This window comes from Kogia breviceps, chromosome 9 (assembly GCF_026419965.1).
Source record: "Kogia breviceps isolate mKogBre1 chromosome 9, mKogBre1 haplotype 1, whole genome shotgun sequence".
Taxonomy (NCBI): Eukaryota; Metazoa; Chordata; class Mammalia; order Artiodactyla; family Physeteridae; genus Kogia; species Kogia breviceps.
This window is the reverse complement of record NC_081318.1, coordinates 45,740,710-45,810,421: the sequence shown is the minus strand read 5'-3', so window position 1 is coordinate 45,810,421 and position 69,712 is coordinate 45,740,710. Positions and strand designations below refer to the sequence as shown.

Genomic DNA, 69,712 nt, shown 5'->3' with positions numbered 1-69,712 from the left:
TACCATTCATTTATCTTATTTTTCCTCCGATCCAGCCCCTCCCTTTTCCTTCTGTGGCCACTGCCTTAGTTCAGTTCAGCCCTTCATTATCTGTCCTCAGGACTGCAGAATGAGGTTTCTAACTACCTACTCAGTGCAGCCCGTACATCCTCTGTCCAGCTGCCCAAATGATTCTGTTTAGCGTCCCTTGATTTAAGCCCTTGCCTGGTTCTGCAACCTCCACAGATAAATCCAGTCTCTCGATATAGTTCTTCCTGCACCTTGTGCTGGGGCATGTCTCTGGGTAGTCAGCTGTCAGTCTCTGCGTCACCCAATTTCGGCAAAAACTGCCAACCTCTCCAAGTGAGTCTTTTCAAGCTCCTTTCAGTGGGTTGAGGTGAGGGAAGTGCCCTTTTCTACCTGCCTTCCCTTGGGAGCCCCCAACAGATGCATCCTCAGTAATTTGAACATCTCTTCCTTACCCCCTCTCATATAGCCTGGGAGTGGTGGGAAGATGGTGGCTAAGCAGGTCTGAGGCTCTTCCCTTGGCAAGTCCTTCATAGACAATCTCCCTGAATAGTTTCTGAAGGGGGTAGGGAGTGGACAGTGGTAGGAATGCACTCCGGAGTGTTTTTAGTGTCACAGTGACGAGGCAGTGCCACTAGCATTTAGAACTGGAGGCTGGACTAATGCTTAATGGTTTCAGTAGCAATGGACAGCCTGGCAATAAAGAAGAAGTATCCTAACCCGAACGCTCACAGTGTGGGGTTATGTGGCACCAGTACGGGTTAGAAGCAGCATTGTGACCCGGATTAGAATGCAGCTTCTCTCCCCATCACACGAGAGCTCCCTGCACTGTGTACTTCCACTTCCCTCCAAAAGAAAATGCATCCCAGTGGAGAGATTTTTGTGCAGCACTGAACAGGAAGATCGCCCAGAGGATCGAGGGCCTTTCTTTGTGACCTCACTTCCTGTGGTCATCTGAGCCAAGTGAGGCTGGACAAGCTGCCTCTTAGTAGTGCAGCTGGCACAGCCCCTGGAATATGGGTGATGGTTTCTCACTTCTTCCTCCAGGTGATTACAGCTCTGAGAGGTCGGTGGGTCCATCCATCCTTTCCAGACAGGACCACCTTCCTGGGAGTGAGCAGTGCGTGTGTCAGACATTTTTAAGTGCCTTGGGCGGGGAGTGGGGGGGAAGCCTCCAGTTCTGCTGGGCACCATATTGATGGGAAAAAGGCAGCCGTCCCTCCACCTTGGAGATGCTAAAGGGAGAAACAGGGAACACACAAAGACTCCAATTTATTTGTTATTCGTATTGTTACAGGGTTCCTCCTCCAAAAGCTCTAGGCTCATTAGGGAAAAACAGTGACTTATTCCAAGACACTAAAACCAGCCAAGTTGAGGCCAAGACAGTGGGTGGCAGAAGGACAGAAAAGAGTGCAGGTGAGGGGAGAGCAGAAAAGTTGGGAGACCCGCATGGGGTATGTGGCTATCACCGGGCTTACAAATATTCATCTATGTCACCACCTCCATTTGCCAAGATCACCAAGGCAATCCTCATGGCCGACTCCACCTCAGATATCACCAGGGCCACCTCCACGGTCACTCGCCCGACTCTCTCGCCACAGTCCGTATCTCTATCTCCAACAGCGTCTTGACTCCGGGTTAGGTTAACCCCTGGTCCACTGACCTCCTTCCAGGTTCTCTTTCTTATGTTGGAAAGAGCTCAGTATGGTGCAGGGCTACATCTGAACAGAAGACCTTCCCACGGCAGTGAGGGGAGAGTCTGCTCGCTCTGGGCTTTGAGAGGGATTCAGCCCGGGTCTTTGTAGCTGCTTCTAGAAGCCAGCATGCCTCAGAGGTGTGGAACTATCTTACTATTTTAAGGAATCCTACTGGTCTTGGGATTCTTTGAGGTGAATCCTATTTTCAGAGATCTGTGGACTCATGAGGCACTGTTCGGAAGAATCTGCAGCTGGGACCAGGACTCAGTCTAGAGGTTAGTTTGTAGCTGGGACAGGGATATCCTCTGAGACTGGAATTGAGACCTAATTTGAGACAAGTTCAGGGTTCAGTGTCCAGCCCAGGTCAAAGGGCTGACTGGGATTGAGTCAGTTTTCAGGGTAGAAGTAGTGTCAGGTGTCCATTAATTGAACCTTTGTCTTATATCCAGAATTCTCACCAAGTACCACCATTTTACTCTGGGTCAATTCATTTTCTTGAGGGATTCCTCTATCCTCTGACCCCTCACCACATCCTCCTTTTAGCCCTGAATCTCCTGGGGCTCAAGACCCAACCGCACTCCTGTTCTAGAGAACGGACTTCAGAACAAGATGGGGCACCTTCTGAAACCCAAGCACTGCGCGGCCTAAGCCGGCCTTTGGAGGGGAGGGCAGAGCCAGGCCTGGGGCCCAGCCAGGCCTGGCAGCTGGATGGCCAGCTGTAATGGGATTAGGGCCAGCCATGCCCACGCTTCGCCTGTAACCCCAAGCCCCTCCCTCCCTTTCTCCTCCTGCTCCTGATTAGGATGCAGCCCTTGGCTCTACCTAGCCAGCCAGCCTCATTGTCTTTGGCCAGGGCCAGCGCCTAGCAACCCTCACAGGGGAGCCCTTTTTCACTGCCCTCCTGGCCTCTCCCCTGCCCCTCAGCTCTGAGCACCAGCGTCACTTGTGTTTTTATCTCTGCAAAGAAGCCAACACCACAGAGCCAGCTGGTCTCACCAGATTCTCCCAATGACCCGGTTCTGAGAGTCTCTTCTGAAATTCTGGGCCTCCTCTCCCAGATTCCTGGGTCCTAACAGCAATTCTCAGAGTTCCATTCTGGAATTCTTCAAGGCCTGGAGTCCATTCTAGGAATCCATGCATTCTAGAGTTCCAGGATTGTATGGGTCTCAGACTATTTGTCGTAGGCTAGAATTTGGTTACTGTGGGACAAAGGGGTCTTGTGGTTCCAGAAATGGAAACTGTGGTCATGAATCAGGGTGACAGAGGTTGGAAGATGATGAGGGCATGGAAGTTGCATTTTTATTCTCTTTAAATGAGAACTTCTGAAGAGCACAGAGAGAAATGTAACCTCTGCCTGGGAAGTGGGAAGGTGGGATTCACTCACTTATTTCAACAAACATTGTCCAACCCCTTTAGGTTCTGGAAATAGAGCAATGAGCAAAGAAAGACCCTGCCCTCAAGCAGCTTCCATTCTCTTAGGAGAGACTAATATTAAACAAATAGACAAATAATATGCAACATGTCAGGTATCAGATAGTGATAAGCGCTACAAAGAAAAAGAGGGAACAAAGGAATTATTAACACTTTATTGTATTTATTCTGTGCTAGACACTGTTCTAATGCTTTATTTATTTATTTAGTTTTGGCTGCACCATGAGGCATGCGGGATCTTAGTTCCTCGACCAGGGATCAAACCCAGGCCCCCTGCAGTGGAAGCATGGAGTCTAAGTCACTGGACTGCCAGGGAAGTCTAATGCTTTAAATATATTAACTTATTTACATTTATAATAATGTTAATAAGTAGATGCTACCGTTTAGTCCCACTTTATAGATGAGGAAACTGAGGCACAGAAGGTTAATTATTTGTCCAAGTGGCAGAGCCAGGATCGGAACTCAGCAGTCTGACTCCAAAATCTGCGCTTAACCAGTGTGTCATCATGCAGAGTAAGGGTATGCACAGTGATGGAGTGAGGACGCTATCACACAGGGAGGGCAGTGACATCTGACCGGAGCCTTACAGAAGGCAAGGTTGCAATGCATATGCATCTCTGGGGAAGGACACTCCGCTGGGCAGTAAGCCAGTTTCCGTTTCCACTATGGAGGACACATGTTCTCTGTGCTCCGGGGCTGGAAAAAGGCTCCCATGGGGATCTGGTGGGAGGGGGTCAGCTCAGAAAGATGCTTGCCTCTGTGGTCATAAACGACCCGATTGCCTATCCCAGTCAGATTCCCCTGCATCCTCTCCTCCCTGGTCATGCAGACGGCTCCCCTCCTTTCCAAAGAAGTGTCCCCAGAACGCAAAGGAAAGAACTAAAATAGACAATCCCTTGTGACAGGACTAATCAGCCTGCTAATTATGAGTAATTAGAAATACCTCCCCGCCTTGTCAGGCCCTGGGTGGCCCAGTGTGAAACAGAGTGATGACTTAATCCTCCTGGGAAGGAAGGCGGAGCGGGGGCAGAGGTATGGGGGAAGGTGACCAAGCATCCCCAAGCATTCCCACACACCTGGCCTCCTGATGCTGCTTTCAGTCTGTCCCGCCGGCATACATAGGCAACTCAGCATGGCAAAGGGAGCACTGGGGACATGGAGATCAAGCTGAGTGAGCTTGAGTCCTGGCTTTGTGATCGTGCCTGCAGCGTCTTTTGGACAAGTTACTTCACCTCCCTGAGACTTGGTCTCTTCATGTGTAAGCCTGGGGTATTCATCATCCTTAATCACACAGCTTTATGGCAATTTGAGGAGCTGGTAAAATCACCAAACATGGTGTCTGGTAAACAGTAAGTGCTCAATTAATGGTAGTGCTTATTGTTGTTCCAACTCTGTCATCTGTTGCCTTGGGTGACTTGAAAAAGTACTTTCCTTTCTCTAGCCTTGGCTTCCCCACTTGTACAATGGAGGTAGCAGATGGTGACTCACTTGTTCAATCAAAAAATATTTTCTGAGGACTGACTTCATACCAAGCACTTGGATGGAACAAGACTGACACAGACTCTGACCTCAGAGAGCTTGGGTCAATCGGTTGTTCCCACCCCATCCCTCATATTCAGTCTCCAGGTGATACGGACTACGGTAGACAGGATTGTAAGGTCCCCTGGGGTACAAGCCCACACAAGCTCCTCCTCTTGGATGTGGACAGGACCTAGAAATATAATGGGATTTTACTTTCCTGGTTAGCCTAGTTGTGTGGCAAAGGGGAAAGGGATTTTGCAGAGATTGTTAAAGTCCCTAAATGCATTGACTTTAAATTTGTCAAAAGGGAGATTATCCTGAGAGGGCTTGAGATAATCAGATGAGCCCTTTAAGAGAGGGTCTAGAACTCAAAGACAGAGGCATCAGTCTCTCTCCTGTTGGCCTTAAAGAAGCAAATTGCCATGTGTTAGAGCAGGCCAGATGGGGCCCTAGAAGCTGAGGGCCTCAGCCTCAAAACCATGAGGGACAGACTCTGTCAACAACCTTGGAAAAAGACCCCAAGCTTCAGATGACACTCCAGGCCTGACTGACACTCTGATTGCAGTCTTATGACACCCTGAGCAGGGGATGCCCCCCTGCACTCGTGCCCTAGGGAAACCGTGATATAATCAGCGTGCGTTGTTTTAAACTGCTAAGTTTGCGGGAACTTGTCACCCAACAATAGAAGCCTGATCTACAAACCCTGCCCCTGAGTGCATGCAAGGCCTTGGGTCAGTGCCACCTGCTGGCTCCAACTATCTTCCCAGTCCCTGCTCAGGGACTAGAGCCCTCAGTGCCCCAGTGAATTCCTCGCAGATAATGCTCCCATCAGCCATGGCAAAGAATTGTTTCATCAGCTGCCAAGCTGCTCCCAAAGTTGGTCGTCAAAGAACGTTCTATTTGCCCTACTTTTAATATAATTATCAGCATCATTTGTATGACACTGAGTCAGGGCTTAGCCTGTCACAGGCCCCCGATTATCCTGAGCTGCTTTTCTGGGAATGGCTGTATCCATGCCTCACGCTTGCTGCCTCCTCCCACATGAATTATCTGTAATATCTGCACCTCCGTGCTTGCTTGCCGAGGTCCTTTGTAAAAGCAAGGACCTGTGCTGGGCCGGGTGCACTGTCATTTTCAAGGCAGCCAAGTCAGGCTCTGAGGAAACTGAAACAAGAGCAAGTGGGACCTGGCCTTGACTGTGGGACCTGCAAGTGGGGAGGGGAGCGCAGGCAGAGGGGGTGTGGGTGTCCACCCCAACAGGAGCTGGAGCCAGACTGAGGGCAGTGAGCTAGCACCTAGCAATTAGAGGGCAAGGCGGGAGCAATACGGCTCTCGAACACACACTATGTGGCCCGTTTGTAGGATGCCCAGGAGGGGGCCTTTCTTGCAGCAGCAGAATTCTACACACCAACTCCAGAGTGTGCTGAAGATGTTGGAGACGATGGAGGTGGGGGAAGAAAAGAAAGCCTTGTGGATAGAGGAGAATTGGAAATGGAATGGAAATAGCACATTCTCCTTCAACCAGAGTTCCCTGCACGGTATTCAGCTCCCACGGGTAAACAGCTGAGTCCCCTGGAGAGGGGACTGTGGAAGGTGGATGGGAAATGTCGCTCTCGGAGGAGAATTGCCTGACAGCAATGAAGCTCTGCTGCTGCAGAGTGGCCCGCTGCCTGGTTCAATTCTGTAAAGAGAGAAAGCACCTCTCTTGGTAGAGACGATGCACTTTCACACGGCAGATCTCTGGAAGGTGCCCTTGTGTATGTGCGTGAATGCGCTTGGACCCTATGTGAATGCACACTTGGGCATACATAACGGATGGAAATGCACATGTGCATGTGTGCAGAGTATAGTGGCGTGCAGCAGTATGTGTACTTGGGTGTATGCTTCTCCGGGCCAGAGGCTGCATTTGAGTATTTATGTACATGGGAGAAGAAGACAGGGCATTTGGCTCTTCATATGTATCTCTCACTTTTACCTCTTTTGGTACCTACTCCCGTTATACCCACACGTTCCAGCTCCCGGGAAGTGTATCTTCCCTTTTAAGAGTTATGGTTCTGGGGACAGAACTCAGGACTTGAAGTCCAGAGACTTGGTATGCGGCCCCATCTCTGCTACTAGTTAGCCTTATAACTTTGAGCCAACCATTCCTGTTCTCTGAGCCTCATTTGCTTCCTCTGTGAAATGGGGTGCTTAACCAGTCAAGTCTGCACTTAGAATTTAGGATTCCAGATCCCTGTCCCCCTGGTCTGTGCTCCCTGCCCTGACAACCCTCCCCCTTTGCTCATCCTGATCCACTGCTGTGCCCTGTGGGGGATGGAACAGAGAGGACTTGGGATTCCTCAGCTCCGAGGAGCTCCCAGGAAGTTCTGAAGACAGGAAGACAGGTCTCCCTTCCTTCTGTACTCCAGGTTTCTGGTGAGGCAGCTTCAAGTATTCTAGAGCTTCTGGAATACAGTTTGAAAACCATGGATCTAAATAGCCTGATGTTCATTGCCTTGGTTTCTTAGAAAATTCCAAGGGTCCTTGGGGTAGCTGAAAAGGCTCTGGAGGGTATTGGTTTATCTGATGAGGATGCTGCCTCCTGGGGGAGAGGGCAGGGGGCCTACTTCTGGAATGGTGTTCACCCAGGGGAGCCCAGGCCCTGCTACCTGGAATGTCCCTGCAGCCTGCGCATCTGCGGGAGAGGGGACCTTTATGAGGCAATGGGCCTGGCCTACGCACCTTCATGAGGCTGAGCCTTCCAAAGCCTCCCTGCTGCTCACCCTGTTGTGTTTCTGGGCCTTCCAGTGGGCACTCCCTGATGCACCTGGGCCTTCTCAGAGTCTGCCTGGCTGTCTGACGCCAGCACAGATGCAGGAGGTGACCAGAGGGCCTTCAGAATCAAACTTTCCCCAGAGCTGCACAATCTAGAACTCTGGCTCCCACTGGCTTGGGTGAGAAGTGACGCAGGGTCAGCATTTTGCTCCTCCATAGAAAGAAACCCATACTCCATAGACTGCCATTCAATGAATGCCCTGGACATTCCCCAAATATGAATTAAATGGGCAAATGCCCGTAAGGCAGCAATTTCGCATCCTTTTCATGTCCTGGAGCACATAGAAAACACAAACGTGTGTACAGCTCCCAGAGGAAGTAGAAGAGGATGCTTATGGTTACCAAGGGCTCTGAGGGACAGCACCTCGGCACGCCTCTCATGGCTTCTGGACATATGAGCATGCCACCTTGGGACGTGCACAGGTAAAGCATTTAGCAGAGGGCCTACAGCAGAGTTTCTGAGCCTTGGCTACACACTACAATCCACCGGGGAGCTTTTAAAAAAATACTTTTGGCCAGGCCTCACCACAGACCAACTGTCTACTGACCTTGGTGGTGAGGCCCAGGCATGGGTACATTTTTTAAAAATAAATTTATTTATTTATACTTGGCTGCATTGGGTCTTCGTTGCTGCGCGCGGGCTTTCTCTAGTTGAGGCAAGCGGGGGCTACTCTTCGCTGTGGTGTGCAGGCTTCTCACTGCGGTGGCTTCTCTTCTTGCAGAGAACGGGCTCTAGGGCACACGGGCTTAGTTGCTCCGCGGCACGTGGATCTTCCCGGACCAGGGCTGAAACCCGTGTATCCTGAATTGGCAGGCGGATTCTTAACCACTGCGCCACCAGGGAAGCCCCCATGGGTACATTTTTAAAGCTCCCCAGGGATTCTGTAGCACAGGAGGGTTGAGAAGCACTGGCTCAAGACAAGGTGAACATTCAGCAAATGTCAGCTATTCACAATAAAAACTCCTTGGTGTCCTCGAATGTGCTGTTCTCCCTGCCTGAGCAGCTGGGCTGGTGTGGCTGGAGTGCGGTGGGGGCCAGGAGTCACGGAGGGACGTGCTGCTCAGGACAGATGAATGCTGGGTAGGGCAGCCTGGCATCTATCTCCCTCAGCCACATCTCAGAAAACTGAATTAAAATCCATCTTTTTCGGCGGCTGCCTGCTTGTCTGGCTGGCTTGTGGAAGCGAGCACCTCAGGGTAGGGAAAAGCTGTTGAGGAGATATCCCAGCCTCCCACCCTAGGGGAAAGAAGGCAACTCAAGGGGTCCTCTGGAAGGAGACCATTCCCAGGGGTGGTCCCTTGGCCCCCCGTCTCCCTCAAGCCAGGCAGGCAGGGTGAGGAGGGGCTGGCTATCTTGGAAGAAGAAGGAAACTCTGGTCCTGTCCTTGGGGAGGCCCAGTCTGGGGGACCAGACCTGGCATAGCTCGTGCTCAAGGAGAACCAAGATTGTTTGGAGAGACCAAAGCCATATGCCTAGATGGGCAGAGAACGGTCTGGGGCACGAAAGCCCAGCCTGCTCCAGCATGATGGGGGTAGCCCACTAGGTAGAATCACAGTTTACAGAGCACTTTCACACACAGCATCTCATCTGATCTTCAGGTACCCCGGTTGGAGACAGATGAAAGTAGGCCCCCAGGGGTCATGGCAACAATCTAGAAAGGGGTGTACCCAGGTCCAGAGGGAAGTCCTGCCCATCTTGTCTGTGACTCTAGCAAGGCACCAGGCCCTCTTCTTTCCAGAGGGGTCTCACCCTATACTGATACAGAGAAGAACTAACATTCTCCTCCTCCAGGAAGCTTTTCTGGACTGAAAGAAATGTGATCCGTGAAGACCAACAGTGTGGTATACAGAGGGGGGCAGGGTTCACTGTGCAGTAAAGAAAAATCATCAACTCACTGAGTGGACCCAGGGAACTCCTCGCATCTTTCCAGATACTTCCTTCAAGTTTTCGTTGTGGAGACCTACTCCACGCTCCAGTCCTCTCCTCCTCAGTTGGACTAGAATTCCCAAGGAAAGGCTTAAGTCTCTTTCTCTTCCCTCCTCCTCCTTGAAGCTTCCTCAACAAGGTGGCCACACCCAAAACTCAGGCCCACAGGGAGGCTGAACAATGACTTGAATAAGGAAAGACAGAGCCTGGTTGCAGAACTGTGGATGGGGGTGTGGAGGGAGCCTTGGGATGCTGACACCTGGGGTAGTGACCAGAAACCGAGAACAGGGGCAGGTGGAAGCAATGAGTTGGCTGGTGGGAGTGGGTAACTGTTCTCTGTTGGGCTTTGGCTCCAGCACCAACTGGCTACATTGCCTTGACCTGTTTAGTTCCCCGTATTTAGCCTCAACTTATCCATCTGTATAAGGAGGAGGCTGAGTGGTACTACAATAACAGTAGCAGTAGTAATTAATTCATTAGTGAGGAAATAAAATCAGTGAAAACCTACTTTGCGACGTGTGTACCATTCTTGTTTAATGCTGTTGTTTCTTTCTTTTTTTTACTTTTGTGGTATGCGGGCCTCACTGTTGTGGCCTCTCCCGTTGCAGAGCACAGGCTCCAGACGCGTAGGCTCAGTGGCCATGGCTCACGGGCCCAGCCGCTCTGCGGCATGTGGGATCTTCCCAGACCGGGGCACGAACCCATGTCCCCTGCATCGGCAGGCGGATTCTCAACCACTGCGCCACCAGGGAAGCCCAATGCTGTTGTTAAGAGGTGGGGCGTAGGTACTATGATTCCCACGTACAGTGAAGAAGTTGAGGTTCAGAGATGCCCAGTCCCCTGCCCCAGCTCACAGAGCTAGCCCTGGCACAGCAGGGACTGAAGCCAGGCAGTCTGACTCCAGAGCACTGTCATCTTAAGTTGCTGTAGGCCGCCCCGATAAGGCCCCCCCCCCCCTCCATTTTCTGGCCATAGAGGCATTTTCTAGAGGATCTCATTTGAAGACATCCAGGCAGGCATCCTGGAGCTAGCTAACATTCCCAGGCCAGGGCTGTGTGGGCAAAGAAAATCCCAAGGGGAGTCTGGGACTTGCCCTGTAAGGAAGGCTTCCTGGAGGAGGAGGAGCTGGCTCAGACAGGGAATCAGGAGGACGTGGCAGAGAGAAGGCAGAGGGTTTCTTGCTCTGGGTATCTTGGGAGGGTTGAAAGGAGGGCGGTGAGCCCCAGGGAAGGCCCGACGCTGAGCCCCGGAAGCCAAACTACAGACGGGAATTGTTGCCTCCGCATTCTCGCTCCCAGGTCTCCGCGCCAAAGCTCCTGCTCCCATGTGCGACGGGCGGGGTCCCGCTCCCCCGCCATCCCCGGCCTAACCCCTCCCCCGGGCGCCCATTGGCCTGTACCCCACCCCCAGCCTGCGAAGTGCGCTGGGGGAAGGCGGTGGTCGCTCGCCTCCCTCCTGCCCCCGGCCTGGGTTCGCGGCGGAGGCGGCGCCTCTCCCGCAGCCCAGACCCAGCTGGGCGGGAGCGCGGCGCAGGGCTGGCGAGGGCAGGCGGGGGGCGCTGCGCTCGGGCCCCCGGCGGCGACTGACGGCGGCAGCGGCGGCTCCAGGCGAGCGCGGTCTCCGCGTGCGCACAAGCTCACTCCGCCGCGCAGGGACCCACGGATACCGGCAGCCGGCGGACACACGGACGCGGAGACCCGGGCTCGGCGCGCGCTGCTGAGCGCACACGCTCACCGTCCTCGGGCGGCTCGGGGCGCGGACTCGCCGCTGCGCGCCCTCCGCGCGGAGTCTGCCCCGGGCCGACCCGCAACCCGCGGCCCCGCGGCGAGGCCCCGCTGTGAGCAGGTAAGGGCCGCCCCGCCACCCCTGCCCCTCTAAGCCCTGTCCGCCCTCCCCCGACTCCAGAACCTTCGCCCCTTGGGGACCGCGGAGCCCCTCCTCCAGCTCGGCTGTCTCCGTAAGCAGCGCCCTTCACCGACGGAGAGCGGGCCAGGGCCAGAGCGGGGCCAACCTCCCGAAACCTAAATGAAGCCGTCTCCCGCCGCTACTCCCATCCTGCGCGACTGTCTGATACCCTCCCTCTCAGCAACCCCCACACGCCCTCCCAATATTTGGGATCATGCTGGGGGCGACCGATCCTTGCAGCTCGCAGGGGGTGGGGTAGGCTAGCTACCTCGCGCCCCTCTCCATGCCAGAAGGGAGGACCAGGGGCAGGGGAGGCACTGCAGCCGGAGGGACCCACAGGGACCTGTCTGCCTACTCCCAGGGCAGACGGACGCGGCTAGGCGAAGCTGGAGGGTCCCCAGGGGGCTGGGTACCGCAGTCCTCACGGGATTTGAGGGGTGGGCAAACGATATGCTGTGTACAGGGTGGAGTATGGGCCGGCGGAGAATGTCCCCCTGTAGTGACACCTTCGGGATTGTTCAAAAGAGCGTCGTCTCTCGGTTTCCCGCGGCGCAGAGAGGCGGGGGTCCAGATGCCTGGCCTTCTGCGATCCCGGAAGGAAACGCCCCACGGGGGCCCGTGGGAGAAACGCGTTGGCCTCCCGTGGCTGAAGTGGGCTCACCTGAGATGAGACCCCTGCCCGCTGCCTTAAAGGCACAGGCTCCTGCTGCAGCTGCGGGAGGCTGGGGCCCACATCCTGGGCAGGCAGGACCTTTGCAGGTTGGGTCGGGGGTTGTCCGAATGGGCCAGGGTGCCAATGGATGGAGCTAGACGGTCAGGGGAGAGCCCAGACAGGAGCTGATTGTATTTCACGTGGAGATGGGAGTGGAAGCTCACCCCTGGCCTGTGCTCAGACCCCCTTTGAAAGCTGCTGGGGGAAGGATGGAGGACCCCTGCTAAATTCCCCAGATGATTTCTATGCTTTTAGTGCAAGTGCATGTCTCCTTTATCCGCAACCCCCCCCCCGCCCCGCCTTCCCACACACACCAAAAGAAAATACACAGCATTTGGCTTTTCTAGTGAGCAGCGCTGCATGGGGGGCAGCTGGGGGATGGGAGGGGGCTACACAGTCGGTGGAGGGCAACCTGCCTTGGGACCCTCTTGGGCAGAGGCAGACAAGCATTGTGAAGGTCAGGCTAGAGGCTTTGAGCAGCTGTGGGCTTCTGAAGGAAGGGGATACAAAATTATGTATGGGTCTTGGTTGGGGGGCAGCAGCGCTCAGATTTTCTCAGGGGGCCAGTCTGAGTTGGTGCTGGGTGCATGTCGGGTTGGCAGAACCCCCAGTCCCCAGATGAATCTGGGGCTCCTGCTCTCCACTGACTTTGGGGAGGGCAAGCAGAGGTGCCAGTCTGGACACCAGTCAAAATTTGGGTATATGAATTAGAGATAGAACACACTGGGGCAGGCCCTGTCCAGATCTTCCAAACAATTCATCAACAAGTGTGTATGGGGTGACCAGGGAGGCGAAGCCGGTGCCTTCCCTCCCCTGTGGTGGGTAGTTCATCCATGATTCTGTGTCTGGGACAAGACCATATGATTCTGTTTGCCCCTACGTGCAGTGAGAGGGGTTATCTCTGGGGAGCCTCTTGAAGGACTCTTTCCTACATTCTAAGAACTAATCAGGCTAAAAGATTCATTAAGGTCCTGTTTTGTGTAAGGTTTAGGCTGACAGGGCGTTGATCGGAGAAACACTTTGGAATACATCCTTTTTCGTGCGGCCACCCCTCTTTGCTGTGCTCCTACTTTGGGACACTTCCTCAATTTGTGTTGAATAAACAAAACAAAACAAAATGGGTGTTTAGAGATCAGTATCTACACCTAAGAGGCTAGGAAAGACAAGATTTAAGGCCACAAGGTGGCTTTTTTTCCTGGGGATGTGGCCTCAGGTTCAGTGTCCCAGGTGTCTGGCCTCTTAGGGGTGAAGATTTCATTGACCCAGGGCTGGCACTGTTAAGCAGAGGACACCTTGTGCTGTCTGCCAGAGGGCAGAACCAAGGTGTGCCAAGCACAGAGCACGAGCTCAGCTCAGTGCCAGGAAGGCCTTGCTTCCCCAAGAGCTACCCAGTGTGGAGCCGACGATTGGGGTGACAGTGGGTTTCCTGTCTGGGGAGGTATGTGAACAGAGGTCCCATGCCCCAGACAGGTGGGACTAGAGGCCCTGGAAGCCTTGGCCACCTCTGAGTGGAGGAATCTACAAGTCCAGGGTCTGACTGATCTGGGCCTAGTGGTCCAGCTGCCTGGCAACATGCAGGCTGGAAACTCTTCAGCTGCGGCGTGTTTGTACTGAGCCCTAGATGCCGTCAGAGACACATGGTGACAGCCACCTCCACAGTGACACACAGAGAGGGAGTGACACACTGCCGGGGCGGCATAAAGGTTTCCCATGACACCTGCCAGAGAGCTGGGGCAAACATACAACAGCAGAGCACGACATACATATGGACAGTGGGACACACCCTCTCACACAGATCTCGACACACCTGGGTACTCAGACGTCTGCCCAACGAAGATCACAAAGTCTTCCTTAATGAGAGTCCAGATGCACGTTGCATTGAGTGGAGAAAGCGTGTGTGTGTTGTTGCATGAGGGTGGAAGGAAGGTGGGTCGGCTTTTTTCTGTAAAGGGCCAGATAGTAAATATTTTAGGCTTTGCTGGCCATACACTAAAGTTGCAACTGCTTCATCCTGCTGTCATACGTAGAAGCAGCCATAGATGATACTTATGCAAATGAGCAGGGCTATGTTCTGATCAACTTTATTTATGGACACAAATTTGAATTTCATATAATTTTCCTGTGTCATGAAGTATGAGCCTTTTAATTTTTTCCTGACCATTTGAAAATTAAAAAACATTTTTGGCTCACTGGCTGTACAAAAATAGGTGACAGGCCGGATCTGACCTGCTGGAAGGGTTTGTGAACCCCTGGGCTGTAGGTTAGCAAATAGAAGTGGTTTAAGAGGTGGAGGAAGGGAGGGGTTTAGTCCTGGGGGCCCAAGCCGCCCTAGGGGGGGCCTTGGATGTTTCCCTTCACCCTGCCCAGAGCTCAGGGTGCCCATCTATTTAATGCCTGGCCTCAGCATCCTACCTTAGACAGGCCTCGGCTGTGTTCATGTGAAAAATCTCCTGCACTAAGGACACCCAGAGATAACATTCATGCCTGAAAATGAAAGGACACCGCGTCGCTGAGCTCACCAAACAGGTCCTGAGCCCCCATTCCCGTTCACCCTCTTTGGCCAGGGACATGCCCATCTCCACCAGGAGGAAAACCTCAGGGAAACCTGAACATGCCCCTTGTTCCCAGACAGGCTTCAAACTTACGAGGAGAAGGACAAGACCTGAAACAGCCGAGGCAGGAGTAAGGGGCTTCTCCTCTAGGGCTGGTAGTTCTCAGAGGAGGGTGAGGCCAGTGGAGGTGGGTGCAGCCAGGGTGGGCTTCCTGGAGGTGGTGGTAGGAGGTTGGATTGGCCTTGTGGAATATCTGGACGTTCTCATCCCAGCTCCAGGTATTGCTTTAGCTGTCACCTTTCCCCCATGAAAAATGGGCCTCAGAGAAGGGTGGCTGAGACAAAAAGATAAACATACAGTTCCTTTGCGGGCACTTCCGATGTCCCAGTTTCTGATTTAAGGTCGTGTGGTGAATCGGGTCCTGCCTTTGGTTTCTTCCTATCCCTCCTGTCTGTCCCCTTCTGACATTTCTTTTCTGCCATTTCCCCAGAGGGGTGGGCCAGGGAGACTTTCTTTTCTTACTTGCCCAAGCCTCTGGATTCTGTCCCCCACTTTCCATTCCAGCTGCCTTTCCCTGCCCAAGCCCCCATCACCTCTACCCTGAATCCAGGATAGGTTTTCTTCCTGTGCTTTTCCCCTTCCACTCAGCTCACCAGCCTTCTGAGGAATACTCCCTAAATGGGAAGCTTAGCACTTCACTGCCCTGCTTAACACTCTTCAGTGCCCTCAGCCCTCTCCCGTGGAATGAGGCTGCAGTGTCCCTGGCATCCGCAGACTAGCACCAGCCTTCCACCCTCTTGTCCACCCCCAACTCCTGGTATCTTGCTGGGTCCCTCGACACCCCGCATTCACCTTCCTAAACCCGTCCACCCGGCACTCCTCAGGGTTTGAGGGTCCCCACCTCATGCTCTACCTGTGCCAGGTGCCATGGCACCTGCCAGTCAGAGCTGGCCCGCCCTTCCAGGGACTCACAGCTACTCTGGAGGGACTGCTGGCTAGCAGGGGTCAGCGCAGGTGGCAGTGCTCTCCCTCCTACCTTGCCCCAGCCTCATTCCCCGCCTGGGAGGTGCTAAGTAAACTATCCACAAACCAGAGCCTGCTTCCTGTGCCCTCCCTCCCGCCCTCTCCCCACACACCTCTCACTGCCTTCCATCACGCCCCGTCCCTCCTTTCCCATTTCTGGTATCTTCTGTTTCCTCCTTCCCATTCTTCTCTCCTCATCCTCTTTCAGGCCCTGGGGGGCTGTCCCAGGCAGAGGACTCCCGAGACCCCTCCAGGACGGGAGATGTGCCTGAACTAGCCAGTGTGGAAGGGCTTTGCAACGTGACCTTGGGAAAGGCTCTGGGTCTCTTTGGGCCTCAAACACTCACCTGTGAAATGGGATATTACTACCCATGTGCAGGTGTGCCCAGCCTTTCCCTACCCTGAGCCCAGGTTCCCTATGTGTAAAATGCAGGGCCTGGGTGGAATCATCGTAGGCCTTCCAGGGACAAGGCTTCTGTCACCTGCTGTGCACAGGACTCCGGGGACCAGGCTTTGAAAGGGGAACGTTTGAACATCAAAGAGGAATGTCAGTGTTAATGATTAATCCATTGATTGCCAGAACACCCCTCAGTCCGGCATTGGACACGGACCTTTATCAGCTCTGACCTTATTGAGGAGAAAAGAGGTTCTTGGTTCCCAGGAAGAAGTTAAGTTCCCTCCCTTTGAGGGGTGAGTTGGGGGGGCAGTGTTTCATCTTTCAGGCTCCCCTCTCTGGTCCTCTGTACTAGGAAGGCGAGAAGGAAGTGGGAGGTGGGTGCTGCTCAGGTTTCGTTAATAAAGGGAGCATGTGTAGGGCAAGGGAGGTGAGTGATCCACCTTCCCTGGGTCATCTTTGGTGTGGTGTCCAGGCTTGGCACTGCCCCACGATGGAGAGGGATGCTGAGTGGCCAGAGGAGTCCAATAGGAGATGCCTCAGCTCCATGAGGGCAGAAGAGGGACCCAGGGCTGTGTGGCCCCATGGAGAGGAGGAGTGAGATGCTGCCCTCCCACTCTGGGGGGCTCCCAGGAGGCAAAGGAGCCTGTGCTGCTCACGGCTGGCCGGGAAGGGTGCAGTGGAGAGACATCAAAGCTTCCCCGAGGGCCCTGGACTAGCTGCTGGAGAGGGGTGAGCACCCCAGCCCAGGAGCTGGACCACTCTCAGCTGGGGGGCTGCAGAAAGGGTCCTGCAGGGTGTGGGGCAGTGTGGGGGGTGGCTGCAGGGTCTCCGGGTCCCCTCCCACTGCACGTGGAAAGTCAGAGCCCAGTGAGTCACCGCTGGCTCCGGTGTGCTGACTGATGACGCCGTCTTCCTGCGTGCCTGGCGCAGTGGCTCGCCGGAGGACACAGCTGTTCTCTCTGTTCCCGCCCCAGGCCAGTCGCTGGGCTTATGGGGCCTGAGGAGAGCAGGTCCTCCCAAGTCTGTAAGGGGGACACATGCGTTCCCACCCACCAGGCAGGGCTCCAGGACTCTCTCCTGTGTGACCTTGGGAAGTGTCTCCCCCCACCCCGCCTGGCCTCAGTTTCCCCACAGGAAACTCAGTGCTGTGGGGGAGGTGACCTTTAAAGTCCATTTCAGGTCTGAAACGCTGTGTCTGTAATTCACGCTTCTTAAGGAGGGTGCTTCAGATATAGAAGTGTGGGCAGAGGGGTAGCAGAGGGCCTGGCCAGTCTCCAGGGATGTGAGAAGGTACTAATAGGGTACCAATGGACTCTGAGCTGGTCTTCCTTTTACCTATAACAGAGTGGGAGGAGCATAGGGATGGACTGCACAAGCTTTGGAGCCAGGCTGCTTCGGTTCACTTCCCAGCTCTACCGCATGCTTGCTGTGTGTCCTTGGGGAAGTTGCTTAGCCTTTCTGTGCCTCAGTCGCCTCAGCTGCAGAATGAGGATGATGCTAGGAGAGACTGCATGGGTTTGGGGCAGGTGAAATGAGTTAATGCATATTGATTGTTTGGAAGAGTGCCTGGCATGTACCGAGTGGTTAATTAATGTTAGCCATTAGCAAATAAAAGTGCAGCAGGCCTGATGTTCCTATTTTGAATATGACAGAGGGCTTATGGTGGTGGAGGTGGCAGCAGGAAGGTGAAAAAACCTGAACACAAAGTGGTAAGATAATAATAATAGTTAACACATGTATAGCCCTTATTGGGAGCCAGGCTATACTCTGCTCTCCATAGTTTACTTATATCAATTGGTTGATGCCTCCCAGTAACATCTATGAAGTAGGTATTACTGTTATTCCATTTTCACATATAATTGAATTGAAGCACAGAAAAGTTAAGTGGCTTCCCTGAGGTTTTTAAGCTTAAAACCCTAGCAAAATGGTTCACGAGTCCACCACACTAAATGCCAGGAGGTAGTTTAATTGTCCTCAGCTTAGTTGCAAAAGCCAGTTTATCCCCTGGACCCAAGAGAGAGCAACTGGGAATATCAGCAACCAGGTCATCCAGAGCCACACGCGTGGCTGGGCTGAAAGAGCCCAGCATCCATCCTCAGGGAGGGGAGGGTTCAACCCCAGGCTGCAGTGGCCAGGCCTGGCCCTTAGGAGGGTCACTGGCAGCTTGGGGGAGTCCAGAGGAGAGAGGCAGCTGGGACAGGGCGCAGGGAACAGGGCTGGGAGTGGCTGACCCAGGGGACACATCTCAAAGTGCTTTCCTGGGACAGAGGAGCCAAGCGTGTGGTCCAGAGGAGGTTTGGGACAGGTGGCCTCAGACCGTAAACTCTGAGCATTGTCCCGCAGGGGCTGTGCCCAGTGGCCTTGGGGTGGGGGTCAGGAGAGAAGAGGTGGGGGCTGAGATCACTATCCTGGAGAGGCTGTAGGAGGTCGTCCCTGAGGTTTCCAGCTGAGGTCGGGAGTGGGAAGGTCAAGGCCTGGGAGCTCCCAGCTTTCCTCTTTCCACCTCATGGCTAGTGAGTGTCTGTGTCCTGTTGGGCAGAGGGTGGACTGTAGTTGGGGAAGGTGAACAGAGGGGGCAAAAGTGGGAATCAGGAACCCGGGTCTAATGCCAGAGGAGGCCTCGTGTTGAGAGTACCCCAGCCCCTCCACCCTGCGGCACTGGGCTGGGGGCACGCCGCTCTCCTGGTTCACCGCGTTGTCTGATCAGCCTGGTGACGAAGCAGAGAGCCGGTGGGGGATGGTTAGGCGGGGGCCTCTGCTTGCTCCAGCTCGTTTTTAATCCACTGCAGTGATATGCATCCCGCAAGTCTGGGTATCGTGTGTGTGTGTGTGTGTGTGCGTGTGTGTCTGTCTGTCTCCACACATGCTCATATGTGTGTGTACCCGCAAGTCTGGACATCGTGTGTGTGTGTGTGTGTGTGTGTGTCTGTCTGTCTGTCTCCGCACGTGCTCATATGTGTGTGTACCTGTAACCACATCTGAATCCAAATAAATCTAACTGCCGCTGAATATCTGAATGCCTTTGCAGATTGAGTGTGTGTATGATTATATGGATCAATAATCTGATAAACATATGTGAAGATCTAAATCACTGTGTGATGCTTCTGCACATACCTTTGTGCTGTGCTCTGAGTGTGCCTCTGCATTTCTGTGAAGGTGTGTGGAGTTGTGTCTCAGTCCCTGAAGGAATCTCCACCTTCGTGTGTTCCACACATGGGTGTTTGTATTGATGCCTTCAGGTGCGTGCCCTGGGGATAAATGTCTCTCTCTGTGGAGTTGACGTGTCTTTATGCTCTTCTCTGTAGACCTGTTTCTCTCTGTGTGTGTGTGGTGTCTTAGAGAGAGAGAGAAAGAGAGAGAGACCGCCAGTCCTCAAAACACAAACTCCTTCTCTGCTTGCCCGCTGCCACCCGCTCGCCCTCCAGAGCACCCCCAGCTGGGCAAGCCACTAGCTCTCCCAGGCCAGCTCTCTTGGTTCTAATAAGTTAAGGTTAAAATGGAGGCTTTATAATCCTGTCTATACATGATAATCCCCTGAAGAGCTTAAACAACACTGATACCCAGGCCCCAGCCAGCCCAAGGCATTCCGACTTAGTTGGGCTTAAACAACGCTGATACCCAGGCCCCAGCCCAAGGCATTCCAACTTAGTTGGGCAGGGGTATTTTTAAACACTCCTCAGCGGTTATGCTGAGCAGCCCATGGTGAGGACTGTGTTAAGAGGTCAGAGCTCATCTTGCGTCCCGGGTCAGGGCTCGGGGGAGGAGGCCGTGAGTCTCCATTTGTGGGGACCCAGTCCTGAAGGAAGGGGGTAGTGCTGTTGCCATCTCAGGGGGCCCTGAGCACTCCTCCCTCTTCCCAGGCCTCTTCCTCCAGGAAGCTTGCTTTGTGTCCCAGGGCAGAGGTCTCTCCCAAGGGATGTGTTTCTGGTGGCACGTTGCTGGGAGTACAAGGGCGACAGCCTCCAGGAAGGAGCACCGTGTGTCCACTTAGAGACACAGGCCATGCACCCATTTCCCTCCTCTGGCTTTGTCTGGGCCCAGCTGGCTGTGAGGCAGGCCAGGGAGGGAGCTGAGATGGTGAGTCACCTTCCTTTCGGCTAAAAAGTCTGAGACCCGCAGAAGCAGAGGTCTTGACTGTGGCCAAGTGCTGAGGCCAGAGCCCAGGCCCAGGCCACAGGCTGTGGCTGCTTTTGCCCCTGCCAGGAGGGTTGAGGGAGGTGCTGGGGGCACCCAGGATTGTCCTGGGTGGAAGCCTCCCTGACCCCAGACCCCACCAGGCCTTGGCTTGACATTGTCCTATGTGCAGGAGAGTCAATCCAGGTCTCGGAGGCCTTCTGCCTTAGTAGCTTCTCTAGGCCCTCAGTCTTTAGCATCTGCTGAGAAGCTGTGGGCCCGGCCTTCCTCTCTTGCAGCCGGGTGGGTAGGGAGCACCAGCTCTCTGCAGACAGGGCCTCGGCCTCCCCAGGGATAGTGGAGATGACCGACCCCCCTGTGGACCACTGGTGTCACATCATGCCAGAGGCAGCCTGTGGCCACCAGGTGTGTGTAAGGTCCTGGGAGTGGGTACAGAGGCTGAAGCCTGTGCTTGGGGTGCCCAAGGTGCTGCGACCAGTGCTTCCCCAGCCTGCCCAGTCTTTCCTGACCCCTGGGGGAGAGGCTGGGCCAGCATCCCCATGGTACCCCCTGGGCTTCTCAGAGCATCTCTTGGGGATACCAAAGCCTCCCTCAGTATTTCCAAGTGGGTGCCAAAAAGGCAGAACAGTGGATAAATAAAACGGACCCCCTTTTCCTTGACCCTTCCTGCGGCTGGTTTTCTTTCTCCTTTTCGGGTGCTCATTTGTCACCAGATTGAGCTTGGAGAGGCCAAGGGGAGCTTGTTGAGGCAAGGAGAGAGGGAGGGAGGTGTGGGAGGCAGCCACTGGGGGCACAAAGGGCCCCAGGGTACTGGCTGCTCTGCCCATTGATGGTGGAGGGGGGGGTGTAAGGACTCATGGTTGGGATGCAGCCACCATGGGCCGCTTATACCAGACACCTGTGGGTTAGTGGTGGCCCTGACATGGGCCTACTCAATCTTTTTAATAATAATAGTAACAAAAAATTTTAATTATTGTATAGTATTTCAGTGTATAGCTATGCAGGGGCCTATTAACAGTGCCTGCTCGATGGATGGTTGGCTGCCGCATTTTTTGCTGTTGATGCTATTTTAAATGATGTTGCAGTGAATATCCTTGCATATGCTTCTTTCTGTATAAGCACAAATATCTCTCTAGGATAGATACCCAGATGCAGAATTGCTGGCTTGCAGGGAATATGTGTTAATGATAAGTTTTAGAAGCCGACCGGACTCTTCCTCTGGGCATGTGCTGGGGCTCCCTCAGACTCGTCACTCGACTGCCTGTGCCCTTTCTGGTCCTTAGTGGCGACTCGGGCCTCAGAGCCCCAGGAGCTCTGGGGGATAGGTCCTCGAGGTCTGGGCATATCCTCCTCAGTAGTCACTCTTTTTGTCTGTTGCATTGGTAAAGGCTTTATCCTGGAGGCCAAGTGGGCTGAGGCAGAGTGAAAGGAGGCTATGTTTGTTGGGGACCGGGCTTGGCTGCTGGAACAAAGCGGCCCTGTATGAGTGAGTGAGTTGGAGAGAAGGGCACGTAGCATCCTGAAGCTAGGTAGGCCGTCAGGCTGGCTCAGCGCCGCGGGTGTACTCCGTCATCCTGGCTCCTTTTGGTGTGTCGCTCCCCGCCTCTCGGTGTTGTCCTGGCTGCTCTGTCCAGCCGGGGTCTGGCATCGGGGAGGGGGAAAGAGCAGCAGGGGTGAGCACGCGATGCCTTAGGGACAGGTGGTGCATAGGTGGCACGTGTCACTGTCACCCACCTTCCATAGGTGGGAAATTCATCATATGCCCGCACCTGAGAGCAAGAGGGACCTGGAAGTGTCCTCTCCAGGTGGGCACGCATGTACCAGCTAAAACTCTCTTCCTGTGGAGGGAGATTTGGGGACACAGTCACCTGCTGCAGAGGAGAAAGCCATTCAGACCATTCTTGTAGTCCGATGGCGCCCGAGCCAGCATGTTCCCTGCTGTATCACCAGTGCCTGGTAGTGAGTAGGCACTCGGCAGATGCTTGTGGGATAGAAGAATAAAGAACAGCACAAAGGCATGGAGGGGGGTTACCCTTGGAGGCTTTGCTGCAGGTAGGGGTGGGGGGCTGTCGCCGCCCCTCTTATGCTGCTGGACCCGCAGGATTCATGCCTTTCCTTTCTTTCTAGCCTGTAGATACCTGGGGCTGAGCGGCAGCTGCTGTGAGTGAGAGGCGGGCAGCACTGGCCTGAGCCTCCTTCTGGGCTGAGAAGCATCATGGCCAGCGTCATACAGGCCTCCCTGGCTGCCCTGCTTCTGCTGCCTATGGTAAGGGCCCAGGACCCTCCCCTCCATGACCAGCTGGAGCCCCAGGCTCACCTGAGCTCCCACCCCAGATAACCTGTGTCTTTTGTGTGCTATCAGCCAAGCTCAATTCACATGGCTGGTATCTCTGCCAGCACGCCCCTGGACCATCAGGCAGCACTTCTGTGTGAACCAAAAACGGTGCCCCTTCCTCAAGACCCTGTACCAATTTGACCAGAAATTGTTACAGAATTTACAAATCTATTATGATAGTAACATATGCGGCAGCCTTTAGAGTTGTGCAGTACACAACCTGCTCAACTGTATGCAGGGGCCCTCGTCAAGGCTGCAGAAGGCACTTGTGATCCTGGTCCCCAGCTCACTAGTCTCTGGCAGGTTAGAGCTCAGAAGGCTGCTCTCTGCTCATGTCTCTGAGCAAGAGGTATGGGGTGCAGGGTTCCCAGGCATTGGCCCCTGCCCCTCAACCTGGGAATTCTGACCAGCATGGATGCAGCTGTCTTCAGAGCCCTGGATGCCAGTCCTGCCTCTGCCCTGCCTTACTCTGTGACCACAGACAAGCTCATCCCTTTCCGTGCACATCTGTGAACGGTCAGAGCTAGACTGGATCCCTGAGCACTGCTCTCGGCAGCTCGGGATGCCTTGTGCCCGCCTCCACACTCGCCAGCATCCCCTTATGGAACCATCCCTGCCCTGGAGGTTGCTCCGCGGCACGTGGGATCTTCCCGGACTGGGGCACGAACCCGCGTCCCCTGCATCAGCAGGCGGACCCTCAACCACTGCGCCACCAGGGAAGCCCTGCCCTGGAGTTTTGAGTTGAAGTGACAACATTAGGATGCAGCTGTCGTGATAGCATCCGTGGGCTTTGAAGTTACTTGGTCCTACACTTAAATCCAGTATCTGCCACTCACCAGCTGTGTGACCTTGGGCAGGAGTTTCTAAACTTCTCTGAGCCTCAGTTCCCTCCTTTGTCACATGGGGCAGGAGTACATGTGAGTGGCTACTGAGCCCCACGGAATGCTACCACCGTCCTTCACCTGCAGCTCCCAGGCCCCCAGAGGAGAGAGAGGATGAGCTCTCCCAGCCCCTCCTCTCTCTCACCCCCTGCTTGCTTCCCTAAAGTGCACTTGTAGCCCTGTTGGTCCCTGGAGCTGGACTGCATGGGTTTGAATCCTGGCTGTACAGTCTACTACACTGTGTGACCCTGAGCAAGTTTCGTAATGTCTCTGTGCTTAAGTTTCACATCTGTAGAATGGGAAATGGTAAAAATAGTGCCTGCTTTGTAGTACTCTTGATATATATATGCGTGCATATGACAGAGTAATGCACTCAGTTAGTACAGTGCTCTGTGTGTGCTTGCTAATGTTACTATAAGACATGGAAACTGAGACCCAGGAAGCGGGTGGGATCTGCCCAGGTCCCACACTGAGTTGGTGAAGGGGAAGAGTCCTCATGGCATCTGTGACGAAGTGGAGGCAGGGTCCCCGCTGGCTCTGAAATCTCTCTGTCACTGTCGTCTTCCTGCTTCTGTCTCTTCCCTTCCCCCAGTGCCCCTGAGGCTTAAGTAGCAGGGCTTGTAGGTGAACCTCCCTGATCCTTCTCACCATCTATCCCCTGTGCCTCCTGCAGGCTACCGCCATGCACTCTGACTGCATCTTCAAGAAGGAGCAAGCCATGTGCCTGGAGAAGATCCAGAGGGCCAACGAGCTGATGGGCTTGAATGACTCCTCCCCAGGTGAGGAGGGTGATGGAGAGGGCCACCATCCCTGGCACATCCAGGCCAGCCTTAGAAGTGATGTCCCAGCCTCTGGCCAACTTATAGAAAGTAGTGGAGGGTACAGGTCCCTGGGTCCTTCAGGAAAGCCCTTTGTGGTGATGGAGCCCTGGATCTGCTCTAGGCAGTGACACTGGGGTTGCCCTCCTTGGGGATGGCCTGCCCTGGATGCCTCCCTCTGGAAGGGGCTATTCTGGGTGACTGGACGTGGCCACCTTCACTCCCATGGGAGCTGGGATAGAGCTGGTGTCTGGGCTGAGCAGTGGCTGTCAGAGAGCTCATTAGCAGGCTGCCTGGGCCTGGTGGTGGAAGGGACACAGCTGTTGCTGGTGGCCGAGCTAGAGAGCACCTGGTCTCCCCAGAGCATGAGGTGTGGGATCATTCCCATCTCCTCGGCTCACTGCATCAGAAGGCAGAGAACAAGGCAGCAGGAACCCCAGTCCTGTGCGTGTCTGGTGCTGCTGTTCTCCTGGGGCTGCTACCAGCATGGGGGGCCGGATGCTGCTTCCTTGTGCTGGATGGTACCACGCACTGCAGGACATTTAGTGGCCTTAGCTCTCCCATTAGATACCCGTAACAGCCCCTGATCTCAATGACAGTTCCAAAAGCCTCACTTTTCTAGATGTCCCAAGGGAGTGGCATGGCCCCAGCTGAGAACCAGTGGTCCTGTGTAACCCCTTTCCTCCTAACTCCCCTGCTGTGCAGATGGGACGCTGAGGCCCATAGAGCAAGGGCACCCTCAGCTTCCTGACTCCGGCAGGGCCAGGGAGAGGGTCTGTGTGGGAAGTTGGGCATTTGGAGATAGGGGGCATCACTGGAGGACTCACCAGATTCTCTCATGCCTCAGTCACTGGAGAGTGGGGTTCTCCACCCACCCTAGAGGGATCCACTTTCCCCCCCGATCCTCCCCGTTTACAGGGAGCTCTGCTGAGCACCATCTGTTTAAATGCTTGGTTAGTCTGCAGCCCAGTTAAATGTAATCGTCCTGCTGGGCTGGGTTCCCTAGCCAGTCAGCTCAGCAAGCATTAACTGATAATGGAGTCACTCCCAGCCATGCTGGCCTTTCCCTCCAGGTGAGCTCTTGCTCAGCTCTGACTGAGGCCAAAAGTGGATTTGAGGCCTCACCAGCCAGGGAAACTGAGGCAGGGGGCCTAGATGGGTGCACAGTTGCAGGAGACTCAAAGAATATCTTGTCCAGGCCTCTTGTCTAGGGGATGGGAATGTGGAGCCTGGAGGGCAGTGACTCTTTAGAACCATGGGAAGGGGGACTATCAGGCTCAGGTGGGCCTGGAACCCAGGTGCCCTCCCTCCCAACCCGGGGCCATTGTTCCTGCTCCGCAGGTCTCAGATATACTTGGGATCGAGAAGTAGGAAGCGTCCATAGGGGTGGGTAGAGGTGGGATGTGGGCCTGGGACTGGGCCAGCAGGCATGCAGGTGAATTGCACCTGTGGATCCCCGGGCAGGGAGAGGACAAGGCCCCCCCCCCCGCCTTCCCCCACAGGGGCATCCAGGCAGAGGTGTGAACATGAGTGAGGCAGATGGAAGGATGGATACCACCCCAGGAGGGGTAGACCAGTGCTGCCGGGAGGGGCTCTCACCCCCAGGCACGCTCAGGAGAGGACAATGAAAGGAATTCTCTGTGGGGAAGGATTCATGGAGAAGGTGGCATCAGATCCTTGGTCCTCAGACCTGGCCGTACGTCAGAGTCACCAGGGAGCTTTTAGAAAAATGTACCCAAGACACAATCCAAACCGGTTAGACCAGAACCTCACTCCACTGTAGTCACCGTGATTTTTAGAGGCTCCCCAGGCGATTCTGATGAGAAACTAGGCTAAGAACCCCTGAGTTAGGCCCTAGGGAGGAGTAGGCACTTGATGGCAGGTGAGAGCTGCGAGATGGATGACTGGGGAGAACGTTCTGGGCTGAGGGAACCACAGCAGCGAGAGGCGGGTGGGGGAGGGGAGTGAGTCCGCCCCTCGGTCTGGAACCCCGAATTGGAGTCGGTGGGGATGGGCTAGAGGGACGTGTGGCTGAGGGCCCGGGAGCAGGTGTCTGTGTGTTGCACATCTGCCACCGTTGGAGTTGGAGGTCAGAGGGGACGGCAGTGGTGGCTTCCCCTGAGCTGCCATCTCTCCAGCTTTCCCCAGGACCCCGCCTGGCCCTCCCTCTTCTAGCCCTGCCTCGGGGGCCCTGTGAGTCCGGTCACCCCCAAACCTGAACCTGATCAAAGGACCCCAGCCAAGCCTGTGGAAGAATTTCACTGTCACGCACCTGCTCATTCATTCGCTCACTTATCCCCTCACGCTCTCATGCGCTCCTTCAACTCACATGACGAGCTGCGATCTTAGGTGTCCAGCCCGGGTGGAGTGAGGGCCAAGCCAGGGGTGGGGCCTGCAGAGCTTCTGGGAGAATTTAAAGATGCTGATGGCCAGGCCCTCCCCGCACCAGCGTGATTGGCATTTGGACAGGGGGACTTGTTGAGAGCATGTGTTAAAAGCCTCCCGACGATTCTAAAGTGCATCCAGATTTGAGAGCCACTGGGATGGGCCAGAGAATAGCCTCTACCAGGGTGCTTATGTCTACTTGGGCCAGAGAGCAGCCCCCGGCGTCCAGGCAAACCCGGCTGGGAGCCAAGAGTCCAATCTGACTATAAGCAGGAATCAGCATTATGGTATTAATATCTGTGCATGGGGTGAAATGAGAGAGGCCAGCCCTCCTGCTGTACCCCTTCTCTGCGCCTCCCCTGCCCCTTCTGTCCCAGGCACATGCACCATGCACAGAACGCTGGCCAGGGGTCAGCCGATGTCCCAGAAACACACTTGAAAAAGAAAATCTGTCAGCTTGTTCCAGTGACTGTGAGTGTGTATTCACAGCAATGCTTGTATATATATATTTTATGTATATATTATATATATAAAACTTGTATGTCCCCATGATCTTTTCAATCCCATAAAGTGAGTGCATTGGAATGAAGGCACTGATGTGTTAGAGGGGAGGTGTGTCTGTGACATGTACGTGTGGTTGGGGGGATGGTGAGGGGTTCCCAGGACGGCACCTGCATCCGCTCAAATCCATATCCCTCACTGATCCTGGGACCTCCACCGCAAAGAGAACGTGGGACTGTAATGCATATAGGGGCCTTCAGAATGGAAGCCGAGGGACAGAGATATGATAGGGAGGGGCACCGGAGCTCAGCAGGTAGCTGAAGCCGGTAGAAAATATAGGTAAGAGAGTGGAGAGTGAAAGCAAGCTTTCTGACTGAGTGGTTTTGTCCACAGCATCCCTGGTGGGATTTAAAGATGTTTATTGGGACCGTTGTTGAGGTGATATATTTAGTGGTTTTGTCCCTCGTTCCAAACGCCTGAATGCTAAACAGAACTTGAGACAGCACCAAGTCCGGCTGTATCATGGGACGCACGGAGAGGCTGAGGCCAGAGTTGGGCGTCGCTGGCCAAGTCACACCGAGGGCCAGAGCCAGCTCTGGGACAGGACCCAGGTCTGCTGTCCCAGCCAGGGAGGGCCCTCTGTGCTGCAGTGCTCTTGTGCCCAGAGAGAAGCAGAAAGGACTCCTGTGCGTGGGAACCAGCGCCTCCTCTCTGGAGCGTCCCCAGACCCACACAGGGCCCAGGCACTGCCTGCTGGGCTGGCTGCTTTTGTTCTCTCGGCTCAGCCCGGCCAGCCTGCCTGCCCAGGGTGAGTCCTGCCAGCACGTCCTCTTTGTGGGACTGTGGGCTTGCATCAGTCTGGAGGCCTTCCCTGCGTCTAAGTGGGCTGGTCAGGTGTGGTCCTCCTTGGGGGTCCCACGCCCCATACTCTGGAGAAGGTGGAAGAGGGAGGCCTGAAGTGGCCTTGGCAGGGGCAGAAGGGAAGTGGCTTGGAGGAGAGACAAGAAAGCCTGCTCATTGCTATTCTGACCCAGCCTCTGAGGCCTGTCCAGGGTGCAGAGTGTGTACCCTAGCCCCCAGCTCCACCCTCACCAGAAGAGAGCCCTGGAGGAGGGCGGGGGAACCACTGCAAGGCGGGGCCCAGGCTCCCCATCCTCGGAGCAAGATCAGCTTCTTGTCTGTGCCTCCCAGCTGCTCTGAGAACAAACAGACCCCCCGCGTGGGGAGGGGGTGGGGTCCGTAGGGACCCTCCCTCTGTGGAACTTGCTCCCCAGATCTGACAAAGGGTTCTGTTTCTGTGCAGACCTGTTTCTCTTTGGTCCGTAGTTCTCAGACTTAAGCCTGTATCAGAACCTCCTGGAAGGCTTGTTGAAACCCAGATTACTGGGCCCAGCCCCAGTTTCTGACTCAGTGGCTTTGATGGGGCCTGAGTGTCTGTATCTCTGGCAAGCTCCCAGTGGGCGCTCCTTCTCTGGGGTCCGCACCTTGAGAACCACTGAGTTCCAGAGGGGAGGGCTGCATCTTTAGTCCTTCCTCTACTCCCCCAGCACGGGAATTCACAGCTGGTCCTCATTTTATGGATCAGTAACATTGGCTATAAAGTAAATTTCAGTAAATTGAATCGTGTTTTACCCGTGAATTGCATGCCAAAATGAGGGGCTTGTTTTAACAATACACAGGCATCCTCAGGCAGCTTCTCAAAGAGAGGACTGCGCCTTTGTTTGAGTCCCCTTGGCGCCCCTGGTCTCACGAGTTTTGAACACTGTGTGGAACTGGACAGAATCATCACCATGACAACCTGAGATTAGCTCCTTATTTTGTTCCACTCGGGGCTAATGGCTCTTGCGTTCTCTCTCCATTCAACCTGCCCAAGTGGTCTTTTCCCCTCCTGCTGTCACAAGGCACTTCCTCTCCTTGGCTGTTTGTGTGTCAGCATCTTAGTGGGAGCAGCCCCAGAGCGTGTGTCCACCATTGTCCCCCTGAGCGGGGATCCCCCGGTGCCTGAATTCCTCCCATCGAGTCCCACAGAGGCTTTCGGCGGGACAGACTGAGCCAGGAGGGCACAGGCAGGCTTCTTGTAGAATTGGGGCACAAGGGGGGGTAGATCAGAAGGCTTGGGGTGTCAGAGTGGAGAGTTCTCCCAGGGAAGAGGACCAGTTCTGATTTCCTCTGCACGGGGAAGAAGAGGACAGGAACTTTCTCGACCCCGCAGCCGTGTCTTTGCACTTGACCACCTCCTCCTTGAAGCAGGCTTTCCTGCTGCTGTGTCACCAACGTCTGGTTTTCCTTGTATTTCTGGCCACCCCTCCTGAGTCTTCTTTGCCGGCTCCTCTTCTGAGTGGTGGCATCTCTTCTGTTGGAGCCAGGCCCTAGTCTCTTCTCTTTTTTTCTTCTCAAATCTACACCCTCTCACTGGACATATCATCCGGGTCCACGGCCCTACAGAGCATTGCTGTGCCAACCACTTCCCGTTCTCTTCCTCCAGTTCCAACTCCCCCGCTGAACGCCAGAAATTCGTCTAACTGCCTATTTGAAATCTAGCTTCACTTGGCTCTTCGCGTCATCTCAAACCAAACAGACCCCAGATGACACTCTTGAGTTCCAGCTTGCCGATTCCCTCCGCCACTTGCTTCTCATCCAGCCCTCCCCACTGCGGCGAGTGGCTCACCTAGCCAGCCATCTGGACACTCAAACCCAGGTGCCATCCTTGGCCCCTCTCTCCCGTTTAGTGCATCAGTCACGGTAGCCTAGACCATGCTGCGATAACAAGTGAACCTTAACATCTCAGAGACTTAGCACCACAACATTTCTTGCTTGCACTCGTCACCAGCCAGCACGGTCAGCAGAGGTGGGAGGTGGAGTTCGACTCTGCCCGGTCCTTCAGAGATCCAGGCTCCTTTCATCTCGCAACACTGCCACCCTCGATACGCGGCCTCCAGGGATGCTGCTGAGAGGGGAGAGAGAGAGAGAAAGGGTATGGAGCCTGTGAGGGATGTTTGTGGGACCGGTTCATCACTTTCCCCCCATTTCCCATGGGTGAGCACTCAGTCACGTGAGATAGCTGGGCACCAACGCTCCCTGGCACACTTATCGGCTGGGTCCAGCCAGTGTGTCACCAAGTCCTGTCAGTCCTGCCTACAGACTCTCCTACGCAGAACTCCTTTCTACCTTGGCTGCCATGGCTCCTAAGCGAGCCCCACCACCCTCCTCTGGACTGCTGCCATATCCTGACAGACATGTCTCCATGTTTGCTTTCCTGCTCTTGAAATATATTACCTTCCCACACAGCTGAATCAGATCATGTGACTCTGCATCTTCCAACCCATCTGTGGGAGGCAGAATAATGCCTCCACCAAAGATGCCCACATCCTAATGCCCAAAGCCTGTGAATGCATTGCCTTACATGACAAAAGGGACTTGGCAGGTATAATTAAGTTAAGATGGAGCGTGTAGCCTGGATTATTCAGGTGGATCCGGTGTAGTCACAAGCGTCCTTATAGGTGACAGGAGGTGGTAGCAGGAGGGTCAGAGGAGAGAGCTTTGAGGATGCTATGCTACTGGCTTGGAAGATGGAGAGAGTGGCCACAGGTCAAGGGATGTGGGTGGCCTCCTGAATCTGGAAAAGACAAGGAAACACATTCTCCTCTAGAGCCTCCAGAAGGAAGGCTGACAACTTGACTTTGGCCCAGTGAGACTTCTGACCTCCTGAGCTGTAAGATAAGAAATTGTGTCATTTTAAGCCACCAAGTTTGCTTTGTTATAGCAGCAACAGGAAAGTAATACACCATCCAAGGTCTTCTCAGCATTTGGCATTAAATCCAAACTCATTCCCATGACCACAGGCTATAAGCCCTGTGCGGGCACAGACCAGGGGGGTTTATTCACCCCAGTTTTGCTCTCCGGTGTCTGACTTGTAATAGGCACTTAATATTTCTTGAATAAATGAGTGAAAAAGAGGGAAGGGAGGGGGAAAGAGAAGACACAAAAAAGGTAAAAGAAGAAGGGGGGTGGGGGAGAAAAGGCATCTTGAAATCTTCTAGCCTCAACAGAACTAAGCTTTGTTGGGACTGGAGTCTGGAACAGATGGGGAAAGAGGAACTGGATGTGTTTTGTGGGCGTGGAAGGAAAATGAGTTGCTGTCCTTAGTTAGAAAAACCCAAGGCACTCTCAGGGGCCCAAATCCCATCCTCATCTCCCTGGAAAAGGTTCCTGGGAGGATTCAGCTCCAAGGCTCCTGAGGCCAGAGCAGACCCCATCCAGAACAGGAGAGGAGACAGACCCCACCTGTCTTCCTGCGTGGGTCAGGCCAGGAGGTGATACCTACGGGAGAAATGTGCACAGGGCATCTTGGGAAGCCCCAAGATGGTGACCTGCGTCTCCTGTGACCCCAGCGATGCAGGCCAGAGAGGTGTGTGGATGGCTGAAAGCTCCCGTTGGGGTCGGGGACATTGTCCCATAAAGCAAAACTATTTCACAGCATTTCTGACACCAAATGTGTGGGTTTTCCATACCAAACAATTCTCCAGTTTTCTACGGCTACCCACTGCATGTCCCTACAATTTAATTCAAATCTGACACTAACTACCTGGAGTTAGCACAGACCCAACAGGTTAAGGGTCAGCTTCAGGAGACTGCTCCCCCATTTCAGATGCCAATTGCAAGGCGTGGGTCCCCAGGTTACCCACACTTCAGTCTGTCTTGGCTACAAATCAGGAGTTCCCATGGCCTCCTCCTCAGGCTCCATAATTTGCTATAATGACTCACTGAACTCAGGGGAACACATTTACCAGTTTACTATAAAAGATATTATAAAGGATATAGATGAGCAGCCAGATGAAGAGGTACATAGGGTGAGGTCCAGAAGGATCTCAAGTGCGGGAGCTTCTGTCTCTGTGGAGTTTGGAGTACGCCACCTTCCTGGTACATGGATGTGTTCACCAGCACAGAGGCTCTCCAGATCCCATTGTTTAGGGGTATATGGATGTTCCATTATGTAGGCATGATTGATTAAATCATTGGCCATTGGTGATTGACTCGATTTCCCGCCCCTCTCCCCTCCCCCAAGGTTGAGAGGTGGGGCTGAAAATTCCAATTCACTAATCACATAGTTGGTTCCTCTGGGGATCATCCCCAATCCCCCAAGAGTCATTTCATTAGCATACACTCAGATATGGCTGAAAGGGGCTTATGAGTAACAAAAGATGCTCCTCTGACACCATCACTCAGGATGTTACCAGAGTTTTAGGAGCTCTGTGCCAGGAATCTGAGATGAAGGCCAAATGCATAATTCTTATTATATCACAATATCCTCCTAGTCTCCTAAACCCAGACACTGGGATTGGGCCCTGGAGTTATGGGTTCTAGTTTCAGGCTTCATACCTGCCCTGGTGCTACAGGAATTGCCCCTAGGATCCTTAGGCTGTGGAGGGGACTCAGGCTAGGAACCAGGACGGCTTCCAGACTGTGGCAGGCCACAGGGCAAAGGTGAGGGGACCTTGGCAGATGTCCCTTTGAGGATGTCTGTCCTGGCAGAGTGGGGCCAAGGAAGGCAGCCCCAGCCTCCCAGCCGTCCTTCTGGGCCCTAGCATATCCCGATCTGAGTCCTAATCACTCAGAGTTGGGAGTCCCCTCAGAGACACCCAGCCCTTGCTGTGCACAGAGGGAAACTGAATCAGAACAGAGGGGATGGAGACTTACTAGAATCATGCAGTGAGCCCTTGGCAGAAGATCTGGGACCTCCCTGGTGGTCCAGCAGTTGGGACTCTGCGCTTCCAGTGCAGAGGGCACGGGTTTGATCCCCATGCGTCCCACGCAGTACGGCCGAAAATAAATAAATAAATAAACTTTAAAAAAAGAAAACAACTCAAGTCTGTGGCTGCCCTGCAGGTGTGGAGGGGACACCCTGCTGTTTCCCTCCCCCTGCCCTCAAATGCAAACTTCTCAAATTTGTTTTTTTTGACCTCTGTAGCCCTGGGCCTGATGGGCCCTGGCACATTGTAGGTGCTCAGTGAATAGTCGTTAAGAGGATGGATCCCTGCCTTGCCTGCACACCTCTGACCTCCAACCTGGGAGCCCCTCCCCACTGTTCCGTCCCCACCTGAGCCCTGTGTCCCTCCCTGCCCCTCGGCCCTTGTGACTGTGTTTGCTCGCTCTATAACGAGTCCTAGGCCTTAGGAACATCAGCTGGCAGAAGCAGCTGGCCGTGCCAGGGCCTAATGTTCCACTTTAAGGGAACATCTGTTGACCGGGGCTCCCAGGGCATGGGCCAGACACGGCCACGCTCCATGGCCATTCCGCGGTCAACACGGGCCATGGCGGCCAAAGATGTACTGTTAGGTCTCTTTCAAGATATGTTGCCATAACCAGCCACGTGCAGGTTGGAGTCCTGCTGTGATGGGTGGACAGGAATCATCAGTAACAGACCTGGGGCCCATCTCCCTTCCTGTGGCCCCAGCATCCTCATCATCCTGGTTTGTTGCCCTCAGAACTTTCTATGATGCTTCTGTCTCCCAAACTCAGTCATCTGGGAGCAGGATACTAAAGGCTGATGTGACTGGGTGTGAATTCTAAAGTAGCCAGGTCTGAGTTCTGAGAGAGAGGGTTTTCTGCACCTGGAAGCTTTGGGCGCCTTCTGGTCCAAACAGGACCTGAAAGACAGTCATGGACCCCAACAGAGAGGCTGTGAGCTCACGAGGCCCTCCCCGGGCTCCCATCCCCGCCCAGTGCCTGCCCAACACCTGCCCGGGCTTCCTCTGTGTCTGTCAGTGGCCCTCCACTGGCCTTTCTTCTCACCTGGTAGGGCTGTGTTTCATCTCTCTTTCTTAGGGGAATGATTCCAAGGGACACCTAATTGAAATAATGAAATTAATGGTACTAACAATGACGGGCGTGCATTGAGTGAGCCCGCTGTTCTTCTGCGAGCTTTACACGTATGAACTCCTTAGTCCTTCTAGCCGTTCTATAGGGTGGGACAAACGCTGGCTGTCCCATACATGGCAGAGAAGCCCTCCAAAGCCCTTATTATAGACCGCTCAGCAGGATGTGGTCCCTTTTCTGAAAGTCTGTACTCTGCCGTCAGACACGCCACTCTGCTGCCTCCCTTCTCTGCCTTTGTCCCCCTGTCATGATTACATCTCTGCCCACCTGGAAAACATGGGGTTCCATGCTCGTCTCACATCACTTCCTTTCCCTGGGTGAGCTCTCATCCCAGGGCCTCACCCACGCCCCACATGCCAGAGTGAGAAGCAAGGGCCAGGCCTTAGGAAGCACGTTAAGGAGCTGAGGTGATAGGACCACTGGCTGGGGGTGGCGGCTGTGTGACCCAGCCAGATCTTTCTTTGGAAGAGCTCGCGGTCACAGCTCTGTGCGGTTGAGTGAGGAGACCACTGGGGAGGCTGTCACCATGGCCCCAGTGAAAGGTGGTCAGCCCTTAGCTAGGTGGGAGTGCAAGGATGGAGAGTAGGGCATGGATTCCACAAATATTCGGAGGTCAGACCAGCAGGACTTGGTGACCAGTCGGCTGTGGAGCATGAAGGAGAAGGAGACAAAGCAAGAGTGACTCCAGGGTTCTAGCTGGGGCTGAGACAGGAAATCGGGTTTTGCAGGAGATGCTGAGTTGAGTCTTGGCCACGCTGTGTGTGGATTGTCTTGGGCCTTTCAAGGTGGGGATATCCAGCAGGCCCCTATCCGTGGAAGGCAGCCCCCATGTTGTGCAGGAGTCAGGGTTGGGAGTTGTCTGTGTAATTCTGTCCTGAAGTCCTTGGGCCTGGTGGTCTCGTTTAAGGGCAGTGGGGCAAGGGGCCGAGGGCAGGGCAGACACGAGCCCTGCATGCAGTCGGGGTGGGCAGGGTGGGGCCCGCTCAGTAAGGGCGGAGAGGTCAGTGAGGGCAAGAAGCCTCTCGGTGGAGTGGAGGGGCGGAGTCAGACGAGGGGTGATGCATGAAGGGGAGGTGAGGAGGTGGTGATGGGAGTACAGAGAACTCCACAGAGAGGCTGGCAAGGGCTGGAAGGAGAGCAGGCACAGGGGTCGGAGGGTCCACTGAGCCCCGCAGATCTGAACATCTGGTCGTCAATCTCAACCTCTTCCTCCTCCTCACAAGCTCGTGTCCAGCGAGTCACCCGTCTTGGCGATTCCTAACTAGCTCTCAGTTTGTCCTTGCTCTTCTCCGTCTCTCGGCGCTCACCTGATCCGGCCATGCCTCGCCACCATAGTGACCTCTGAGGTGCTCCCTGCTTCCTGGCTTTTCGTGCTCCGAGCCCTTTCACAGTTCGGGGCCTTGGCTTTGCAGGCCTCTCCCCTCCTCCCCAGCCCCCATCTGGCTAATTTGTGCTCCTCTTCCGGTCTCAGCTCCGTGTCATCTTCCTGCTCCAGGCCTGCCCTGAAAGGCGGTGGGCGACTGGGGGTGGGGGGGGCAGGGCATGGAGCGGCATCCTCGGGCCAGACGGTTCCTGCCCCTCCCCTGAGGGAGAGGGAGAGGGAGGGCCCGCCCAGGAGGTCGATCTGAAGTGGGACCCCACCGTGATGTGCAGCCTAGGGACGTGGAAGAGCTCATGCAGGGTGACGTGTGCGTGTGATGTGTGTGTGTGTGGGGGTGTCTGAATGCCCTCTCACCATGGTTCCCTTCCTCACAGGATGCCCTGGGATGTGGGACAACATCACATGTTGGAAGCCTGCCCACGTGGGTGAGATGGTCCTCGTCAGTTGCCCCGAGCTCTTCCGAATCTTCAACCCAGACCAAGGTGGGTCACCCCCCGGGGGCCTCTTCAGGCCACTCGGGGTCCAGCCTGCTCCCCTTATTCGGACCTCAGGCTTTTCTGAGAGATAAGCACCCGAGACATAGGGCGCCCTGCAGGCAGATATTTCCCATTCCAGAGCTCATGTGCTGGCGGGGAGATGAAATCGCGGACCCCCGTGCACACAGGGACACAGAAGCACCCCCTCAGACGTGGCAAGTCCACGTGGAGGTGCGTCGTTGTGGCTGGGCTCTCGAACTTGGACTCCCTCACTTACCCCAGCTGGGGACCCTGAGCAGGGCATTCACCCCTCTGTCCCCCATTCCCTAGTCTGTAGTCTGTCAAATGGGAATGTGGCATGGTGACTGGGGAACCAGGTGGAAGCTGCAGATGGAAGTCCCTTAGCGAGACCGGGCATGTCTTAATGGTCAGTGGTGAGTGTTAGCTGATGTTGTCACCGTTATCACTCACACAGAGAGGCCTGGGTGACCGCCTCTCCATGGGGAGGGGTCTGAGGGGAAGGGGTTCTGGGGAGTCTCTCCTTCGAATGTGAGTCTGGTGGTCTCTCCAGGCCTGTTCCTGTCTTTGGTGGAGGCTTTGTGGACTCCTAAAGAAGGTTGGTGGCCGATGAGTCCACATTGACACTGGGAGGGGCCTGGAGCCAGACTGGCCCTCTACCCCAACCCTGGGGTGTCACGGGAAGCAGGGTGGCAAGCTGAGGGGTGCTGAGTTGGGCTGGGCGGGGAGAGACGGCGGGGCTGGGCTCCAGGCCGGTGATGTACTGAGAACCACCCGTGGACCGCTGAGCCCTGGGTTGGGGCCTTGGTTTGAGGAGGACAGAGGGTGGGGCTCCTGGTCTGAGACACGTGTGGGCGGCCATGCTTGGGCCCCTTGAGACCTGGGTCTCAGCTTCGTCCTTCACCTGCCTAAGGCTTCAGCCAGTGTCCTTCCAGAAGCGGAGAGTCTCCAAGCTCCACTTCACTACAGAATCCTGCCTGCCGCTGTCCCTAGTGTGTGTGTGAGAGGCAGCGGCAAAGTCTTTCACACCTGGAAGTCCAGCAACCTAGACTGTACCTGGAGGAGAAGGAGCTTTTGCAAGAGGTGGCCGAGGGAGGTAGTGGCATTGTATCGGGGTGCCAGGGCCCCATCTCTGCCTCCTCACCCAGGACCAGAGGAGGCAAGGTCTAGCTGCACCTCACTCCTGCCTCGCCTTCCCCCAACTTCCCCTCCGGGGTGGGGCCTGTTAGCCACACCTCCCACCTCCAGAATCTCCAGCCAGCCAAGCAGGAGAGTGGCAGTTGAACTCTTCCATCCCGACAGCGTGGGGACTGGGTGTGACCCAGGGCAGGATGGGAAGTGCTGAAGCGAGAGGCACAGTATGAATGGTGGGACGTCAGGCGAGGTGGCAGCCTGCTGATTCAGCCCAGTTTCTAATTCATTCCTATAGAAACCAACTTAATCACATCCTCCACTCACGTACTCCTTTCGTTCAGTCGTTTATTTAAAGTTGACCGAACAGCTACTCTGGGTCAGGTACCATGGCAGGACTACTTCTTTTCAACCACAAAAAAAGGTAAAATGAATCAGCAGTAAAATAAAATTTTCTTAAGATAAACTTTCCTTCAGATTCTATGCCTCCCTCTGGCAACTGCACAATGAATGTGTTATTTACCCCTGCTTCTTAATGGTTCATTAAGGCAGGGCTTTTTAGCATCTCCATTCACAAAGCTGGATTAGTGAGACTTGCCTTAAATACTTAGAAAGCTGAAGGTGGCGTTTTTTCATTTTATTTCTTGGTTCCTAGGGCTGAATCTCATGCTCATTGTAATAATTGTTGCTCTGCAGGCTATTGGAGAGACAGGAACGTTGATCGCTCTCCTCCTTACACGTGCCTCTGATACTTCTCTTTAACTGTGTCCTGTTCTCGAGGGAATCTTAGAAGTCTTCCGTGTCTGGTCCAGCCCCAGCTTGTAGTTCTCTTGCCTCTGGCACCCCCAGCAGAGCCTCTCTCCAGAGTCTGGGAGTGGGAGAGAGGAGGAAATCACCAGCAGGGCCCAGAGAGAGCAGACCTGACTTTAGCCCCCTTGCTCACCTCTGTGTTCTCTCTCTCCCTGTCTTTCTGTCTGTCTCTCTCTTTCTGTTTCAGTCTGGGAGACGGAAACCATCGGTAAGAGGAACCTTGGAGAGGACAGACTGCTGATCATCTGTCCATCTGTCCATCTGGCAGGAGCCTGGCTCTGACTGCTGGGAGTGGGTGGGGGTGGGATGAGAGGCTCCTCAGGGGCTGGGTTCATCCCCCCTGCCCCCTCCCCCTCCCTCCTTGGCCATCTGGAGGTGAGGGAGACACAGGAAGATGGAAGATGGAGCTCCTGGTCTCAGGGTGCTCATGAGCTTGTTTGGGAAGTTGACACTCACTCGCCTGTGGAGGGGTTAGCAAACAAGCCCGCCCGTGTACATAGGCACGTGCATATGTACACATACAGGCCTGATTCTGTGAGTGAGCCCACTTGTGGAGTTGGAATGTATGGCAAGCTCCAGAGTAGAAGAGACCTAACCAGGTGGCATTCAGGCAGAATAACGATGATGTCAGGGGAGGCTTCCTGGAGGAGGCGGCATGTCAGCTGAACCTTGAAAACAGAATTTTGAGAAGTAGAGGGGAAATTGGGGTTCACTGCTAACAGGAGATTCAGCCTAAAGAAAGGGTGGAGTTGGGAATAGTCAGGACAGAAAGAGAAAAAATGTCTGAGGAGGAAGTCTTTGGAGTTCTGGGTTCCCTTTGATGGGAGTGGTTTGTGGGCTGAGATCAAGGGTTGAGCACCAAAGAAAAAATGCAAGCCCAGGACCCCTATTGCTATTCTTTGCCCTTTTCTTGAAAAGACCCAGTTAATTAACTTATTTACAAAACAGAAATACACTCGCAGATATAAAAAACAAACTTATGGTTACCAAAGGGGATAGCGGAGGCGGAGATAAATTAGGAGTTTGGCATTAACATATACACATCACTTTATATAAAATAGATAAACAACAAGGACCTAGAAAAAAAAGAGGAAAGGCCCAGTTACCCTCTTCCAGTCCTCTCCCACTCCAGAGGCCCTCCCATCCTCCCAACAATGTCTCATTTCCACTCTCTGTGGTCCAGTGCGGAGAACTGAGTCATGGGCCACCGTTAGCATCATAGAAGTACAAAGCAAATGAGATGGCATTGGAAGGTGCAGTGTGTCGGACAGGTGTGTGTGGCTGCTCTGTGTGATGCAGCCTCTTGGCCAAGATCCCACCCCCCCGCCCAGCCCCCATCCTTCAGGCCAGGGGCAGCCTTGGCCTTCCACGGTGCAAAGTAAGCAGTGGATAGCCCTGGCAAGCTGATGGCCAGGTGTCCCGACTCATGCTCACGCCTGTTTTGCAGGAGAGTTTGGCTTTGCTGACAGTAACTCCTTGGATCTCTCAGGTAAGGGATGAGCTGGGGTCTACCATGGGCTGGCTGGAGGGAGGGCGTGTGCTAACCCGTGAACTTGGGAAACCCCTCCTTCCAGGCCAGTCTATGCCTCTCTCTGGCTGTGTGACCTTTGGCAGCTCACTTGCCTTCTCTGATAAAGCTGTGGATTTTCTCCATGGAAATTTGCACACAAGTGCTCAGACAGGACACTGTGCATACAATTTCAGGGAAACACAGATCTCAGTAAAGAGCTCCTTGGTTAAGTGGTCTGCGATAGCGTTGAACTCCCATATGTAGAGCAGTGGTTCTCATACTTTAAAAGTCACCTGGTGGGCTTGTTAAAGCAGATTCCTGGACCTCACTCCCAGAGTCCGATTTAGCAGGCCTGGGTGGGGCCTGAGAATGTGCATTTCTGGCCAATCTCCCAGGTGATGCTGATGGGCTGGTCTGGGGAGGGCACCCACTTTGAGAACCCCTGCCCTAAGATTCTGTGCTCCTACAAAGTTGCTGGGGCAAAACAGCCTAGTGAAGTAGATGCAGCCACTGCAGGGTGTTGACAATCTGGAGAGTACTACATCTTCCGGAGATTTCCATCAGAACAGCAGAGTGGCAGATTCATGGAACAGTTCTGAACAAAAAGGTTTATACTTTTCTGAGCCCACGCTGTAATATAAAAAGAGAAAGAAGGAAAATTAAAGAAAGGAAATGGCTTGTATCTCCAGGATACTTTTTAAAAAACATGTTTTTCAAAGCGACTTCCTTTTCCTCTTCCCACCACCCCAATGTGGGCAAAGCAGAGAGGAGACCCAGGGAAGGGAAGGGCTTGGCCAGGGCCGTGGTCCCCTAGGACGTGCAGACTTTCTGAAAGAAACGTTCAGAGGAACTTGGAAAGAGGTTGCCAGTAGCAGCCTGAAACAGATTTGCTGGAAGAAGGAACCATTTGGCATCAAACTGTGGGACAGAAGTGAGCCCTTCTCTTCCTGGGCCTGCCAGATGTCCTTTTTGTCCTGGGTCATAAGACTCAGAATCTGAGCAGCGATGGAGACCAGTCTCCCCACTCTAGGCAGAGCTCTCTTTATGGCAGGGTAGCCCACCCTCCGCTGCTTCCCAGAGTCCCAGGAGGTGCGTTTCTTACTCCTGGCTAAAAAGAACTGGCCTTAGATCTTCCAACTCAACCAGCAGGACACGAGGTTGGAAAAGTGTAGGGGTCTCCTTTCTTGGCCTCTGCCCTTGCCCCCTTCCTGAGTGCCCCAGAGGTGGCCTTGGCCACAGAGGGGTATTCTTCCAACGACATGGGTGTTGGAGCCTCTCTTATGCAGCTGTCTCTCGTATATACAATTTTCTGGCCCCTGAATCCTGAAAGGAAGAGCCAACCCCAGGTGTCCTAACATACCGGGTAAACTCCCAGGGAGCCTGTCTGGGAAGGGGGGTGGTCAGTCTGGGGCCACACTCAGGGGCTGGGCTGGAGACAGGGCATGGCTGCTGCCCTCTCCCCTCCCCCAGACATCTGTGGTTCACCTTTAGACAATCAGGAGCGGGGAAGGTGAAATGAGCAATCATTAAAGGCCAGAAGGCACCCAGGCAGGGTGAAAACCAGACTGGACTCCACTCTGCAGCCAGCAAATGACTCCTGTCCCCTCTGGTGTACTGCAAAATGGCCTTTAAAGTCGAGCAAAAGAAAATTAAAGTATATCAGTGACAGGAAACAGACCTCTAAACCTGAAAAGGCAAAGTCTCTTTTTTTCTAAACCTGAGTATGTATCTTAATAAGATCTGATGTTAGGTTAATGGAGGTCTGGTCCTTGTTAATTAAACAAGCCACGTGTCTCCTTGACATGGGATATTGCAGCTGCTGGAAGGCCCAGAGCTCTCGGTAAAGGCATTGCCTAGAGCTCCAGCTATGACGAGAACTCCTGCTGCACCACCACCTGAGGTGATTCCTGGGCCAGAATCTTTGGGCCTGGAATCTGCATTTGTGATCCCAGGTCATTCTTCTCACTGAAGTTTGGCAAATGCTGACCCAGGGCCTAGGGCAGGGGCTCAGGCCTTTCCCTAGGGGGAAGGAGGCTGGATTCATTCTGGCTCAGTCCCCTCACCCCTTGTTTAGAGATCACCTTGCACCTTGTCCTCCTACCCTCCTCATCCTTTGTATAAGGGTAAACAATTACTACTTTCCCTTGGACAGTGGAGGATCTCATGAACCTTCAGCTGCCATGCCACTCAGATGGGCGTGTGGATTTCCAGGAATTCCCGCTTAAGAAGTAATTTTCGATTAAGAATTTTGGAGCCCTTTTAAGTCATTTCTGTGGCTCGCTGAGTTTTTGTTCTGCTGCAGACATGAGGGTGGTGAGCCGGAACTGCACAGAGGATGGATGGTCGGAGCCGTTCCCTCATTATTTCGATGCTTGTGGGTTTGATGAGTACGAGTCTGAGACCGGGGACCAGGTGAGTGTCCGCTCCTCACCTGGAGGTGGAGGGATGAGGCTGAGGAGGTGGGTGGAAGGGTGTGTCTACCAGAGGCCTTGACTCCTGATGGACGTGCAGAAGCTCCGGTCCCCAGGCAGCATTCATGAGCACCTGCTGCGTAACCTGCTGCATGAGAGGGCAGGACTTTCATTCGCTCATTCTGGGCTGAGAAACAACTGGTTTGCTGCTTGAGCTCCTCCGGCCCCCAGCCTATGTCCTCCACCTCCCTAGATGCTCTTTCAGGATACAGAGCCTTTCTGTGGCCCGGCCATTGAAGGGTTAATGTGGGACCCAGCAGGGGGCCTCCTGGCTCCTCCTTCAGGATGAGGCTGGCCCCCGTTCTGGCTGGTCAGTGCTCCTGCACTCTGCTGGCACTCAGCTTTTGCACAGTGCTGACCCTGCAGAGGGAGGAGGTGGCTGGGGGGGGGGTAGGCTGGGGGCTGGGGGTGCCGGGTGGTGGAGGAACTGATGGGGGCATGGAGGAGAGGCCATCAACAAGAGCAGAGAAGAAGGAGGAGCTGGGCAGCGGGCCCCGGCCTGGGAGATCGGATGCAGTTCCGTGGGGGCCGGGGGCCGGGGGCAGGCCCCATGTGGAGCCCTGCGTGTCTTGTGCTCTGCTCCAGGATTATTACTACCTGTCGGTGAAGGCCCTGTACACAGTTGGCTACAGCACGTCCCTCGTCACCCTCACCACTGCCATGGTCATCCTGTGTCGTTTCCGGTGAGACCCTGGGCAGCGTTCGCGCGAGTGCAGCCCACCCCAGCTCAGAGCCCTTGCTCCATCCCTCCCACCTACCACTCCTTCCCTGGATGTCAGCTCTGGAAGTCCCTTGGAAGGCATTTCCCCCACCCCTAGGATAAGAGATGGGAAACTTGATCCCAGAGAGGGCAACTGATTTGTCCAGGGCCACACAGCAAAGAAGACCCTGGGGGCTTCCCTGGTGGCGCAGTGGTTGAGAGTCCGCCTGCCGATGCAGGGGTCGCGGGTTCGTGCCCCAGTCCGGGAAGATCCCACATGCCGCGGAGCTGCTGGGCCCGTGAGCCATGGCCGCTGAGCCTGCGCGTCCGGAGCCTGTGCTCCACGACGGAGAGGCCACAACAATGAGAGGCCCGCGTACTGCAAAAAAAAAAAAAAAAAAAAAAAAAAGAAGACCCTGGGCAGGGGACCTACGTTCCTCACTTTATCTTCCTGGTCTAGATAAAGAGAGGTCACAGGAGGGAGTAGGTCACGGAGTAGTGGGGCCAGGTGGCAGGGCCCTGGGAGTGAGCGAGGGTTTAGAGTCTAGGTGGGAAGAAGGGGATGGTCTAGGTGGAGGACCCCCTTGAACAAAGCCCTGGAGTCGACCCAAAGCAGACCCCGAGATGGAGTCGACCCAAAGCAGACCCCGAGATGGAGGGTGGAAGGCTGTGGAGTTCCTTACTTCAAAGCCTTTTGCTTCCCTGGCCCGCTGGTGTAGGAAGCTGCACTGCACCCGAAACTTCATCCATATGAACCTCTTTGTGTCGTTCATGCTGAGGGCCATCTCCGTCTTCATCAAAGACTGGATCCTCTACGCTGAGCAGGACAGCAACCACTGCTTCGTCTCCACTGTGAGTGCGCGGAGCCCCGCCAGGACTGGCCCTCCCTGCGACGCCCTGCCGTCCAGGTGTTTTCCTGCAGGTTAAGGCATCCACCCCAGTGAACGCGGAAACCCAGGAATGACCATGAGGTTACTAGCAGCCAGTGAGACCCCAGCGTGACTTCATTTCCTGTCCTTTGGCCTCTGTGTGTCCTTGGCAGAGCAGTTGAGGAGGGTCGGGTGGAAATGTCAAGTCCCACTTGACTAGGCTCAGAGAGAGGGCTGGCTTGGGCGCCGGTCATTTAACCCAAGATGGAGCCAAGGGGCTGATTGGCTGGGCTTCCCTCCAGACCACCTCCCCAGTTCTGATACATTTGGAGGTAAGCAGAAAAGATAGGCTTTGTTGGGGCAGGATGGAAAGAACAGCCCAGAGCACAAGACCTTGACCTGAAAGCGCTCACTTGGAGGGGGATCTGTGAGATTTCTGGGGGGCCAGGGGTGTTCCCCTAACCTATGTATGCCTGAAACCTTTATTTTACCAAGGAGGCTCCTGCAGGGTCCTTCTTATTCGCCTCTCCTGTGGAGACTGGGGACGGGACGGGAAAGTCGGGGAGAATGAGCCTGGGGAGAAAAGGGGGTTCCATGTTTTCTGACCTGTGCAGAGCTGCCTCCATGGCAACGTCGACTCAGACTCATAGGATGCTGCCGTTTTAAACTCTGAATCCAGGAATGTTGAGTCTTTCAGACCCACGTGGTGTTTCAGCCCGAGCATGCTTCAGCTGAAGGGCCCTCGGGATCCTCTCTGGTCCTTCTGGGCTGGATTTTCAGGGTTCGGTGGGGACTCGTGCCACCCTCCCCCTCCTCACTCTCCCTGCAGGTGGAATGCAAGGCTGTGATGGTTTTCTTCCACTACTGTGTTGTATCCAACTACTTCTGGCTGTTCATTGAGGGCCTCTACCTCTTCACCCTGCTGGTGGAGACCTTCTTCCCCGAGAGGAGATACTTCTACTGGTACATCATCATTGGCTGGGGTAGGTCACTGGCTGTCGCCCAGACAGGTTCAGGCCTCATGGCCGGGGATGTCCTTGGTCCCTCCGTCCGGGAACGTCAGGTCAGAGGAGGGAGGCACTGCCCTGCCTCGCAGCTGATGGCACACTCCCGGTTCTTGGATCCTTTCTTGCTCTTCTTGTAGAAAGCCCACTGTCTGATGGAGGGGATGTGCTCAAGAGTCCTCCTGAGAGGCGAGGTAGCCCAGGGTTTGGGAGAGACGTGGACCCCCAGGAGGCCTGGGTGTGAGGGACAGTTAGGGTCCCCAGGACTCCAGATCTGAGAGGGAGACATGCCCCATGGGTCGGGACCCCACGTCTGAGGGGTTCATTGGTCCCCAGAAGCCCCAAGTCTGAGGGGGACACCGGGCCTATTGGTTTTCCAGTTATCACGGGGCTCCTTTTCTTACTCTCCAGGGACCCCAACTGTGTGTGTGTCCGTGTGGGCTGTGCTGAGGCTCTACTTCGATGACACGGGGTGAGTACGAGCCCGAGAGCCAGGGCCGGAGCCCCAAGGAGGCTCTTACAGATGGTTGTCAGCGGCTGTCCTGATTTCCCATTAACTGTCTCAGGCAAACCATCCAATGGCGGGCATGGCTGCACCCCCAGCCCTGGGCATTGAGTGTGCCCTGACCCTACGGCGGGTGGACCCACCCAGCCACATCTCAGCCGGGACTCAGTGAGGGAACGTGCAAGGTTTCAGAGTCCTGCTCTGCTTCTGAGCCCAACTCTGAGTGGCTGTTCTCCTTTTCGGGAGGGGAGGAGGAATATCGAGGGTGAGGTCGCATCCCCCAGAGCCCTAGGTCTAAAGGGGGAACATGCCCCTTGACCAGGAGCCCACTGGTGCCCTCACTCCTGGGCTCCAGCAGAGGGAAGGACCAAGGCACCTGAACCAGGGCTGGGCCTGGGTGTGCAGCCCGCCTGAGAGCTCTCCTTCCAGCCAGCCCCTCCTCAGAGCTGCAGGAGGGGCTGGCTGGAAGGAGATGATGATGCCTTGCCATCCCCTCCAGCCAGCCAGGAGAGATGATGCCCCCAAGCATCATCTCTCTTCTTTCTGTCTGTCTTGCAGCTGCTGGGATATGAATGACAACACGGCTCTGTGGTGGGTGATCAAAGCCCCTGTGGTTGGCTCCATAATGGTGAGTGTCCTTGGGACAAGAAGCAGGGAAAAACCAGAGGCCTGGGCTGAAAGGCAGGGGAGGAGGAGAAATAAAGAGGTCACCACACAAACCAACCTCCCGTGGCTGTGTTATATTCTGCAAAAAGGACGCACAAGTTATTTAGCTCTTCCGCTAGTGTTGGACATGTATATTTATCCCATTTTCCCTTATTATGAAAGATGCCACTAGGAATGGTTCTGTGCATAGTTTTGAAAACGTGTGAATATTTCTTTAGAATTAATCCCTAGAAGTAGAATTGCTGGGTCACAAAGGGTATTCCCATATCATTGTCTGCACTTGTAATTTCAATCATTTAAATTTTTGCACAGCCTTGTGGGAGATAATGGTAGCTTATTGTTTTAATGTGCATTTCTCCATATTGCTAATGCAGCAGAGCATTTTTTTCAAATGTTTATTGACAATTTGTTTTTATTCTGATTATTATCTATTCTTTGCTCATTTTTCTAGTCCAGTTGTTATCTTTCTTACTGTTCAATAGATAGTAATGCTTCATCTGTTATACATGTTGTAAGTATACTTCCAAGATTGCATAATTTTATATAGTCAAACCATCAGGCTTCCTCATCATGAATTCTGAGCCTTATTTCTTGTTTATGGAAGTCTTTCCCAACCTTAAGATATAAAAGTATTCTTAATTGTTTTATAACTATTTTGTAGATTGCATTATTACACGTATGCCTTTAATCCATTTGAAATTTTATTTCTCTGTCTGATCTGAAATGATATGTAACATTTTTTTTTTCCAGTGGGTGGACATCCACCCTCTCAGTTCTTTTTATTGAATAGGTCCTTCTTTCTCAATTATGTAGAAATGCCACTTTATCGTTAACACTCAATGTACTCTACTTGTATTTAGTTCCAGACTTCCTACTCCATGTTACTAATCTATTTGGCTGTTCCTGTGGCAAGTTACTGTAAACTGGCAGCATGTTTTGATATCTGGTGTGCTCATATCCCCTTCCTTATTTTTGTCCCCTTCCAAATTTTCTCTCACATTTACTTTTTCAGATGGACTTTCGAATTTGTCAAGTTGCAAATTTGTCAAGTTGCAAAAAAAAGGCTGGTTGAGATTTTTATAGGAACTCCATTGAATTTATAAACAAATTTGGAGAAGTGGTTTTCTTAAAATATTGAGTCTTCCTTTCCAAGAATATGGCATGATTCTCCATTTATTCACTCTTTCTCATAGAGTCATTTTTGATAGTTTTTTTAGTTGTCTTGTTAGGTTTCCCTTTATGGTGTCTTTCAGTTTGTGCTCGTCTTGTGTCTAGGAATCATTCTTTCATTATATTTTCTAGTGGGTGTATTCGTGCTGGGACTTAGGGAAGCTATTAGTTTTTGTGTATTTTTTTCTTTTCTTGGTTACCTTTTGAAGCTCTTTTATTGGTTCTTATCCATTTTCAGTTGGTTCTCATGGAAAATAACATGATCTATAAATGGAAATACTTTTTACTTTTCATTTCCAATATTTATACTGTTTATTCCTTGGTTTCTTTGAGGATGGTGTTTGCTGTAGTTTTGGGCAGTTACCTTCACTGAATTAGGAAAGTTTCTATTCCTGGCTTGTTTTAGAGTTTATTTTTTAAAAGTCAGGAATAGGTGTTGAATTTTATCAAATGCGTTTTGGAGACATTAATTGATCATTCCCTTAGTGATGGACATTTATAATATTCTAGTTTATCTTCATGATGAACAATGTTGCGGCGGATATATTTGTGCATACTCTTGAGTTATCTGTGAATATGCTTTAGAGTAAATCCCAGGAGTGGAATTTCTGGGACAAAGGATGTATACATCTAACATTTTCATGGATATCAAATTGCCCTCCACAGGCAGAGTACGAAAATGCTCATTTCTTATGTTTTTGTTGATGTTTCCATTACTGAACTATTCACCAATCTTATGTGGGATAAAGGTAGTTCATTGTTTTAATCTGTTAATGTAACAAATATTAGATTTTTTTTGCATTCCTGACAAAACCTTTAGGGCCGTGATCTGTTCTTTTAATGCACTGCTAAATTCTATTTGTTAATATTTTGTTTATAGTTTTTACATTGTTCTTTGTAAGTTCTCTGGTTTTAGGTGTGTGTGTGTGTGTGTGTGTGTGCGTGTGTGCACACGCACACACTTTCTGTCCTTGTCTAGGTTTTGTACTAGGGTTTTGTTAGCCTCATAGGTAATTTGGGAGGTTTTCTTTTTATTTGCTTTTAAATAATGAAGTAGTATGTAAATTACATCTTCCCTAAAGGTATTATGAAACTGGCCAGTAAAATTATCTGGGCTGGTGCCTTTTAATGCATACGTCTTTGAGTACTTTTAAAATTTCTCCTGAGGTCATTGCTCTATTCTGATTTTCTACATCTTGATTTGATTTTATTAATTTATATTTTCCCATTTTGTTTGATTTTTTTTCCTCGTGATGATTTAAAATATTCTGTACATCTGTTGTCCTCTTTCTCATCCCTAAATGTGTTTAATTGCATTTTCTCCTTTTGGACTAACATGTGCAGTTAACAGTATTTACTGTGCTAAATTCTGGGTACTGATTAGACACTGAGCGTGCAGTAGAAAGCAGGACTGACAGAACCCTGTCCGCTGGAGGATGCTTTACCATTCTCCTTGATGTGTGAAAACAAGCAGAGCAAGACCAAAAAATTTTATTTGTATCGATCAAGTCTACTTTTTTTTTTGTATTTCTTTAATGAATTTTTATCTTTAACTTCTTTCTTGTGTAACTGAAATTGGTAGTACTCTTTCCCTAGATTTTGATTTGAATGGTTAATTATTTTATTTTCAATATTTATTATTTTTAATTAAGTTAGTGTTAGGCTCTACATTTTCTCCTTGAGCGCTGCTTTGCTACAGCCAGATGTTGCTGTGTAGTCGCCTTGTTTCTTTTTATTTGCTCCCCTCCCTCTTCCTTTGTCACCATACACACAGCTTCCCTCTTTGTTTAGAGAGCTTTTGTCTGAAGGTAAACACTATTGCTATTCCCAGGCAGTCCTTTAATTAATAATGCTTATGGTTGTCCGTTCTGGTTTTCCATATTCAATGACTCTGGACTTGGAGTTTCTCCAGAGGACAGCTCTCACCTCTGCGATAGCCTCTTCTCTGGTTGGCATTGTCGTTTTTCCATCACCCTGACACTGTTTGCTCTTTCTTTTCCAGAAATTGCTCCCTTTTCTAGCTCACTCATGATAATCTCTGCTATTTCTCAGTACTCCTATGGAATTCTTCTTCATCTCTCTCTTCTGTCATTTCAGTGTTATGGAGGGAGGCTGGGGGATGAATGAGTGTTCCCATGCTGCCACCTTAAGATTATAAGCCTAGATGGGATCTTGACTGGATGGGAGGAGGGCCCTGTCGGGGGAATGACAGACAGTGCAGAGGCAGGGGTGTGGAAAGTCTTTGCTCAGATTCATTTGCATCTGATTTTTCTTTGCTTCTCAGGTTAACTTTGTGCTCTTCATCGGCATCATTGTGATCCTCGTGCAGAAACTTCAGTCTCCAGACATGGGAGGCAATGAGTCCAGCATCTACTTGTAAGTACCATTAGGTGAATGCCATGGTCAAGTCCAACAGCTGTATGGGCCCTGCACACAGGACACAGGAGGAGAAGGCCTGGGTGTCGCTGACGGGGTACCCTAGCATGGGCATTGGCAAGAATTCTTTTGGGTTAAAGTACCTTTAAAATATAGTTGCCCACCTCTCCTTCAGACATCTTCCATCCCACCCTTCTTGCTCTGTGGTCAGGAGCATGACCAGCTGGGTGTGTGTGCTGTGGAGGCACTTCCGGCCCGGGGGGAGGCAGGTTGGTCCCCTGTGATTGGCTGGAGAGGCCAGATAGGCACAGGGAATCTGAGGACAGTCTCTGGCGTGGAAGCCGTATGTGTTGCGTCCTCAGTTTAAGAAGAGAGCAGGTTAGAAGGAACTGAAGTGCTCTCACGGCACCAGAGGGGGCTGGTCCGACCTCCATCAGAGGCTGCAACCTGGGGCTCAGAACCTTGATGGCTGCCCAGTGGACAAGTGGGACAGCAGAGAGGCTCCAGCAGAGGGCTCCTCCACCCTGCCATTCTCCCGGAGAGAGGGAGAGGCAGGAACTGCTCAGGGACCAGCGCCAGATCCTTCCCTCAGGCTCCTTGAGGCTTCCCCAGGTCAGTGGAGATTGCCCTTGGTCTCTGTTCAGCCTGGGTACCTCTCCTGTGATAGCCGTTCCGCTGGGGGCAGGGATTAGCCTAGGGCCTGGCTCTGTCAGGCTTGTTTCTCCCCGTGTGTAGCATGATTACATTGACCACCCCTCCCCTCCTTCTTTTGGCTCTCCATTTATTGCCCTTTATTTTTTCATGTTTTGGCAAATGTTTACCAACCTTTGCTTATTATGTGTATGTTATGTAGCTGAATGTTGTTCATCCACATAAGTCATAAACTCTTGGAGGCCCTGCCCTAAGGGGCTGGTAGGGCCAGCTCTCTGCAAGTAACTGCCCTGGAGAGATCATTCCTGCCTTTGTCTCCAGAAGCCACAAAACAGGGCCCTGCTGCTCCCCTCACCTTTTCTGGTCCAGTGTCAGGAACCACGTCCTTATATCTGGCCTGCTCATCCTGCTTGAGGGTGGCTTGGTTCCCACGCTAGCGGTCATCTCAGACCTCTGAAGCTGGTGGGTAGCAGCCTTGTCTCTCCTTTGAGCTCTAAGCAACCATGGTTCCCCCAGCTCCTGCCCCACCTTGCTTCCTGGTAGGATCTGTTTCTTCTTCTGAGGTCCCTGGGACCTCTCCTCTGGGGCCTCTCCTAGCTTCCCCTCACTGTGCCTGTGCAGGGACACACATGGTGGCTCAGCTGCAGCCTGAGTAAGGACACTCTGCTGACCCCCGGACATACTTTACCAGCTTGGACATCCCTCCCCAGGCAGCAAGAACCCCAGGGTCTGGAGGGAGGGAAGTGTGGAGCCAGGGTTTTCAAGGTAAATTGTAGACTGGGAGCTGTAGAGTCATGTCAGGCCTTCCTAATGCAGAGATAAGAACTATCTGTAATAAGCACAGGGTTTATACATTTAAGTACAAACGTTTAAAGAACCAGCTGCAGGCATGTCTTGTTTTATCACTCTTCACTTTACTGTGCTTCGCACGTATTGCTTTTATATTACAAATTAAAGGTTTGTGACAGCCCTGTGTTGAACAAGTCTGTCAGACCCATTTTTCCAATAGCATTGGCTCACTTTGTGTCTCTGCATCACATTTTGGTAATTCTCGCAATATTTCAAACGTTTTCATTATTATAGTTGTTGTGGTGATCTGTGATCAGTGATCTTTGTTACTACTATGACTCACTGAAGACTCAGATTATTAGCATTTTTTAGCAATGAAGTGTTTTCAAATTAAGGTGTGTACATTTTTTTTAGACGTTATGCTATTGCACACTTAACAGACTACAGGATAGTGTAAACATAACCCTTATATGCACTGGGAAACCACAAAATTGATGTGAGTTGCTTTATTGTAATATTTGCTTTATTGTGATATTCGCTTTATTGCTATGGTCTGGAACTGAACCCACAATATCTCAGGGGTATGGCTGTAGTTGGTTTCCTTTTTTTTTTTTTTTGGTTTACTTTTATCATGTAAAAAATCCCCCTCAAATCTCAGCAAATTTTTTTTTTAGAGAAATCTAAACTTGTTCTCATCCCAAGCCCCAAAGATTAAACCTCAGGTGGATGTGGTCTGCAAGCCAGGTGGGAGGGCTGACACAGGACAAGGGATCAGCTTGGTCCCATTAAATGCAGCAACATGTTTGAGTGTTTCCAGGGTCAAGGAGACCCTACTGGTGAAAGTGAGGGACATTCAAAGTGGTCATGCTGCTAAGAACTGCAGAGCATTTAAAAACACTTGCCATTCAGTACATGCACGTTTATGCCCACACAGCAAATCTGGATTCAATATAATCCCCATTTTACAGCCAAGGGAACTAGTTATCAGTGAAGTTAGATGAATTCAGCAGGAAAGAGTGAAGCCATAGCCACAATGCAAGCAGACCCTTGACTTCAAACTTGACTGCACCATCATTTCTACCTTCAAAGACTTCACAGACAAGAAGATAGTGTTAAACAAGGCTTCCTGGAAGAAGAGGCCCCAGTGGGTTCCAGCCTTGTAAAAAACTGCCCCACCTGGAGTGCTTTGAGCTGGGAGCTGTCTGCTGCAGGTGGGGAGGAGGGTAGACAATGGGGGGGATTAAAAAAGGGGCATGACATGGTAGGAGAGGGAGATTTAAGGGCTGCGTCCGAGTCCCCTTGGGTCAACAGAGTTCTGTGTTGGGTTGATATCCCTTCACATCTGCCCACAACAGCTCTCCGGTTTTTTCCTCTGTTTCCAGAACAAATTTAAGCCCGGGCATCCCCAAGAAAGCCCGAGAGGTTTATTTCTTCAGCCAGCCTAGGTTTATTTCTTCCTCTTGATTGAATTTCTTTTCTATTTTTCACTAACAAGTGACTTTTCAGAGATTCTGACATCTTTCTTTCTCATGCCTGTCTCTGGCTTTTCTGCCACCCATTTTCCTTTTTGTTTCTTTTCACTGGATCCTTTTGAACAGTCATTGGAGGTTTGGGGAAAGCGGATTTCAGAGGAGAACAGCTGAATCTTTAGAGTTTGGGTGTGTAGGAAGTGACATCTGAGGTTTGGGCTCTCGGGCTCCTGGACCCTCATTTCTGTGGCTCACCCAGGCCAAGGTTGAGGGGTCAGGCCACTGGCTGTAGGAGACAGTAGTCAGCCTTTCAATCTGGGCAAGGTAGAGAATAAACTTGAAGACTAGAATGGCTTCCATTCCTGAGTACCCAATTAAGCTCTTTTAATTATTGAGGAAAACATAACTTGTATGTGTCCATCTGTCTCTTTGTATGTGTCCAAAACAGACCTTTGACATTCATTGAGGCACATGAAAAACTTCTCAAATACATGACTTCCTCACAACAGTGTTCCTGGAATTTTGATTTGCAGGTGGAGCACCTAGGGATTCTGTTAAAATGCAGATTCTGAGGCAACAGGTCTGAGCCAGCCACTGAAATTCTGCATTTCTCAGAAGCTCTCAGGTGGTACTGATACTGCTGGTCTGGGTAGCAGAGCATCATAACATCTCTCATCTGTACAATGGTTCACTCGTGCCCATCTCATGGTCTGGTGTGAATTGAAACGTGTTGTTAATTAAATTAGGGAACCACAGACATAACTGAGGCAAGGATGCTGGGTGGACCTCGGCTTTTGCTCCATCTTTGAAGTGTGTGATTCACATGTTCGCCTCAGCAAAGTGACGTGTCACTACATGTCAAGGACCTTCAGACTTACTCTTAAAAGAGTGGGAATCACAAATTATGCATCCATGAACGCCAAAGGTCTGGCCTCTCTGTGCGTATCTGTTCTCATTTGCATCCGACCCCCTCAGGTTGACCAGTTCACCGGCAGCTGCTAGGAGCTCGGCCACGTGGTGCCTGAGGAGGGTGTGTGAAATGGGCACCTCTTCTGCAGTCTGACGAGATGACACAGCTCTTATTCCATCTCTTCCGTGTTTGTCAGAGATGGAAACAAATGAGTTGTGCCAACCCAGGCATAAGCAGGACCGAGAGGGGCTAGAAGAGGTGGCAATTGAGCCTGAGACCTCTCTGAGGAGGCAGAGCTCTGTGCCTCGCCCAGTGCCAGGTAGAGCTGGATGGGCATTCTGGGCCCACCTGTGGGTGGCTCCTTCAGGTGACTCGTTTCTGCAGGCAGCGGGGCAGAGCCCGAAAGGTGCTCTCTCAGCCTTCAGCCCCTGCCCTCTGAAATTTTATCGAGAAGTGTAGCCAGCACTGTGCAGTAGAGCTCTCGGCGGTGTTGGAGATGCCCCAGATCTGTGCTGTCCAGCACAGGAACCACTAGCTACCTGTGGCTGTTGAGCCCTTGTAGCGTGGCTCAGGCAACCCAGGAAGTGGATTTGTCACTTAATTTTAACTTACATGGTGGATGTGTAGTGTTTCATGGGTCTGCTCCGTCCATCCTACCTCTGTTCCACTTAGGCCCACACTGAGTTACGGGGGGCTCAGTCAGAGGCAGGTGTGGGAGGGGAGGGAGGGGGGGAAGACCAGTGGATGCTCCAGTTGGTTTTCACAAGCAAGTGCAGAGATGGGCTGATTGCAGGGCTGGGCCAGCGTGAGGTCCATGGCGTGAGTGTCCAGCTACCCGTCTTGCCGAGGGATCTCCGTCAAGGCCACACTCTGTGCCTGGAGCTGACTCTGGAGACAGTTCCTGGTCCCCTGCGTGAGCCCCAGTCAGGCCCCACCTTCCAAACACACGTGTTCCCCCGTCCCGAGCCCCACCACCTGTCGGTTTCCCAGTGTGAGGGCTCGCATGTGCCTGTGTGTCCGCGCACACATGTATCTATGTAGAGGTGTGTATTTCTATGTCCAGAGCTGACCACGTCTCGGCCCTCGGCTTCCTCCTTCTCCTGCAAGTGATGCCCCGGCCCTGTCTCTCTCCACACCCTGGGCCTCTCTGCCCGCCTTGTGAGCCGTGTCACCCTAAGTCCCACCTCAGTTTCTCGTCGCCCAGTGCCCGCAGCTGACAGAAATGCCCATCTTGTCACACCCAGCAGCTGCGTGCAGAAATGCTACTGCAGGCCACAGCGGGCTCAGCAGCACTCTTGCAAGATGTCAGAACTGTCCACCATTACTCTGTAAGTGTGCGTGGCGTGGCTGTGGCTGGGTGTTCTGGACGGGAGGGGGGCGCATGCTGCTGCCACCGCCCAGAGCTTGCGTCCGCCCAGGCTGGAGGAGAGCAGGGAACGAGCCTGTGCCTCCAGCCCCAAGCCCTTTCCCAGCTGTTGCATGTTGACATCTGTGTGTCTTGTGAGTTCTCTGCAACCTCGTGGCCTGGGGCAGGAGGGGAGGTTGCAGGCATGGGGCTGTGGCCACTGTGGAGCAGCTGGGGTGCGGCCGGTGCTGAGCAGGAAGCAGCTTTGGAGCCTCTGCCGCTGCTGCTGTCGTGATGTGTGGTCTTCCACAAATCCCCACTTCTCTGGGTTTCAATCTTTGCAACTGCCAAATGATTTCTAAGGGCCTTGAGCTTGAGTTCATTTAGACCGCCCTCCTGCAGGGGGCGGGACCCTCACCCCATGCACCTCACTCCCACCGAACGTGCTGAGTGGCTGACTCCCCACACAAGCCTATTAGGTGGGTACTTGTATTATCCTCATTTTACAGGTGAGGAAACTGAAGCACACAGAGGTGAAATGACTCGCTCAAGGCCACACAGTTGGCAGGGTGAGGATTTGAACCCAGGGAGCCCTAAGCACTAGTCCCTGGGGCATCTCTTGCTGGAGCCTCAGCTCCAACTTGGATTAAGTGGGGGAGCCCACTGGAATTTGGGGGCCTCTGACCGTTGGAGCTCTTCTTTGTATTCTTTAGGCTTCTCCTGCCCAGTGATGCCTCCTTGGGGCAGGAAGACAGAGGCTAAGGCCCTGTGCCGCGGTCTCTCTGGGTTAATCAGATCGTAGCGTGAGTCTGTGACTCCGCAACACGAGGTTCCAAGGTTCGCACCATATGTTCCCATCCCAAGGCCTCCGAAGGACAGAGGTCCTCGGACTCTGAGACCTAGTGACTTCCTCACCTGCCTCCACTGTCCCATCTACCAAAAGGAGTCATGGGGATGCCCTGGGTCCCTGGCAGAAGTCCCTGATTATTCCTGGGCTGCATTGGGGCCACGGGAGGGAAGGCATTGCCCTTGGACTATACTGTGGGATGCCCTGCTGCATTCGCCACATCTTCCTGGAGCTGGGAAGGGCCTGAAAGGTTGTGTTTCTCACGTACCAAACCCGTCCCATCTACCACCACCACGAAAGCTGGAGAAGTTTGGCCTTTTGGTTTCCAGGGCACTTTTCAAACTTCAGGGGCAGATCCCCTGGAACCAGATCCATTCTGGGGAGAGGAGGCAAGAAGGCAGGGACCGCGGCACATCCCAGGGCTGCCTTCCCTCCTCAGCTTCTTCAGTTAAGCTGCTCTTTTAAAGTGACCCCTTTAGGCAGGGTCACAGAGGCACCCCCAAGATGTCCACATGCCTGCGTTTCCAGGCCACTTTCCTCTTCCTTTTGGACTTTCATTCTCCAGCCAACACTTCCTGCTGCCCTCTGGGTGCCTGAAGATGAGCGTCAGCCAGACCTGGGCTCCCAGGTCATGCTCAGTGTCAAGGGCTCCAAGGTGTTCATCCCGGGCCTGTGTGGTTATCCCTTCGTGGACACGCACTTTCCGAGTGTGAGCCCTGTGCACGGCCTGTGCCGGCCGCGGCAGATGACAGTTAAGTGAGGTACCACGCCTGCCTTCAGAGAGCCACATCCGAGAGAGGACAGACAGATGAGAGGCTAGACCACTCCCAAGCTCAGCTGGGCTCTGCGTGGGAGCCCATCAGATCCTGTTGGCGCCCGTGCTGGTCCAGGCAGCCCCAGATCCTGTAGAATGGGCAATCTGTGAGCACGGGGAGGATTGGTGGCCACTGGGCACTCGAGGGGCTTTTTCCTTCCAGGACTGAGCCTTGGTCCACCTGAAGGTCTCCCCAGGCTCTCCCTTCTCCTTCCGCTGTGTCCCCTCCTCTGCTTTTCTTTCTTCCCCTTCCCCATCCTTTCCTTCACAGTAGATGCTGGTAAGCCAAGGGCATCACTCAGACTCCATGGATTCTACTTTTCCTGAAATCCGGAGGCCCCACATTCAGTAGAACATTCTCTCCCAGAAAGGCTGGGCTGCATTAGAGGGAGGGAGGGGCGCACGGTGTGACTGCCCCAAGTCAAACGGCCACCCCCGTACCCCGCTGCCTACCCTGGTGGGCCGAGCTCTGCTACGAGGGCCCAGGGGGTGGACTGCACCTGTAGAGTGGGGCTGGCTCTTCCAGGAGATCCAAAGGGAACCAGTCTGCTGGGGTGGGCAGAGACGGGGTCCCCCCCGTCTTGGAGACCCTCTGGGAGCCTCCCTCCCCCCGGAGCAGGACCCCCGAGAGCACACGTCGCCATGACTACGCTTGATGTTTTCCCGTGGCTTCTGTACCCCACCCTCTCGGGCAAGAGCCCCACCTCACTGGGCCTAGGAGCCAGTTGCAGTCAGAGGAACCTCAGAAGAGCTGGCCTCAGGGTGTACTGAGGTCCCTTGGGCCGTTTCTCCCTTGCCCGTTCTACTCTCACCTGAGCAGACAGCCTTCACTCCCCCGACTCAGTTTCCCAGGTGGCAGATTCCTCCTGCTAGATGGTGATTGTTTATGCTCGGAGTCAGTAAATCCTTCCTAGGACCCCTCCCAAGTCTCTCCTTCTGTGGTCTACCCAATGTTCCCCACCCACCTCCCTGTCATTGGCACCTCTCCATCACTCTCCACGAGCGTGCCTGGCTAGCCCCAGGCTCAGGAAAGCCGACTGTCTCTGTGGTCCCCTAGGGGCTGCTCTTTCCAGGCACAGGGAGCTTCTTTTCAGAGCAGGAGAATGCTTGTTTTGCTTGAGGACACCTCATGTTGTCCTTCCAAATCCCATCCCAGGGTTTTGCCCTGACTTCCCTTTTCCCAAAGGTATCGCACCTCCCCAAAAGGGTCTGTGTAAGTCACATACTCATGTGTGCATGTTTCGTGGTTCTTCAGGATACCGGCATGGCCCAGAGGGATGGGTGCCCTGCAGACAGGGGGATGTCTCCCCAGCACTTCCCAGGGAGTTCTGGAAGCCTGGGCCCTGTTGGCTGCCATCTCCCCCAGGCCCCACGCCCTGGGAGAGAATCCTGAGGGAGCCCATGGATAGGGGCCCCAGCTCTGGGGGAGAGTAGGGGCTGAGACTGGGCTTCTCTGCCCTCCATGGCTCTGGCCCCAAGCCCTGGCAGCCCCCGGAGCAGATGTTTTGCTCTTTCCCCACAGACGGCTCGCCCGGTCCACCCTGCTGCTCATCCCACTGTTCGGAATCCACTACACCGTCTTTGCTTTCTCCCCAGAGGACGTCAGCAAGAGGGAGAGACTTGTGTTTGAGCTGGGGCTGGGCTCCTTCCAGGTAGGCGGGGTATGTGTGGAGGGCAGAACTCAACGGGGAGCCAGGGCCCTGGCCTCTACCTTGTTGGTGGTTCTACGTCTTTAACCTATTCTAGGTTCCACCTCTGGAATAATAGTACTAGATTAGAAGGGATCTGGGAGAGCCCTTTCTACTGTCCACCCTCTAGGCTCCCGCGAGAAGACACGCTGATATTTTCACGTTGCTGCTGCCTCTGGGTGTCCTGAGCCAGGCCTCCCTTTGGGCAATTAAAGGCGGCAGCTCCCCACCCCTCACCATCGGTGGCCTCAAGAGACCTCTCTGTCCACTTCTGACTTCAGTCTGTAGAACATGCACCCCTGTGAGTGCTGGAGCTTTGTCTTACCCAAGTAAGACAGATCCCCAGCACAGGATCTGGTCACAGGGAGCTGAATGAGCTGAACAGGGGGATGAGCAAACAGATATGTAAATAAGTGATCCAGGGAATGAGAGAGCCAGAGACTAGTAAGTCCGTGCATGAAGGAATCAGTAAACGGGGCTGTAAATGAGTGAGTGAAGGGGTGAGTGAGTCAGTGCGAGGATGCATAGTGAGTAAATGAACAGGTGGGCGCGTGAGTGGGGCAGTGAAGGCGGTGGTGGCTCCCTTGAAAGTCCCCAGGATAGAGCGCCTCTCCCTAGCCCAGCTGTTTAGAGGAGTATTTGACCTCGATGGTCGCGAAGTTATTCTGTGTATCTGACCGGACTCTCTCCCTTGCCCCATTTTAATTCAAAGCCATTTTACCTGTCCGGGTTCTAAGGCTGGGAGGTTTGTTGACAAAGCCCCAGCCTGGGAGTCAGAGCCTGGGGTTCCTGTCTCAGCACAAGAATTCTAAATGCACAGAATATAAGTCAAGAATATGTGTGGAAGAGCCGAGTACCTGCTCTGCCCCAGGCACTTCCGTGGTGTTCTGTGTGTTCTGCGTACAAGGGTGTCTGGCCGAGGGAGGGTGGAGTGGGGAGGTGGTGGTGGATACAGACAGGTCTGCTCTGTCCTGTAGGACTGCTGCCCTCAGGGGGCCTGCGGGCTGGCCGGGGAGCCCAGAGGACACTCTGGGGCGTGCAGGGAAGGCCTCCTCTAGGAAGTGGGTTAGAGCTGGCCCTTGGGAATGGGAAGGATTTGACCAAGGGAACGTGAGATCCAAAGCCAGGGTTGTTGGTGGGAGGGAATGCCCCCACCAGCCACTTGGCTTCATAGATGTGGCCATCTTGGTGGGACAGAACTTTTCCCATCTTACCGCAGATTCCCAGGCAGGTGCCTGCATTCAGATCATCTTATTTTTCTGCTTCCTGGTGTCACTCCCTGCTCCTGCGGCCTCCCACACACCGCGGGTGGAGGGCTCCTTGCTAGCATTCTCAGGTTTTGTTTGTCTTCTCTCCCTAGGGCTTTGTGGTGGCTGTTCTCTACTGTTTTCTGAATGGGGAGGTAAGATCCTGGCCTTCTTAGCAGTGGAGGTACAGCTTGCTGGGAAGCAGACAGGGCTGTGGCCTGCTGGGTGCACAGGGCTGATCCTCCTGACCTGGACTCTGCCAGACTCCCAGCACCTACAGGAGGGGGACGGCAGCCGTGCTGGCGTCTCCTGAAGGCCTCCACCCTGTGCCAGATTCTCTCCCGCTTTGCCTGCTGTGCAGCTGAGGCCCAGCCTCCGGAGCCGAGCTCCCTCCATAAAGGCACCAGCTGTTGAGTGCAGACCCACCTGGGAGGGCTCTCACCATAAGACACACCTTAGTCAGGGCGAACTGAAAGTGAGGAAGGACAAGGCACAGGAAATGGTACATACCGTTTCTGAGGCTGTCGATGGGCAGGCGTGCTGAGTGGGGAGCTATCCAAAGTTCAGCCCTGCCCCCAGCAGGCCAGCCTGCCTGCCCAAACCCATCCCCTGTATGAGTGGGACTTGAGGGACCCTGGGGAGCGGCTTGGAACCTTCTAGTAATGCTCCATTTCCAGGCCTGTTAGGGTAAGGCTTTTGAGCAGAGTGCAGAACAGAGATGCTGAGATGGGGCTGGGAGCTGCACGGGTGGATGGCTTTGGAGAGCGGGCAGAAGCCATTGCACCAAGTGCTTGGGCCTTGGCTGGGTGACCATGGCAGGCTTCCTCCTCTTTTTGCATCTGAGAAGTAAGAAGATGAGCTCACACCACCTACAGAAGGGTCAGATAAGGGTAGATACGCAGAGGCAGACGGGGCCCTGCAGGGAGTGGCTGGGAGACACAAGAAGTCGGAGTACAAGTAGCTTGTCAGGACCGACGGGAGCTGGAACTGGAGGTGGAGGGTGCCTGCACCGCACAAAGGTGCTGGCGAAGGGGATGGGTATGTGGACGCTGAAACTGGGCATGCCCTGTGCACACCGTGCTAAGAGCAACACGGGGGCGGGCGTTCCTCGCCCAGAAGGGTGCTTTATTTAGTGATCCTGAACCCTAACAGGGTATTGGAATCCCCTGGGAAGCTTTAAAACATATGGGTGCCCTACCCCAGAGATTTGGATGTCATTGTTCCGGGGTATGGTCTGGGCATCTGGGTTGTTAAAGCTCTCTAGGAGATCTTCATCTGCAGCCACTGTTAATGGGAGTGCCCGCCGGGGAGGGGCCCCGGGGCCGGCCAGCAGGCGGGCAGGTGAGGTGTGACAGGGTGTCCGCCCAGAAGTGACCGCCCGAGTTGCCCCCCGCAGGTGCAGGCGGAGATCAAGCGCAAGTGGCGGAGCTGGAAGGTGAACCGCTACTTCAGCATGGACTTCAAGCACCGGCACCCGTCCCTGGCCAGCAGCGGGGTGAACGGGGGCACCCAGCTCTCCATCCTGAGCAAGAGCAGCTCCCAGATCCGCGTGTCTGGCCTCCCAGCCGACAACCTGGCCACCTGAGCCCACCCGCCCCTCCTCTCCTCGGAACAGCAGCTGGGGCTCGGGTGGGTGGGCGCCGGCCCACGTGTGCTGTGCCTCTTCTCTCCCTTCGGCCGGCCCTGGGCTGGGAGCCCAGCTCCCCGAGGTGGGAGGAGGTTGTAGGGCGCAGACGGGTATTTCCCCTCCCCGTTTAGGCGCTGGCCCCTCCCACCGTGGGCCCCTGGGTGTTGACCCCAGACGTGTAAATACTCCTTAATTTTGGGAAAGTCGTCCCATCCCTCCCCCCTCTACCTTGTGTCCCTGCTCACCTCAGGCAGGTCCCCAGCTCCACCCGACCCCGTCCCCACCAGCCTCAGTGATTGCCTGACCCTGTGTGGGAGGCCTTGTGAGCTGAGGCTGGTGACCTTGCCTTGGCGGATTCGGGGCGGGCCCTGCCTGACAGCCCCCCTGCAGTGTCTGACTCTTGGTGTGGACTCTCTGAGTCTACTCGCCACCCCGCGGCCCTTTTCAGGCCTGGCCCAGTCCCTGAGGCTGCCAGAGGTCCAGCTTGGAGTGCTTTTCGGTGCAGGCGAGACCCATGCTCACCCAGCATCTTGGTGTCCAGGCGCCCACTTCCTGGGTATCAGACAGTAGGAAAGCTCCAGGGCTCTTCCAGTCAGAGACTTCAGTTTGGATGTGGGGCTAAGGCCAGAGAAAGTTCTGGTGCTTTTCATTTGGCCCAAGAAAAATTGCCAGGAGCCAGAAAAGTGGATGTGATTGGAATGGAGATGGAAAGAGTTTGGAGGGACCCATGGAAGAAGACCTTCACCACCTCCATTATTTTACCCCTGACTCAAGGTAGGCGGGGGTTCATCTGGTAGCCTCCCTTCTGTCCCTCCCTTCCCCAGGCATCAGTTGCAGAACGTTGAGAGATGGATGCCTCGGAGAAACTCTTCCCCAACTACACTCACCATATAGAGCCCCTAAGCCCTCCCCCTTCTCAGTTCCCCAGTCCCAGTTCCCAGTCAAAGCTGTGACGTGACCGGGGTGAGCCAGCCACCTTTCTGTGATATCAGTGAATTGCGAAGCACCTTACACCTCCATGTGCCCAGGGCCCGGGGCTCCCCTTCATCCCCCGCCCCCATGGACCACGAGGAGCCCTAGTCACCAGCTTTCTCTGGCTTGGGCTCAGCTACTGAAATCGGAGACCTCTGCAAAGACTTCCCTCTGTGCGCTTTAGACGTTGAGTCAGCACGGGTGCCAGGGTGTCCTAGAATTTGGGAGGGGAAACCACACCTGCCATGCTTGTTAGCAGGGGCTGCTGATGGGAGGAGCGGCTGCGCCCAAACTCCTGTCCTGGCTGCCCCGCCACAAGTTAGCAGACCACACCCTAAGAATTTAAACTGGGGCAGAACCAGGTTCAGGGCAGGTGGAGGAAAGTGCTAGAATGCCGTGACCCGTGTGCGGGGCCCACCTCGTTTGTGTCAGCTTGTGGTGTTTCTGTCCAAGTGTGTTTGTGGGCTTGTTTCACGGGCACGTTCTGGAACACTTGGAGAGTTTGGGAGGATGGGGAATGTTGCTTTGCTTGGTTTTATAAAGAGGAAGAGGCCCCAGGGGACTTAAGGACGTGTTCCTGGAGAGGCCTTCGAAGTGGCTGGAGAAGGACCTAGTGCTTGGTTTAGAGATAAGCCCCGTGTCCAGTGAAGCACTGTGGACCCTGGGTCTTGGCTAAGCCAGAGGAGGACAGGACCTGCTTTCCCTGCTCCAGGCACACACGGCGACTCAGGCTGGCCATGCAGTGTGTGGCAGCCTTCCCTCCCTACACCTGCCTGCCTCATGATCTCCTTTCCTCTGTCTGGGAGCCACGTGGGTTACCTGAGGGGGTGTCCACCCCCTCAGGTAACACACATGGCTTGCATTTGAGGTCCTTGCATTTGAGGTCCTGTTGGGAGACCCGAGTTGCTTGGAAGGACTCACAGGCTTAGATTCAGAGACACACAGTCTGCCCCAGTTGGGCTCAGGCTGCTGAGATAGTGGACACAGTGCACCCTGTTCTGGGCCTCAGTTTCCCCATTCGTGACATGAGGCGACTTCTAGTGCTTCTCCAGGCTCTGTTCTTCAGTAATTCTCCCGTTCAAAGCCAAGGCGGGTAAAAGGGCATGCATCATTGTTATGTGTATCATCTGTGGTTCTGAAACGTCTGTGTGTGTGTGTATGAGTGGAGGGAGGTTGGATGCTGTGTATTTTCCCTTTCTAGAAATGGGACGTCTCTCTCTTCCCTTTGGACACCACAGTGAGAGGGAAGGCTCAGGCCAGGGACAGTTGGACAGGGCAGGATGTGCAGACCCAGCTGTGTCCCGGCTGGGGCAGGGTGCCTCGTCTGGCTGGGCAGTGGCTACCCCCAGATCCTAGGAGCGGTACCCTGAGTTTGGACCCTGTTTCTTCATCCTCGCCCCCACCAGCAGGTCTGCTTCACTGTGGAAGAGGAGGGTTTGATCTTACACATACATCATCACAAAATAGCAAAAGCAAAATCCACCCCGAATCCCCATGCCATGCTGCCCCCCTGAGCTGTGAGCCTGCATCCTCGTAGAGGTTCCAGGTTCCTGTTGGTTGTTTTTGTCTCTGAACAAATTATTGCCAGCCTTGTGAGCAGGTGCACCCGATGTATTTTGAATGCTCCAGGAGGTCAGGCAGCTGTCCTTCAGGGTCCCAGGCAGTGTAGGGACAGTATAAGGTCTGGGTACCACCCTTCCCTCTCTGACCTGGTTTTTCAAATCTGTAAAATGGGCAGTAAGACTAGCTAGCTTTTATAGCCCACTGCATCTCTGAGATTCTCATCTAAACATCAGCCATCTACTGGGAATGGGCCCCAGGCAAGGATTGCAGTATTCACCTAGACAAGGAACAGATAGGAAATCGTGCTGAGTAAGGAGGGGCCCGAAGGGCCTTGGGAACGGTTGGGCTGGAGAGGAGCAGTTATCTGACTCCATGTCTCTAGAAAGGAGTTGTTTTTGTTCTGTGCAATCCTAAGCGACAGAACTCACCCAGGGGAGGCCGAGTGTTCCTTGGGATGAAGAAATCTCTCATCCTCTGTCATGACTGTCCTGTCAAGCAGTATCAAGAGAGAGACTCTAGCCCTGGGGAAGATGGGACTCCAAGTCAAAGATGCTGAGCCTGTCAGGGAAACTGTGAGGGGTCAGAGTGTGGGAATGGGGGTTCAGGGGCTCTCTGGCAGTCATAAGTTCCTACTTGGGCCCAGTGACCATGGATGCCTCTGGAAGAGCCCTGAGCAGGGAGCAGGGGACCTGGGCGTCTTCCAGCTTTGCCACTGATCTGTTGTTTGGCCTGGACTTCTTCATGTATCTTTGGGGAAACTCACAAAGTACTAGAGCTGGGAGGAAACTTGGAAGATCTGCAGGTCAAACCTCCCCATCGGGCTGGTGAGAAATCACAGGTGGGCTTAGCACAGTGCCTGTACCATCTGGGGACCCAGTATGCTTTACAAACCTGAATGGGGAAATGGGCCTGCCAATATGTGCCCCCCCTGCACGTGAGCCAGAACAAGACACCCAGTAAAGCTTCCGACCAGAAAACATTCAGCCTTGAGCAGGAGAAGGGCTCTGGTTACGGAGGTTGTCAGGACTCCAGACTGCAGGAGGAACAGTGGAGTCGGTGTGGTGAGGGGAGACCTGCGTTCTAGCTTGACTTGACCACCTGCTCTGTGCTCCAAGGCACAGAACCTCTCTGGGCCTCTGCTTCCTAATCTGAGAAGTGGGTGGATGTGATTTTCAGTCTGCCCCACAGGTCAGGGGTCAGGTTGAGGTGAGGTGCCCTTGCACGTGGAAGGGCTTTGGAAACTACACAGGTGTGAGCTGTTTACTGGGGTGAAGACCTCTGAAAGGGACCCCATGCTGTTTGTCAGCTGCTTTGAGCCCTCCTGGGTTAAGCTTTGCCCCATTTGTAAAACCACCAGCACTGGGGGGTGGAGGGGGAGGCCAGTGGGCTCTGATGGACACAGAATTCCAGGTTTATTCCCATTAGTTGGGCGTTTGTTCTCGGGATAGAATGAGAAGACTTCCGTGTGGGTGATGTTAGTGTTTCCATGCCACCCCCATGGGAATCCTTCAAGAATCTGGGACATCCCTCAAGTGGGCTGTGTGCCTATCTTTCTCCTTTTCCTGAACTCAATGTACTGGGATGTGTCTGTGCTTGGCCATGTGTGTCTTGTCTTATGTCTGTCTTCTGTAGCTTTGCCCCTGTGAGGGCTGGAGTGGGGACGTCCCTGGCATCCCAGACGTGGTCCAGGCTCGCTGTGGGAGCCGGGCCCACCTGGGTCTCATCTCCCACAATAAAGAGAAGCCCCACAGACCTCACTGCTACCGCTGTGCTCACAACCTTGTCCGGGATTTTAAGAATGTCACACTGCTATAGATGATTCAATAAATGTCTTATCATTTTTTCCTGGTGGCTGTAACTTGGCAGAAGTGGAGGGCAGGGAGGAGAGGAGGTGGAAGGGGAGGAAATCTGATCCCCCAGAGTAATCCAGCCTACAAGGTCCTGTGGCCTTTTCGAGTCCAAGGGAAAGGTATGTGAATGGGGCTGAGTGACCTGAGAATGGACTTGGAAGAGTAAGGTCCTGACCTCAAAAGGACCTGCAAGGATCATGCAACCTGAGTGGAATCGAGGTCACTTGGATGTTTTGGGTTCCTAGAAATGGAAGCAGCTCACCTCATAGTCTTTGTTGCTTCATGGCCTTTATATTGTTTTATGAGAGTGGCCACGGGCTATCCCCAAAGCTTGCCTGCAGTGAGCATTTCATTCCACAGGTAACCACAGGCTGCCAGAGTCCCATCCCCTAATTCTTCTGGACATTCCGAGTCATCAGCCCCTGCCAGACCAGATAACCAATTCCAGGTAACCCCCATTTCCTTGAGGTTCTATTGATTTTTCACAACTTCCAATGCCCATATTTATATTAGAATTTTTAGTTGCTAGCTACAGAAGATTGTTTTGGCTGATGAATCAGAAAATAAGTTTAGAAGAGAAGATATTGGGCAGCTCATAGAATTCTTTGGAGGCTGGAGAAAGCAGAAGAGGTGTCTCAGGCCTTGTCATGTCATGGAACTGATGCAAAGCTGTTGACCGCTGCTGCTGCCCGTCCAGGGATGTCTCCTCTGTGCCAGGGACCCAACCTCACAATTACCACATTTGAAAGCAAATAGCTTTGCTGTCTTTGTCACCAGCAAGCCCAGTTCCCCACGCAGCCCCTTTCTTCCACTTGCTCACTTCTGAATCAGAGTCTCACATGAGTCCATCAGATTGACTGTGTTCTAGCTGCCATGAGGCTGGAAATTTAACTTTTCTGGATTCTGCCTTGGGGAGGTCAGGCTCATACATCTGGAGAATTTCTAGATTTAACATTAGTGTTCAAAAGTCCTGAAAGAAATGCCTACCACCGCAGGCCTGAGGTCTACAGCAGTTGCAGAGCCAGCTGCCTTCAGTGTTCAGGTGGGCCACTCTGAGGAACTCAAGTCAATGGAAAGATGAACCCCAGCCCAACTGCACGTGATCCCTACAAGCAGCTAGACCACTCGCCGAAAGCTCCTAGGGATCTGGTGCGGGTGTTCCCCAGCTGGGAGGCTGCCTGAGCTCACCCCTGCTCTTTCCTCTCCAGGTCCACCTCTTCTTCCACTCCTAAGGGAAATTGTCAGGCTGTGTCATATGACTTATCTGGCAGATATCTTGAGCTGCTTCCAAAATGGAACCTACCCTCAAAGGGTGAAAATTAGTCTCCTTGTGTGTCTGACTGTGCTGAGAGCTCACAAAGATGACTTCCCTAGTGCTTAGAAAAATATTCTTACTTGTGTGACCATGATATGTTGAGGTTCTATATGCTTCATTCACAGAGAGAGGTCACACTCAACAAGCAAAGATAAAGAACCAAAAGTAAATGGAAAGCTTTGAATTCCATCTCAGTCTTGAATTTCTTGGCAACTGTGAAGATCAACCAAAGACTTAGTCCAGATGAGCACTTATTAAATCCTGTGTCCTCTATCCATTCCTCCCAATTAATCAACTCTTCCAGCTCTCTTTTGTTCCCAGACCCCATAAAAGAATGCCTTCAACCCTGCTTATTTCTGATGATGTTCTTTGCTCTGGGTAGTGTGAGCAGTTCCTCTTGGGTACACAGTGGTTCTCAGGCTTTAGCATGCATCAGAATCATCTGAGGGCTTGACGAAATACAGATTGCTGGGCCCACCCCCAGAACTTCTGATCCAAGTCTGAGGTAGGGTGTGATAATTTGCAGTTCTAAGAAGTTTCTAGGTGCTGCTGCTCCTGATCTGCAGACAATGCTTTAGGAACCATCCTTCTAGACGTTCTACCCAAGGACACTGGCTGGGCGTCACAGTCCCCTTTTGGGAAACTGGAGGCTTGACAGTGATTAACTTCCCAGCATAGGGCAGACAAGCATGGACATCAGCAACATGAACTTTAATTGACTTTTCTTCCCAGGCCACTGTTTAGGGACAGGAAGCAGAAAGTTCCAAGAGAAAATCAGCCCATGGATGTCATTTATTTTCAATCGAAGTAAGTATAAGACCATCTCTGAATCAACTAGGATCAATTTCAGTGGGCTATAAAAGAAAAACCCCAATGAAAAGTGACTTAAAGAAGATAGAAGTTAATTTTTCTCACATTAAAAAGTCCAGAGGTAGGCACTCCAGAATCGGTTTGGTGGCTGTATGGTCTCTCTAAGGACTCAAGCTTCTCCATTTCTGCTCCTTCATCCTTAGCATGTAACCTCCCCTCTCAGGGTCACCTCATGGTCCAAGAATGGCTCCCAGAGGTCTGGATGTCACCAGACTCAGGGCAAAGTGAGAGAAGGCAAAAGCCCCCTCCTGGTTTTTAAATTTTCTTTTCAGAAGAAGCCTCAGATCTGCTTCCATCTCACTGGCCAACAGTTAATCACAAGGCTACACTTCAAGGCAGGTGATGTTATGCACCCCTAAGTAAATATAGAAGAGAGAATGGATATTGGTTGGCAAACAGTAGTTTGTGCCATCGTCTCAAAACCCCAACTCTTTCAGGGTTTAGGTGATGGTTGCCGAGCTCATCCACACTTGTGAAAACCCAGAGGCTAACTCATCCTACTGATGTCCCACTCTACAACTGGAAACAAACTGGGGGATGCCGTCTCCAACCTGGACCAAAGAATAACTCGAGGTGGTCCCCAGTCAGAGCTGAGGGAGCTGCTTATGTCCACCTACAGGAACCTACTCAGGTGTGATGTGTGAGGTGTGAGGGCATGTTTGCCTCACTTCCGGTTTCCTACATCTTTCTTGCTCTCTCATGACTGCCTTTCCTGAGTGGATTCTGCTCCCTCGCACCTGCTACATTATTTAATCTCTTTTTAATTTGGGGGATCATCAGAGTGGTGATGTAGTTCACTTTTTTTTTTTTTGGTCTTTTAATTTTTGTCAGTTGTCTCAAGTGAACCCAACTTAGGTGCTTCTGAGCCCCCCAACTATCTTAGGCTGCCCCCTGGTGGATGCCTGTCACAGCCATTCTTCTGATTTGATCTTAGAGATGGCTTTTTTCCCTGTCCTGGATGCAAGATTAAGGATTCCATGTGTGAAACTCAGCCACCAAGAGCTCTTCTAACTTTTAAGGTGCGGTATTGTATATGTTCATATAGAGATAGTTTTTCCTGGCCTCTTGAAATTGTCATTTCCTCGATTTCTATAAAGGACAGGCTTGGGGTGTAAATCCTTTTCGAAGGAGGATGGTGGCAGTAGGGTTTGTACCTTTCATTTATTTATTCAACAAATACTTGTTGAGCATCTGACTCTTCATTTAATAATTATTTCTTGAATGCCTACTATGTGCCAGAAACTGTTCTGTCACTGGTGAGCACGGGTGGTAAGGGTCCTGCTCTCAGGAGCTTACATTCCAAGTACAGAAGAAAAGAAATGAGCTGGTTTCAGATAGAGGAAAATGTTATGAAGAAAATAAAGCAGTTAGGACCCACCTGAATCCAGTGTGACCTCATGTTAGCTTATTACATCTTCAAAACCCCTATTTCCAAGTAAGGTCACATTGATAGGTACCTAGAGTGGGGACTTCAGTGTGTCTTTTTGGGGGTGGGGGCACAATTCAGTGCACAACAAAGGGAGAGAAAGTCTGAAGCTTCACTGGCTGAGCTGGCACATCTAAGCTTTGGCTTAGATAATTTGGAAGAGATGGGGGTCAATGATGGATATGTGGGGCAAGAGAGGGAGGGTGACAGCCTGCTCTCACCCACAGTCACCTCCTGGCACCACCAATGTGTTTTGGTAAAAAAGCATACAAAAACTCACCCTGGCCCTGGTTTGGTCCTTTTTTGGGCATTTCTCACAGAAATTAACTGGCTCCTAATATTCCATTGCCTGCTAGATCATGAGTTGCACAGCAGAATCCAAATCCTTAGAGGGCTCAGTCTTAGCCAGTGAAGCTGGATGAAATTCATTCAAGCAGGCTGAACACTGACCTCCTCTCACTCTGCACACAACCCCAACTTTCAGAGAAACTGAGTGTGCATTTCAAAGCAGAAACAAAAGCAAACCCAAACCATCTTCCGATGGCCATCTACACTCGTGAATGCCAGAAGACTTGTATAAAACCATCATTTACATCTATTCCAATTCACATAGACTCTCATGGGGTCTGGGAGTGAAGCCTCAGCTTTAGTTGGCTTATCCCCAGCCAGCTCAATGGGAAGCATCTTTGTTCTGGCGCTCAGGGCTTTCTCCCAGGCCACCCCGCTCAGTCACTCTCCTCTCTCTGCCTTCCAGATAGCCCCTACCCCAGTCAATTATATTTTCACTGCCTTTCCTCCCTCACCCCAGGTCCCTCTTCTCTGCCCTTGATCTAGACTTGGGCATGGCTTGGCAGTCAGTGTTTACCTTGAGTTGATATTCTTCTGGAGCTCACATCTTTTGAATTTCCCTGATACTTGGGAATTGTCTGTGGTTTTCTCCTCAACCCCCTTTTCTTTAGACACTCCTTCTATGAGCAGAAGCATCTATTCCTATGCATGAAACATGATCTCAGTTGGTAATCCTGACTCTTCATCTCCAGGGACAATCTACCGGCACAGGCAGGGGCCGGTGCAGTAAGTACCATGAAGAGAGCTGAGTGAACTTGGCTCCAGCACCACAGACAGTTCCAAGACACTGTACCTATTTGAGAGCAGACTGTGGCCAATGTATCTGATGTGAACAAAGGCAGATCTAGGTTTTATGGGGCCTGAAACATATAATTTGGGGGGAGGTCCTCTTTAATAAAAAATGAAAAATTTAAAATTCAAAATTAGGTGTAAAAATGAATTTTTTTAGAATGAAAAAAGTTGATAACTATCCAATATT

At 53.1% G+C, this 69,712-nt stretch overlaps 1 protein-coding gene across 3 annotated transcripts; it reads left to right on the top strand.

Moving 5' to 3' along the window:
* The first annotated feature begins 11,046 nt into the window (after window positions 1-11,046).
* Window positions 11,047-64,768, top strand: ADCYAP1R1 (ADCYAP receptor type I). Of its 3 annotated transcripts, none has more exons than XM_067042392.1 (17): window positions 11,057-11,241; window positions 22,247-22,385; window positions 24,009-24,114; window positions 35,671-35,778; window positions 37,919-37,939; window positions 39,179-39,220; window positions 41,544-41,653; window positions 42,298-42,395; window positions 43,132-43,264; window positions 44,111-44,264; window positions 44,697-44,757; window positions 45,349-45,418; window positions 48,911-49,002; window positions 54,069-54,149; window positions 57,350-57,479; window positions 58,876-58,917; window positions 60,159-64,768. In XM_067042392.1, the coding sequence occupies exons 2-17, from the start codon at window positions 22,335-22,337 to the stop codon at window positions 60,345-60,347; spliced, it is 1,488 nt and encodes a 495-aa protein (XP_066898493.1). In that variant the 5' UTR covers window positions 11,057-11,241; window positions 22,247-22,334; the 3' UTR covers window positions 60,348-64,768. The 3 variants fall into 3 exon arrangements, with proteins under 3 accessions (XP_066898494.1, XP_066898493.1, XP_058929665.1); XM_059073682.2 differs by having other exon boundaries at window positions 54,066-54,149; XM_067042393.1 differs by lacking the exon at window positions 54,069-54,149 and having other exon boundaries at window positions 11,047-11,241.
* Window positions 64,769-69,712: the final 4,944 nt, after the last annotated feature.

Coding starts and splice junctions, on each gene's coding strand:
- ADCYAP1R1 (XM_059073682.2), top strand. CDS start 22,335: ATGGCCAGCGTCATACAGGCCTCCCTGGCTGCCCTGCTTCTGCTGCCT. Junction 37,940..39,178: donor CTGGGAGACGGAAACCATCG/GTAAGAGGAACC, acceptor CCTGTTTTGCAG/GAGAGTTTGGCTTTGCTGAC. Junction 41,654..42,297: donor AGTCTGAGACCGGGGACCAG/GTGAGTGTCCGC, acceptor GCTCTGCTCCAG/GATTATTACTACCTGTCGGT.